General features: G+C 44.7%; 1 pseudogene; it reads left to right on the top strand.

The window, feature by feature from the left end:
* The first annotated feature begins 18,227 nt into the window (after positions 1 to 18,227).
* Positions 18,228 to 67,458, top strand: LOC132589584 (exosome complex component MTR3-like; annotated as a pseudogene).
* Positions 67,459 to 72,089: the final 4,631 nt, after the last annotated feature.

Genomic DNA, 72,089 nt, shown 5'->3' with positions numbered 1-72,089 from the left:
GAGGCCATGGGTGGAGGCTGGGGCAGTTTTTGTGGGCCCCTCTGGCTGGGAGTTTTTGGGAGCCATAAGTACAGAGGGTAGTGGGGCCATTGGGGTGAGGGGTTAGTGACAACCCCCCTCCTCTCTTTGCACAGTTCTCTTGCCAGTCCCCCCCCTTTTTTGAAGAAGGCAAGGCATTGCATTGTAAAGGAGGTGAGTCCTCATCTCCCTCTCCCCTCTTCCTAAGTAAGATGGGGCTGAAAAAAGGGCAGGGACCCTCTAAGGGTAAGCAGCCTGCTAGGCTGCCCAAGGAGAGGGTGCATGTGGCTAATCCCAATAAAGAGGCAGAGGACGCGAGTCGGATGAGGCAGGCAATTTTTGATCAGTTGGGGGCCCTAGAGTGAGAGAGGGGTTCTACTGGGGCATCGTTAGCTAAGTCTGGGCGATACAAAGTTACTAGGCGGTCGAGTAAAATGACCTTTAACTGGGAGGTATTTGTGCGACTTTCTGCTTTACAGGAAGCTAGCAGCGGTCGAGAGCGGCCGGCGGATCGTGCCCAGGAACTGGAGCCGGACATGGAGGTAGAGTCGGATGGAGGGACGGAGGTTCATGATGTGGTGGTTGAGCAAGAGCTACCCGTTCAGTCTGGAGAGCCAGTTTGGTGTAGTGGTTAGTGTGCGGACTCTTATCTGGGAGAACCGGGTTTGATTCCCCACTCCTCCACTTGCACCTGCTAGCATGGCCTTGGGTCAGCCATAACTCTGGCAGAGGTTGTCCTTGAAAGGGCAGCTGCTGTGAGAGCCCTCTCCAGCCCCACCCACCTCATAGGGTGTCTGTTGTGGGGGAGGAAGGTAAAGGAGATTGTGAGCCGCTCTGAGACTCTTCGGAGTGGAGGGCAGGATATAAATCCAATATCTTCTTTTTCTTCTTCTGCACTGGTAGTTGTAGTGGTTACATCACCTATGGGGGATGGTTAGTACTTGCAGTCACAACAGGTTTCCACATGGCCTTGGGCCCCTCTGTGTTCCCCTTCAACATCAGTGAAACAGGGTGCAGTGGGGGTTTCATTACACCTTTTGGGGCAAGGGGCGCTGTGGTCACACCCTGTTCAACCAGGGCCAGCATGGGCATCGTCTGGGCCTTCTCACCAGAGTACGAGTCAGGTGGGTCCAGGAGGGGTTATCCAGCCCCAAAGTGTAGTGACAACAACATCACCTTCACAAGGGGTTTCTGGGCAGTCTTCTACTGGCGTTCTCCCATGGGGGGGCAGATGATGACGTGCAGCAGGTTGGATGGCCTGGTGGGCAGTGGACCACATGGGGTTATTTGCCTAACCCTTACGGGTCAGTGCCATTTCAGGCTCTTCCCTTTGGGGATACAGCTATGCCCCTAGGGGACCACTTGACTCTGGCTACCCGAGAAAAGATTCTTCGGGGCGAATACATTGATGTATTCAGCCTGCTATACAGGGAGTTGGAGAAGAAGGAGAAGGAGGACCTCAAGGAAAAAGAGAAAGAAAAATTGAAGCGCAGGAAGGTCGACAGGACATGGGCCAACTGGCTGCCTGGTTTCTTGATTTATGCCGGGGTTATTGCGTGGACGCAGCCATTTAGGGCGGAGCCTTTTTTACAGTACTGTGATATTATTTACCGGGAGTATACTGATTTTGTCAGTGCAGCCTGGCTGCAGTATGATGAAGCCTTCCGATTGAGGGCAGCGATTAACCCGTCCTTACCATGGAATTAGATAAACCAGCAGTTGCGGCTTCAGCTCATGTCCCCGGCCAAACCCAATGCCGGTGATAGGGCAGACAGTGGACACATAGTGCAGAAGGTGCAGAACACGTTGGGAGCCCGTGTAACAGCGGGCCAGTCGGTTCAACCCATCTCAAGGTGTTTGCTCGAGGAAAACATGTAAATTCAAGCATGAATGCCTGCTTTGCAGGGGGTCTCATGCCTTTTCGGCCTGTACAAAAGCCAAGACACGGAATGGCACCCAGAGAGCATGGGGTGGGGGTAACCCTCCGCAAGCTGGAAAAGGGTCCCAGCCCCATTCGGTTGAAAGTACTTAGAAGGTTATTAAAAGGGTACCCTGCGGTGGCAGAGGGAGTCTATTTGCTGGAAGGATTTACCTATGGGTTCCGGATTCCATATCAGGGTACCCGGGCTCCGTGTATAGCGTCTAATCTTCATTCTGTCAGGGGTATGGAGCAGGTTGTGCGGGATAAGATAGCGAAGGAATGTAGGGAGGGTCGGGTGATTGGCCCCTTTGATACTCCTCCGGTGCCCAATCTGAAGGTATCCCCCCTCGGGGTGGTGCCTAAGAAGGCACCCGGGAAGTATCAGCTCATTCACCACTTGTCCTATCCAAAAGAGGGCTCAGTGAATGACGCTATTCTTGATCAGCTTTGTTCTGTGCGATACACTTCCTTTGACCAGGCGGTCAGAGTAGTGAGGGGGTGTGGTAGGGGCTGCGGAAATGGCGAAATGCAACATTAAGTCGGCATTTCGTCTGTTACCTGTACACCCCGAGGATTTTGAGTTGCTGGGTTTTAAGTTTGATGGGAAATATTTCATGGATCGAGCCCGCCAATGGGTTGTTCAATTTCCTGTGCAGCTTTTGAGCGGTTCAGTTCCTTTTTGGAATGGGCGCTTCGAGTTAAGTCGGGGTTAACTGAAATGGTTCATTACCTTGATGACTTTCTTTTCGTGGGCCCGGCGGGTTCGGGGCAATGTGCCAGACTGATGGAAGCATTTGTCCAGCTGGCGGCGGAGCTTGGAGTTCCGTTGGCCCATGAGAAGACAGAAGGTCCAGCTTCAGTTTTGACATTTTGGGGCATTGAATTGGACACTTTTCAGCAAGCTTCATGGCTTTCTGATGATAAGGTCCAGAGCCTGAGAAAACGCATTGCTGGGATCAAAGGGCAGGATAGGGTGTCTTTGTTGGAGCTGCAACAGCTCGTAGGACATCTTAACTTTGCATGCAGAGTAGTCGCCCCAGGAAGAGCATTCCTGAGGCGACTATGCGATGCAATGGGCTCCCTCCATTTGCCTCATCATAGAAGGAGAGTAACTGCGGGCATGCAGAAGGATCTTGAGGTGTGGGAAAAATTTTTGGAATCCTTTAATGGGATTTCTTTTTGGAGGGAGGACATGCGGATTGAAGCGGACCTCCAGATAACTTCTGATGCTGCGGGTTCCATTAGTTTTGGAGTATATTTTAGGGGGCACTGGTGTGCTGAAAGGTGGCCCGAATGGTTGGCTGGTCAGCTCTGCAGAGATTTAACATTTTTGGAATTTTTTCCCCATTGTTGTAGCGTTGTGGCTCTGGAGAGAGCAACTAGCCAACCATGTGGTGCATTTTTGGTGTGACAATTTGGCGGTGGTCCATGTGATTAACTCATTGTCATCCAATCTGCACCAGTTATGAACCTGGTCAGAGTGTTTACGCTTCGCTGCCTTCAATTGAATCTGTTATTTATGGCTAAACACGTTCCCGGTGTCTGTAATGTTGTGGCAGACGCCCTGTCTCACTAACAGATGGAGCGTTTCCGCCAGCTGGCTCCGGATGCCAACCCCGGGCTGGTCAGGATGCCCCAGGACCTGTGGCAGCTTGGAGGGTCGAAGCCGGTAGGGCAATCAGTTTAGCTTTGGCTCCAAGTAGCAGTAGAGCCTATGGGAGGGCGGTCCGGCAGTTTAAGGAATTTAGGGCTTCAGTGGGATTACAGGACATTTGGCTGGTGCCTGTACCCCATTTGATGCAGTTTTTGGTGCGTCTGCGGGAAAGGGGCTTAGCTGTTAAATCCATGAGAGGACAGTTGGCGGCTATCGCCTTTGTTAGTAAGGCCCAAAGATTTACCGAGACCACGGGGGACTTTAGGGTTAGAAAAATGCTTGAGGGTTGGTCCCAGGAAAAAGTGGTGAGGGCTGATTTGCATCAGCCTATTTCCCCCTCCCTGCTCAAGGGGTTGGGCAAGATTTGGCCTGTGGTGTGTGTGTCGCAATATGAGAGTGCCCTGTTTCATGCAGTTGCATTGACAGCCTTTTTTGGAGCCCTACGAGTAGGTGAGTTGGTGGCACAGTCCCGGGGGGATCAGTCCAACCGCGCCCTGAGGCCCAGCAATGTCTCGTTTAAGGGTGACCAAGTAGTTTTGTTCATCAGGCAATCCAAAACAGACCAGAAGGGTAAGGGCGCAGCAGTCACACTTGGGCTGTGCGGGGTGACTGAATTGTGCCCGGTTCGAGCCCTGCGACAGTATGTGGCACTTAGGGGGGAGGCGGAGGGGCCGTTGTTTCAGCATAGCGATGGTTCCCCGTTTACTAAATTTCAATTTTGGCGGTAACCAAAAGGGCTTTGGACAAATTAGGTCTGAAAGGGGTGAAGTTTGGGACCCACTCATTCAGAATTGAGGCTGCCTCCACAGCGGCGGCAATGGGATATCCTGGCCCAGTTATACAACAAGTGGGCAGGTGGCGTTCGGCGGCTTACCATTCCTATGTGCGCCCTTTACTTGCTCTAGTGTGAATTGTAGTGATTTCATGTTACCAGTTCAGGCCCCTGTTGGGCAAGTTGGGTTTTTGTTTGACTGTTGTTTCCTTTCAGGTGCTGTGGCTCATCAGGAGAGGCTGAGGATCCTCATCTGCGGGCTCAGTATGGTGTTCTGGATGGCCCACTACGCAAGGAGGTCTCCAGTTGGTTCCCAATTGTGTCTCAGCGAATTGGCTGTAGTGGAGTGGCAGGGCCGAAGGGGCCTTCATTGGCCTGGCTTGCTGCCTCTCTTATTTCAGGGGAGGGGGGCCCTCCTCCCGACATACTGGTCATACACCTGGGTGGAAATGACCTCGGATGGATGAAAGGGAAGGCCCTTTCTTTACAGGCGGTGGCAGACCTGCAGGTAATCGTACGGAGGTGGCCTGGGGTCCGCCTAGTGTGGTTGGCAATTCTCCCTCAGAGGGTCTGGTGAGAGGCCTGGAACCCTGCAGGCATAGAAAGGGCTAGGAGAAAAGCCAATCGGGCCCTGCAGAAGGAAATGGAGGGGGGTATAGGGATGTTTTTGGCTCATCTGGCAATAAGAGTCGAAGATGATACTCTGTATAGACTGGATGGAGTACACCTTTTGGATGCTGGTAACCGGGCCTTTCTAAATGACCTTCAGCAAGGGTTTCGGATGGATTTGGGCCATCCGGTGGGCACTAATGCCTAAGCGGAGGCTTGCCATTGGCGTTGGCAGAATGGGCAAGGGGTTGCAGAAGCCCAGGTGAGCACCCAGGGTACAGCACCAGTTGAGTGCAGGCGATCAGCAGGAGCGGCAGATGAGCTCCACAGCTCAATGTTGCATAATGCCAATCATGTCTTGCCTCCCCACTGGATTGGCTCTTCCTGGGTGATGACGCCAATGTGGGGTAGCATGATCTGGGCTGGCTAGCCTGAAATGAGCCAAATCAGTGGCTCATGCCAGGGGCAGGGTGGCTCGCCCATACCTGCACAAGGAAGGGTCATGTTGTGACCCCGGGGCTTGTCCCGTCTAGCTGCCCTTGCCGTACAAGTTGTTATGTTTAATAAAGCGGCCCGTTTTACCAAAAATAATGTGTCAGTCTCTTCATTCCGACTTTGGGGGCAATTCGGCCCATCCCTGGCCGTGCTGCAATAGCGGCCGTAGGCTGGGGGGCCGCTTTTGCCTCCTTGTCAGAGGAGGAGGCTGCACTCGTTCCCTGGCATCTGGGACTTGGCTGGGGGTGGAGAGTCGGGACTATAAGAGTCCTGACCTCGCCCCTGCATTGTGCAGTGCCTTTTAGCTCTCGGCCCACCCTCCCACCCTGTAGCAGTACAGGTTTGGCCAGTTGCCTTATTAGGGGCCAGGTAGGAATTTTTTCACTCTCACCTGATTGGCTTGTGGTGAGGTGTTTTTCACCTACCTTGTACTGTTTGATAGTGAGGGAACAGAGGTTATTATTTGTTAGTTGTTGGCAGAATGGGCAAGGGGTTGCAGAAGCCCAGGTGAGCACCCAGGGCACAGCACCAGTTGAGTGCAGGAGATCGGCAGGAGCAGCAGATGGGTTCCATGGCTCAAAGTTGCATAATGTCGATCATGTCTTGCCTTCCCACTGGATTGGCTCTTCCTGGGTGATGATGCCAATGTGGGGTAGCATGACCTGGCCTGGCCAGCCTGACATGAGCCAAATTGGTGACTCATGCCAGGGGCAGGATGGCTCGCCCATACCTGGACAAGGAAGGGTCATGTTATGACTAGTCTAGGTGCCCTTGCTGTACAAGTTGCTATGTTTAATAAAGCGGCCCGTTTTACCAAAAATAATGTGTCAGTCTCTTCATTCCGACTTTGGGGGCAATGACTTTTCTCTTCCTAAAACCCTGCAGAAACACTACCAATCAGAGTAGCCAATACTGAGCTAGATGGACCATGTAAGGACTTGATGTAAGGAATGTCCATATGTAGGGCTTTTTTTAGCAGGAACACGCAGGAACGCAGTCCCGGCTGGCTTGGCATCATGGGTGTGTGACTTAATATGCAAATGAGTTCCTGGTGGGCTTTTTCTACAAAAAAACCCCCCTGGGCAATACAATGGTGACATCGGGGGTGTGATCTAATATGCAAATGAGTTCCTGCTGGGCTTTTTCTAAAAAAAAAAAAGCCCTGCCCATATGTATATGTTTTTCTTAAAAGGAAAAGTTTAAATTGAAAGGGGTTGTTTTCTTAACAGGAAAAGTATAAATTGAAAGGGGTTATTTTTCTTTCACTCCCCTTGAGCCAGGCCACTACATTCCCTCACAAAGCACAAATCAATGCCAGAGTGACTGAAATCAAGAAAATGGTATCAAATTCCAGTTGTCTTTTAAAAACAAAACTTAACACATTTTTTCAGGCTGCTGCTGATCCCTTGCCTATCAGAGCAGAGCCAAATGATCCATGTTATTCCCATGGTATGGAAAGTAAACATACATTTGGATATTCAAATGATAAGCCTGATTTTAAGCAAGGCTTACTGAAAGCAGAGGATATAATCTCAATTTTCCATTTTTACATAATCATATTCTGGATTTGCAGTTTGTGCAAACATCACTGTAATTACTCTTTATGCTTGATTGTTTACAGTCTCTCCCCCCAAAGTTATTTGATGTTGTTTGTTTGCAATGGGTGCTGTGTGTGCAAACATCATTCTGCAGCACATAAAAAGAGAAGCCCTCATTCATAATTAGCTATACAGCTGTATACACAGAAGCCTCCAGCCTAATGTGTTGCAAAACTCCTTTACTCAACTGGAGATGAATTTTCCAAGAGTAATTATCCTCCCACCTAAAATAGGACTCAATGCTACATGACTCAGAAGAACAAGAAAAGGCAATCTCATAGTAGACTCTTCTTTCTATCTATCACTTGGTCAGATCACCTTGAACAAGAAAGGAAACAGGAAAAGTATAAATTGAAAGGAGTTTTTTTCCTTTCACTCTCCTTGAGCCAGGGCACTACATTTCCTTGTCCCTACTTAAGGGCTGGTTCACACATAATGATAGCTCCCATGAGAGCACATGGGACCACTACTGGGGACTCAGTCATGCTGTTCTTGTGAGGAAATGCCCTTAACATAAAGCAATACCATCATGGAGAACATGAGATTTCTGTTATGGCACCAGCATTTTTCAAGCTGCCATAACACACAAATCTCAACAGGCAAACTGCATGCATTTCCTATGAAGACATTTGTTTACATGTCACCAACTTTTGAGCATGGCCCAGACAGGAACCCAACAGTAGCCAAGCAAGTTCCTCTAGTGATCATGTAGGAGGATATTGACAAGTATACTTGGGCACAATGTGAAAAATCTCCACATGGAGAAATTTTAATTAGGGTTTAAAGGAGTATAAAACTATTCCCACATTTGCATCTGCCACTATGATGGCCTTATTGGTTGCAAACCACCTCCATATTCAGCCATGACATTTTTCACATTATACCAGATGTGTGTATATAAAATGACATCAAGTTGCAGCTGATTTATGGTGACCCTGCAGGGTTTTCAAGGGAAGAGACTAACAGATGTGATTTGCCATTGTTTTCTTCTGCCTAGTGACCCTGGAATTCCTTGGTGGTGTCCCATCCAGATACTACCCATGATCAATGCAGCATAGCTTCTAAGATCTGACAAGACTGAGCTAGCATGTGCCACCCAGCTCAGGGTAATGCCACATATAGAAAGGTTAACAAATGGCTTCATGTGTATGTACACTCAACATCCGATCACTCCCTGACACTCAGTTGAAGGTGTGAACGGCCTTCACTGAAAAGTACTGAAATATCAGGAGATATTGTGCCTGTTATGTTTGACTGTTGTTTGGCTTCAATGGCTGTTTCACATTCACACACACAAATTTGAACAGAGCCATTGTATTGTAATCAGACTAGAAATGGAGACACATGGTTTCAGAGCCTCACTGTTCCATTAAGATAACCTTAGCCCAATCTGTCTTGCCTCATCCTGAACAGCATGATGAGAACCAGTGTGGTATAGTGGTTAAGAGTAGCAGACTCTAATCTGGAGAACCAGGTTTGATCCCCTACTCCTCCACATGAAGCCTACTGGGTGATCTTGGGCTAGTCACAGTTCTCTCAGAATTCTCTCAGCCCCACCTACCTCACAAGGTACCTGTTACAGGGAGAGGAAAGGAAGACAATTGTAAGTTGTCCTGAGACTCCTTAGGAAAGAGAAAAAGCAGGGTGTAAAAACCAACTATTCTTTTAAACTACCTTACAAGTTGGTGTGAGGGTATAGTGCACTGGAGGAGAGTATGTACACCACTCTGGACTACTTGGAAGAAGATTTAGAAATGAATACAAATGTGAATATATGTGAACTCACAAAATCCTAGAGTTTGCATAATTGAATTGTTCAACAAGTTTAACCTTCACTAGTCTGTGACCCCATAAATTAACCTACACATTCCAGACCACTGCATACCATGTGGCACTAGAGAAAGTAATATTCCCTTCCTTGAAAGTATTATTAGCCAGTTTGAATACAAAATGTTCTTGTGTGTTGGACCTTCACTTCTTTCTTCCACAAAGTGAAAAAATACAAAAACATTACTGACATCTCTACTTCAAGAGAGCTCCAAAAATAATCCAGTGGTGGTGAGCTACACAATCAGTACACTCATGTGGTGCAGGTCTTGATAACCTCATTTCACACAGAAAACTTTCCAAAGCAAAGGAGGGTTCTAATATAGTCTGTAAAGCAACAGGACATTGGTCCCTGATTCCTGATCTTGAGAGGATGGAAGGCCTGTTTCAGATAAGCCAAGGATTTAATTAATTTAGACATGTATTCCAAGATGTGGAGACATCTTAAGGTCTATTTCTAAGAGCATCTTTAGGATCTTTAAAAATTATCTTTAGTATCTAATCTAAAACCAATTACCAACAACATACAACAGATCTCTTGTTTCTTTAAAGTACCATACTTAAAACACCACTGACACAGGTATGAGAACCACTCTGAGGACAGCAGAGAATGGGGTAAGTACGGGATGGGGATGGGATGGGGACGGGTGGCAGATGTGTGCATTTGGATGGGTTTTCCAAATTGGTTTCTGAGATGTCTTTGAGTTGCCCTTAACTGCCCGTCCATTATCAGCCTTCTCCCCCCTCCTTTTTTCCCCTTTATAACACATTAGTTCTTCTTGAGATATTTGTTAATAGAATGTTAATGTAACAAATTCATTTGACTGTATGAAGATATTATCTTCCTGTTTTAATATAGCCACAGTCATTCATGAGCTTTTGTCTTAGAGTACATCAAATACTATATATATCCACACACACACACCCAATCCATCCAGGCCTTTGTGTCGTGTTATTCTTATCAGTGGTTTTGATTGAAGTCTTGTATCTTAAATATAAAACAAAGACTTATTAATTCTCTTTATGTTCTACTCTGTGCATGTACAAGATGTTCTGTGTATGTTCAATAAATTATGAATCCTGATTTTCAGGACTATGCTACTGTGGACTATACTACTGTGTATAGTACAAAGTATTGCTCTAAGTATGCTCATACTATGTCATTTCGGTTTTGTTCAACATCTCATATCAATGCTTGAGCCTTGTTTCAGCTTTGTTTCAGATTTTTACTTGTTCTCATATTCCTGCAATTCAAACTTTATTGCTTTGTTTATTGGATATCCCATCCTCTTTATTGTGTTTGACTTACTCTGTGTACTCTGCCTTGAGTCTCAGATGGTAAATAAATAAATACTAAAGTGCAGGAGGGAACCCTGGAGGTACTGATTAAAGTATAGCAAAATGTGACAACTTTATGGATAGTCCTAAAACCAGGTCTCTGCAGTTCTGCTTTTTGAGTGTAGCTTTAAAGGGAGGCAATGGCAAACCACCTCTGAATGTCTTTTGCCTGGAAAAGGACCTCCATAAATCAGCTGGGACTTGATGAACAACAACAACGGAATCCTGTGGAGATTATTAAAGCACATTGTCAATGTGTTTTCCCATGGCAAAAATTAGAAAGTGCTGTTGTCTGCATCATTATTATAAATTAAGCATGATGCTCCAGAGGATCAGGGCTGAGATTAAGCCTTGGACAGCCAGCCATAACTAGAAGTAGACATAGGGCTGATAAGACCTCTTGGCATTACAACTGATCTCCAAATGACATAGCCCATTGTGCTGACCGACTGTGCAGACTCGGAGGAAGGCAGGCACTTGTTTCTTTGCTCCTAAAAACGTTAAGTTGTTTTCAGTCTTCTAACTTTTATCTTGCCTTGATAGAATGAATTGTTTTTAAATAGTCTTATCTTATCACCTCACTTTTAATTTTTGGTGCAGCTGTTTCGTCCTTCTTAAGCTCTGACTGTTTAATCAGTTAATAAGCTTCTGCTTTCGCTTTCTGACTCAGAACCTGCTGCAGCTAACGAACTACAGCTGATGTTTTATAAAGTTTTACAAAGTCTTATGTTGTCCCTCATAGACAGGTTTTTTTAGAGTCTCTTAATTTGAACTGTGAATCTAACTGAAGGTTGAAATTAAGTCAACTCCTGCAAAGCAACATGGCGGAGTGCAGTCGGCTACAGCGTTGGCTCTGACAAATTTGGCTTTTAAAGACATTTCATGATATTCTTAGCAGACGTTGTGGCTTTTATCTATAAGTTTTAAGACATTAGTTGTCTGGTATTTGTTTTATTTATATTTTCAGAACAGTGCCAATTGCCATCCAACAGAACCCTCTTAATGGCATCGGGCAAGTGGCCAAGAGAAGTGGAGGAAGAATCTGCTTCTTTGCCAGTTTGCAAACAGTTTAGGATAGAGGATTTTTTTACCTTAAACAAGTCCAAATCTGCTCTGCCGTCATTTACTATTAAAACATCAAATCGCTTCTCCCCTTTAGAAGACAAGTTAGATCCCGCAGAAAAGGAGGAACTGACTAATGAACTGACTAATGAGTCTGACCATGAAGATGTCGTAGACTCTCAACGCCATTCTGGGGTGGGGTCTTTAAAGGTGCAGCAGAGACAGCATGAGTTACAAATATGCTGTGATAATGAAGAAAGATCCATGTCTTCTGACGAGCTCGCCCCAATTACCCTGATTGCAAGCACAGTGGAATGTATCTTTAAAAAGTTAAAGGGATTAGAAGATCAAATTCTTGACCTTTCTTTGGAAATAAAGAGACTTTCAGTGTCAATGGTTAGTTCACTTAGCCCAGCTGGATAATACCTCTATTGGAGCTTTAGCGCCTTTAAAGCGGTGTCTGTCTGCAACACAGGATGTGGATCCCCAGAGCTCCTTTATGGAGTCTAAGGTCAGCGTGGGCCGTGAAAGGAACGTGCAACAATTGGTTCTACAGCCCAATAAGGTATGTATCACAGTTTGTCCTTATGGTGGGAAGACCCCATGCTGGAAAAGTAAACTTTTAGTTAAATCTCATCTCTGTGAACTTCTTCATCTGAACTATCACAAAATTTACTTGATTACCATCGAATCTCTTTTTTTTTAAAGTTTTAAACATTTTATTAAAGAGTAAATAGACACAGTAAAGAAAACAAAAGTAAAACACAAACACAAACACAAGCACATAAACATCAAAAACACCAAACCAAATACCTTCCACAATACTTGCAAAACACAACAGTTAAACAAAAATCTAACACATCTATCACACCTACCCACTCATACACACTGGGGGATGGAGAGGGTTTAACAAGAGAAAAAGTGATTAATTACTCCAGACTGAAACCTCTACTTTTAGACCATTTATAGATGGGTTCCCATTCCTCCTGACATTTTTGCACGTTGCCATCTCTTAATCTTGTGGACATCAAATCGGATTCAGCGGCGTCTAACAGTTTATTAATAAACTCTTCCCTGTTAGGGATTTTGTCAGTCTTCCAATACTTTGCATACAATATTCTAGCAATGGTAATTATATACAATAACAGTTTCAGTTTTGTCATAGAAACGTTTTGTCTACAGATGCTTAAAAGGTACAATTCTGGAACATGATTTATTTGTATTTTCAAAATTTTCTGGCTCCAAATATTAACCTGGGTCCAGTATTTTCTCGCTCCTTTGCATTGCCACCATATATGAAACAACGACCCTTTAGCCTCTTGACATTTCCAACATTTGTTTGAATATGTGGGATAAATTTTTGCCAATCTATCTGGGGTCAGATACCATCTATATACCATTTTGTATAAATTTTCTTTAAGATCCGCTGATTTTGTTAATTTTATATTCTGTTTCCATAGTTTTTCCCAGTCGTCCATGTCTATGTTATAACCGAAATCCTTCAGCCAACGGATCCATGCCTCTTTTACAACTTCATCCTGCATCTTAATTTGAAGCAGCCAATCATACACTTTAGAAATGATCTTCTGTTTGGACTCTAAAATAAGATCTAATTCGATTGGTTTATTCGAAAAGCCCTTATCTTTATCCTTCTGGAACCTTGATTTAACCTGGCACTGCAACCACCAATTTAGCTTAGAAATTTCTTCCTCAATCAGATCGTTCTGGTTATTTAACAGAAAAGCATAATCTTTTGGGTTCTCCCAATTATACAAGTTAGGATGAGTCAAAGCTTCTATCGGGGATAGCCACTTTGGAGTATAACTATAATGCACTTTAATTTCATCCCAAGTCCTGTATAGAGATCTTCTTATTTCGTGTCTGAGGAATCGACCAGTTTTTACAGGGGTATGGTACCACATATAATTGTGCCAGCCTTCTCCCAGACCAGCACCTTCTATAGTCAATAATTTCCTATTGTCTAGCTTACACCAAGCTCTTAGCCATGCAATGCAACAAGCCTTGTAATACAAGTTCCAATCTGGGAGAGCTAATCCGCCTCTTAGTTTACTATCTTGTAATACCTTCAACTTTATTCTGGGCTTCTTGCCTTGCCAGATAAAAGTCTTTATCATAGAACTGAGTTGTTGAAAAAACAATCTGGGCAAGATGATTGGTATTGTTTGAAAATAAAATAAGATCCTTGGAAGAATATTCATTTTAATTGTAGCAATTCTACCTAGGAGCGAGATTTGAAGATCTTTCCATCTAGTTAAGTCGTTACGTATTTCTCTCAATATTTTTTCATAATTGTCTCTGTACAAAGTCTTTACATCATTTGTCAGATGAATTCCAAGATATTTTATCTTCTTTTCATACTTAAATCCTGAAAGTTGTTCTAAAAGTTCAATTTGGGGTTTCTCCATATTTTTCACTAAGATCTTAGTCTTAGAAATATTCAATTTAAATCCAGAAATTTCTCCAAATTCTCTCAATCTTTGCTTCAAGAGAACTATCGAGGAGGTAGGCTGTTCCAAAGTAAAGACTAAGTCGTCCGCAAATGCCAAAGTCTTAAACTCTACATTATTTATCCTGGTCCCTTGGATTCGGGTATCTTCTCTAATCTTCTTAATTAACGGTTCTAACGACAAAATGAAAAGCAAGGGAGATAGTGGGCATCCCTGCCTGGTACCTTGTTCTATTTTTATTGAATCGGACATCACTCCATTAAAACTCACTTTCGCTGCCTGCTTCGAATAAACCGCTTCAACCATTCTGCGATATTTCTCACCACAGCCGATTGCAGCCAACGTCACTTTGATAAAGTCCCAGTTGACATTGTCAAAAGCCTTTTCTGCATCTACCAAGATGGAAGCAAATTCTTTATCAGGATATTCTTTGTAATATTCCATCAAATTTAAAATTATTCTTACATTCTGGTTCATCAGTCGTCCTGGAACAAAACCCGTTTGATCTTCATGAATTAGGTCAGTAATTACTTTCTTTAATCTATTTGCTAGTATTGCTGCAAAAATCTTGTAGTCACTATTCAAAAGTGAGATGGGTCTATAATTTTTAATTTCAGATGGGTCAGTACCTTCTTTGTGGATAAGTGTAATTAAAGCTTCTTTCCAAGAATCTGGAATTTCACCTGAATTGTAGACATTCTCAATTACTTTCTTAAAGGGCAGCGATAATAAATCTTCAAAAGTTCTAAAGAACTCAATCGGAAGGCCATCCGGCCCAGGGGTCTTATTACTTTTTTGAGTTCTAATCGCATCGACCATTTCCTGCATTGAAATAGGGTTCTCCAAACTTGCTTGTTGTTCCCTTGTTAATTGTTGCATTTCAACTCCCTTTATGTAATCTTCTTGTTGTGGTTGCGCAATATTTTGTTTACTGTACAACTTTCCGTAGAACTTTTGAATAATGACTTTCATCTGAGAATTTTGAAATACCTCCTCATTATCTTCATTTTTCAACATTTTTATAATCTTCTTCTCCTTTTCTTTCCTCAATCTGTAGGCCAACCATCTACTCACTTTATTTGCATTTTCAAAATAGTTTAGTCTTGTCCATTTTAGTTTTTTCTCAATTTCTTCAGCCAGAAGTATATTTATTTGATGTTGAATAAGAGTAATTCTGGACTTCACCTCCTTGGGATTTCCAGTCTTCTGTTGTTTCTCATAATATTTCAATTATAAGTTCGTTGTAGGATTTTTCGTTGTAGGTTCTTTCTTCCTCTTCATTGAGTATCTGATGGCGACTCCTCTGAAGAAAGCTTTAAATGCATCCCAAATAACTGGCATCTTCGTATCCTTCTCCACATTAAGATTGAAAAATTCTTGAATTTCTTTTCTAGCCGATTCCAAGAACTGAGGTTCTTTTAAAATTTGCAGATTTAAGGACCATTGAGAATTTCTTGGTTGTTCCTGAAAGGTTAACAAAATTGGACTATGATCGGCATACGACTGAGGAAGAATATCAACTTGATCAACAGATAGTATCATACTCAAGGATACCCAAGACATGTCAATTCTGGACCAGGATTTATGCGCATGTGAATAAAAGGTGAAATCTGTTGTGTTCGGGTTTTTGGTTCTCCAAGCATCCACTAAGTTTAATTCTTCAGCCATTTTCAAAAACGAATTGGGTAATAAATTCCGGTTCTGCTTCTTTTTTCGAGCATCATCGTTTTTTTTGTCCATTTCAATATCAAATATTGCATTGTAATCCCCAACAATACAATACCTATCTGAATTAAACTCTCTGAGTTTAGGAAAAAGTACTTGGTAAAATTTTTCTTGATTTTCATTAGGAGCATAAATGTTCGCAAGAATTGTTTTGTAGCCATTTAATTCCAACTCGACTATGATAATTCTTCCTTGTTCATCCGAATATAGACAACTTGACTTTATTTGGTGAGATATAAATATAGCTACCCCCTTCTTCTTTTATAGGGGATCACATGAAGAATATAAGGAGCCCAATTTCTTATTCTCCAGGTACTTCACATTATCTTTTCTGATATGGGTTTCTTGCAGACAAATAATTTGAGCCCCTGATTTTTTCAGTTGCTGAAAAGTTTTCTTTCTTTTTCCAGGTTCATTTAGGCCGTTGACATTCAATGAGAGTATTTTGGTTCTCGACTTTGAATTCATTTTGCTGGATCTATACTATCAGTTATCTTGGCTAAGTCTTTCCTGCTCTGAAGCCTTGTTTTAACCTTCGCAGGTTCCTTTTTCGGAGTCTCTTCATCTGTAGATTTCTTGGCTCCTTCTAGCTCTTGTTCGTCTCCTGAGTCAGATCCATTTCGGTTCACGAATTCATCCCAAAATTCTTCCATCTTTGCCTCTGTGGTGATATTATATCTCTTGGCTTGAAATATAAAAAAGAGGCCCTGCGGAATTAGCCATCTAAACTGGATTTCATGCTTTATTAGCCAAGTAGACAATTTCTTGAATTTAAATCTCCGCTGTCGCACACTCCAAGGTATCTCTTTCAAAACTCTGATCTTCGTTCCCTTCCAATTCATTTCACATTCTCTTGCTTTTCGCAAAATCTTTTCTATAATTTCTGGACGGGCAAACTTGACCTGTACCTCCCTGGGAAGTTTGAATTTCCTAGTGTAGCTTGAAGATACTCGTTTGGCCCAGAGAATATCTCTCGGGCCTTCTTCCAGTAATTCCTCGTCATCCACTATTAGAACATCTCTAATTTTACTAATTACATCTTCCTCTTTCTCTTCTGGTAGGTTTTGGAATTGAAGAATAGTTGCCGCTTTCTCCATTTCGAGTCTCATCACCCTTTCCTCTAACTCCATCAATCCTGTTTGATTTTCTCTGACTGTATTGGTTGTTTGCTTATGTCGATCTTCCATTCTCTCAACCTTTGCCGTTAAACCATGTACTTGTTGTGTGTTGGCCAAAAGCTGCTTTTGGAATTCTGCTAACTGGTCGTTAGTTTTCTTGACCTGGCTCATCAAGTCTGTTTTCAGCTCATCCAGAGCTTCTTGATTCTGTTTAAATCCAGCTGTGACGGTATTCTGTAGTTTTTCCAGAGCATCTTGATTGATAGAGACTGGTGTAGCCTTCCCCCCCCCCCCCGCCGGGGGAGTGCCTTGTAAATATTTTTTGATCTTTGTTTCTGTCATATTGATAATACTCCTCCTACCTAATAACTTTGACCCAATTTAAAATTTACAGCAATTCAGTAAAAAAAAAAAAATGTAGCTATAAAACAGGCAATGTTCAATGTTCAATATTAAATAGATGTTCAATTATCAAAAAAAGACCCCATAAATTCAATAGATTCAATCAACAGTCCCAGAAACCCAATAGGAAAAGTCAACAGAGAAAATCACTAAATTCAATCAGGATCTGATCCGTTCTATAACAATCTATCAACAGTTCATTAAATATGTTCAACAGTTCAGTTAATACAATTAGTTATTAATTTTTAATCAGTAACTCAGATGGTTTAAAAACTGCTTATTAAAAATTAAGCCTAGAATTCTTACAGCCAGGATATGTCAGAAAAATAAAGTTACAATATTTCAAAACTAATCATAGTATATTACACAGTCTTATCTTCTCTGCTCCTTCTTCTTTCTTCTTTCTTCCCTTTCTGTTTGGCTTCTTCAAAGTCTTATTATCCTAATAGCTTAGTAGCAACAGGTCTATTCTCTGTTCCCTATATTAGGTCCTTAGTTGTTTGAAAGTCAAAATTAAAAATGTGTTTGTAAATCCAAACCTATGAAGTTCCAATGTTCTGGAAGGTTAAAGTCCAAACCCAAGAAGTCCCCACGTTAAGAAAGGCTAAGAGCTAAACACTGTATAAAAAATTGCCACTTGTATTCCAAAGGGATTGTATATGTAGCAGTACCTGACTATGTTTCCAATAGCTAAAAAAAACCAGACCCAAGATCTTCAGTAAAGCGCAGCCGCAGCCAAGGCCGCTCAGAACTGCCACTTTACCCTTTAAGCTGTTACACCAATTAGTGTCCCGGAAGTGGAAGACTGCGTAGACAAACCGGATCCTCTTCAAACAAACAAAATACGAAACAGGCAAACTATAAAAATATCACTGCTCCATAGACACACGTAAAAAGAAAAGAGACTGGGAGCAAGAAGTAAAGAAAAAGCGAGGGGGGGGGTCGAGTCTCAAAAAGCGTTATCAAAAACAACTCGCCTCCAACGCCCGCTGCTCTTCCGCCTTCCCCCTCCTGGGAGCGAGCTTCAGAACGCGTCCGCCATTGCTGACGATCTTTCCCTTCTACCGAAGCAAACCAGAATTTTGTCCCACAGTCTTGTCAGCTGCACAAATCACTATCACTTGAACAAGAAAACAAAGTATTCTCACCCCCTCTCTGTCACACATACGCCTTCTGCAAACAAGTTCTCATCTAGCCGCGTCTTCAGTTGTTCCCCTTGGATGATTCCCGCGGCGGCCGCCGCTGAGCCGCTGAACCGCTGTACCTTCTCTGCCGCTTACGTCCCTCAGCCGGCCATCGGGAGCAGCTTCATCGCCTCTCCGCCTCTCCACCAGACCGCTTGTCCTTCCTCTTACTTCACGCGGTAAGCAGCCCCGTTGTTCATTTTCAAGAATTAATGACCCATTTTGAACAAAAAAAAAAAGGAAAACGCTGCGGGATGCACTTAAGGGAGATACGATGCCTCTCCTATCCCCCTTCTCCGGCGGCACAGTTAGGCACCAGGGTGTTGGTGGGGTAACGGCAAAGAGGAAAACTGGCACTGGGTGAGGAACCTCCGTTCCTCCCCCACGTCCAGAGAGCCCCCAACGCTTCGGAGCGTCCCCAGACAGCTCCTTAAGGGATGCTTCCCAGCCAGGAAGCCCCCTCAATTACCCTCCAAACAGAGTTCCCTCCCGAGACAGGGAAAGGAGCTCAGCGTCACTCCGCCATCTTGCCGGAAGTCCATCGAATCTCTTAATGATCAGTCTCAAAGGCAGAGGATTCTGCTTACCTTTCAATCCCACAACATTCCTTCACTAATTTCGAGGCAAAAGAATTACTTGTGGTCAAAGGGGGTTTTCCCTGTGCAATCCTTTATTAACTCTCAAACTAATGCTTTGCTGCCTAACCTGTCCGCAAGGGACAGTATGCAAAGTAACCCTCATCTTTTGAAGAAGGCATCAGCTTCAGCGGCAAAATATAAGACTTCGATGTGTTTTAAGGTATCCAGAGCATGCTCTGGTCAGTCCCAATCAAACCCCGAGTTGAATAATGATTCATCAGTGCAGCCCTCTATGGATGTGATGCATAGTCCCCTTAATGTTTCAATAGAAGATGACCTTCTGCAGTCATTTGGGAGCCTTCCCTCAAAAGAACAACAGGCGATCCTCATATGACTTGAATGTACTAAGCGGCAGCTGCAAAGGTCTTTAGAGACAGGGAAATCAGTTCCTTCAATCAACCTGGATCCTGCAGGCAACCCCCTGTCCCCTTGTCCCCCATCGGCTGACTTAATTGATCTGACTATGGAAGCCTCTCTAACTGGCTCAAGAGCACCCCAACATAATGGCGGTATTTTCACTGATGACGCCAGGGTGCTAGAAAGGATATCCATTATCAATTGACTACCAGCTAGGGAAGCCACAAGGAATATCCACATTGTCTCCTGGAACATAGCTGGGAGGAAGAGTAAAGTGAATGACGCAGATTTTTTTGACTTTTGAAATCATTGATTGTATCTTCCTTCAGGAAACATGGGCGGAAGACAGTTTTAGACTGACGGATTTTAAAGTTTTTAATCTCCCTGCTTACAGAACTCAATCTAAAGGTCGCAGTAAAGCTGGCCTGGCTGCTTTGGTGAAATCCAACTTACCATTTAAGGTGGTCCTCTTGGATCCTTGCCCGCCATTTGCCCAGATTTTATTGCTGTCCTCTCCAGCACTGACTCTAATCATGATTAATGTTTATTTAGCCCCTTCTAATGGAGAGCTGGAGTTTGATGCTGTCTGGGAGAAATTTTCTGATTATGTGATGTCTTTGTCTAGGAAATTCCATACAGCTCAGCTCATGATTTTTGGTGATTTTAATGCTCGGATAGGCAGTAATAATCAGAAATGGATCTCTCATTTTGGCTTTGAAGCGGCTGAATCCCTTTCACTACAATTATGTTTGCCCCGTTGTTCTAAAGATACTTTAGCCAATAAAGTGGGTCTTAGATTAATTGAATTCTGCAAAGCACACAATGATATAATATTTAATGGTCTCTCCAAATTTCCGGCTGCAACTGATTTTACTTTTTTTTCCACATAGGGTTGCAGTGTGATAGATTTTTGTTTGGGTTCACCCAACCTTCTGTCATCTATTGATAACTTTTACATTGATACGCGCATGAAAAGTGACCACTTGTCCCTAATTCTATCTTTAAGATTGGGTCTGGAGGTTAATATGCTATTATTTTCCCAATCTGTGAAGACCTCTGAGAATGTTCTAAAAAAAAAATCAAGCGGTCCCTGGTCCTAGAAAAGAAGTTTTCTTCCCTCTTTGGCTCTGAAGCACTGTGCAGATTAAGGGATTCAATCATAAATAGAACCCCCATCTTTAAAAAGGGTTCCAGAGGAGATCCAGGAAATTACAGGCCAGTCAGTCTGACTTCAATACTGGGAAAGTTGGTAGAAACCATTATCAAGGACAGAATGAGTAGGCACATTGATGGACACGGGTTATTGAGGAAGACTCAGCATGGGTTCTGTAAGGGAAGATCTTGCCTCACTAACCTGTTACATTTCTTTGAGGGGGTGAACAAACATGTGGACAAAGGAGACCCGATAGATGTTGTTTACCTTGACTTTCAGAAAGCTTTTTATAAAGTTCCTCATCAAAGGCTCCTTAGAAAGCTTTAGAGTCATGGAGTAAAAGGACAGGTCCTCTTGTGGATCAAAAACTGTCTGAGTAATAGGAAGCAGAGAGTGAGTATAAATGGGCAGTCTTCACAGTGGAGGACGGTAATCAGTGGGGTGCTGCAGGGCTCAGTACTGGGTCCCATTCTCTTTAATTTGTTCATAAATGATTCAGAGTTGGGAGTGAGCAGTGAAGTGGCCAAGTTTGCGGATGACACTAAATTGTTCACGGTGGTGAGAACCAGAGAGGATTGTGAGGAACTCCAAAGGGATCTGTTGAGGCTGGGTGAGTGGGCGTCAACGTGGCAGGTGTGGTTCAGTGTGGCCAAGTGCAAAGTAATGCACATTGGGGCCAAGAATCTCAGCTACAAATACAAGTTGATGGGGTGTGAACTGGCAGAGACTGACCAAGAGAGGGATCTTGGGGTCGTGGTAGATAACTCACTGAAAATGTCAAGACAGTGTGCGTTTGCAATAAAAAAGGCCAACGCCATGCTGGGAATTATTAGGAAGGGAATTGAAAACAAATCAGCCAGTATCATAATGCCCCTGTATAAATTGATGGTGCGGTCTCATTTGGAGTACTGTGTGCAGTTCTGGTCGCCGCACCTCAAAAAGGATATTATAGCATTGGAGAAAGTCCAGAAAAGGGCAACTAGAATGATTAAAGGACTGGAACACTTTCCCTATGAAGAAAGGTTGAAACGCTTGGGACTCTTTAGCTTGAAGAAACATCAACTGCGGGGTGACATGATAGAGGTTTACAAGATAATGCATGGGATGGAGAAAGTAGAGAAAGAAGTACTTTTCTCCCTTTCTCACAATACAAGAACTCGTGGGCATTCAATGAAATTGCTGAGCAGACAGGTTAAAACGGATAAAAGAAAGTACTTCTTCACCCAAAGGGTTAACATGTGGAATTCACTGCCACAGGAGGTGGTGGCGGCCACAAGCATAGCCACCTTCAAGAGGGGTTTAGATAAAAATATGGAGCAGAGGTCCATCAGTGGCTATTAGCCACAGTGTGTGCGTGTGTGTATATATATATAAATTTTGGCCACTGTGTGACACAGAGTGTTGGACTGGATGGGCCATTGGCCTGATCTAACATGGCTTCTCTTATGTTCTTATATTTTCTTATAAATTCCAATTCAGATGATACAATCCTTTCAGGATTCACATTATTAATTGATTACTGTAGTGCTAAAGCTAAATCTGTGATCTTGTCTAGGTCCAGTTTCTCTAGCTGGTTCAATACAGATTGTTTAGCTTGGAAACAAGAACTGAGAGCCCTATTTAAAGAGGCCTGTCACTCCAAAGACCCAACAAAAAATAAGGCCTATATTGCTTGTAAGACAGCCTACCTGGAGTTTATTACATCCAAAAAGAGGCCGCGTCGTCGGCATCGACATTGAAGTCACCCAGGATCAGAAGCCTTGGGTACTCCAATGCCCAGCCTGTTGCGGCCTCCAACAGGGATGGTAAGGCACTGGCTGGTGCGTTAGGCGGTCGGTACACCAGCCAGATCGCCAACCCTCCCCAACATCCACGCCAGACCGGTACATTCATTGCCCTTGATCTCCGGGGCCAGGAGAGCCTGGAAGGAGTAAGCCTCTCATATGAATAGGGCCACCCTTCCCCCCCCCGCCCGCTAGTCCGCGACTGGTGAAAGACCGAGTATCCTGGGGGGGTCATCTGGGAGATAGCTACAGTCTCCCCATCACGCACCCAGGTCTCAGTCACGCATGCCAGGTCCATATCCTGCTCAAGCAGGAATTCCTGAAGGGTAGAGGTTTTATTATTTATGGACCTGGCATTGCATAACACCAGTGATGGAGGCGAGTAATTTAACCTGGCCCCACTATCTGCCACCGACGGGATGGGACACAGGCTGGAAGGGGGTCGAGCACTGCCATGTCTCGGCCTCCTTCCCTTATGATTCCGCTTGTTCCCACCATCATATCTTCCCCTCCCCAGGAGTACAGGAATCCCTAGGCCAGTCATCTCCTGCTGGTATCCACCAGCCCTTCAGACCGGTGAATAGCTGGATCTACTTCCTCCTCAACCCTGTCTTCTCCAGCTGATCTATTCAATATTCTAATCTGCCAATATATCTAATAGTTATTTAATTTACAACCCTACCCTATCAACCCCTTAATTCATTAGCTAACAATAATTAATTAATCTACAGGCTCCTTAAATATAAAAACCCTCCCAACCAATTTCTCTTCCCTAATTAATTTGCCACAAATACGCTTCCTCAAATTAGCTAATCAATAAAACAATCTAACTTAAATAACCAATAAATTATCAACTACAATCTAATTCTCATAAAATTGGCAGTTAAGATCCCCTAGAGATAAAAGGGTTAAAAGGGGATTTAAAACTGAATAAAAAATGCTGCTGTTTTTTAAAGTGTCGGTGATCATAAAGTGCAAATGTTCTTGTTCTTGGCGTGTGCCAGCATTCGTAAAAGTGCAGATGTTCTTACTCCTGAGGCGATAATCATGGAGTGCATGTGTTCTTATTCCATGGGGGCGTGATTGTGTCCAGGGGTGTGGTAAGCTATCGTGCTATCTGGCAAACCTGAAGCCACCCACCACACAACCTAGGGGGCCCAGGGAGGCACCAACCCCCCTGTGTCCCTCCAAGCGTGCAGTCGATGCCCTCAGGGACCCAGAAAATCATGCACGTGCCTGTTGATGTCTCAGCCCCCCACCAGGCGGTCTTCCAGCCACGCTACTCGCTGCTGATCTTCTCGGCCTGCTCCGGCTTCCCCAGCTCTTTGTCCACAACCCCCCAGTCACAACAACACGGGGGGGGGGGAGATAGGGGCCATCGTCCCGTTGGTAGTCCAAGCTAACCTCGGTACTTTGCCCCATCACCTCTCTCACAGCTCAGCCAGCACTGCCGTCGCCACCTCCAGCTTCTCACTGACGTCCTCTGGCTTCCCAACCCAGCAGATACAGGACTGGTGCAGTGGGTCATCTAGGGCTGCCAGGTCTCCAGCTATAGTTACAGTGGGAGACCTCCTGCTGGCAAACCCCTCCCTTGGACATCTACCACTGTTTGGGAGGCCAGCAGGGAAGAAATGAAGGAAAAAACCCTATTGTAGTAACTGCAAGATATCATTCTTGCGCTGAACACAGAAGTTATGTCATAGTACTCAGGAATTCAAAGGAAATTCTATGGTAAAACCACAGAATTGTTCCTGAATCCTAGAGCAGCCTAATGTCACTTCTAGGTTTGTCCAGGAAATGACATCACAGAGGCCTCCATGTCTCCACCTACCCAATCTCCTGCCAGTTGTCAGGCACTGATTGGCAACCCTAACATCCTCACACCATTAGCAAATTGTCCTAGAGGTGTAGCTGTACCCTGTTCTAATAGCTGGACTAGTTTAAAATGCCCAAAATTGTGTGGTGCCTCAATTCCCTTTCCTGTGCAGTGTAGTCTGAAACAAATGCAACATAGTCAGAACCAACAGAAAGTAATAGTCCCAAAATAACATCATGAAAATAGTAGGCAGTAATCTAAGTTAGGTTGGAGGAACTTCAGCCTTCCATCAACTTTAAGAGGCTTTGTGTACCAGACTTTTTGTACCAGAGTGGTAGAATTCAAGTTAGCAATTCACTATGAGGAATATGAAGTTGAACCAAGTCCATACAACACAAATATATTCCTTGCCAGCCAACCAAAGTCCACTGTGAGTTGTAGCAGTTTATTAGGCATTGGAAGGGAAGTGGGACAAGGTTGTGCAAATCAGTATTTATCCCCAGATGACCCAGAAGGCTACATTGAAGTAGATGCACTGCCAATGGCCTAGATCCCTCTCTCTTTGTTTAGGGCACCAGTGGGTTCCCATCCAAGCAGCAGGCCTGCACTGGTGTTTTGCAACATTTCCCTTGAACTTTGGTCACTTGTTCTGCTGGCAAGAAGTTCTTTCTCATGTGCAAATGCTTTTTTCTCAACAAGTTCAGAATAGTGAATCTCTCTAAGGATAGCTTTTCAAAAGAAAATGACATTAAGGTCCTGCCCTTAGTTAATGATTCCAATGAAAAGCTGACTGTTTTGTATTCAGGGAGAAAAAAGGTAATTCAGCTACTGCCTTAGCTAGTTAAAATGTTTACGTGAAATTACCTCCTCTACATCCTTAATAGACTTGATTTCACCAGAGGCTAGCATTTACAACTTAGCAGGGTTGGAAACTGTTATTACCTAGTGTAAAAAGTCTTAACTCCACAAGACTCACCTAAATGGATCAATACACTTGAATTTTAGCTGATCAATGAGATTGGTTTCATCACATTAAAACTAGTGAGAAATTGCCTCACTTAAAAGACTTCTATCTTCAGTTATTCTGAAGTACCCTTGTTGCCTCAAAAAGTAGAATATTAAAACTGAGGAAAGCATTGGCAAGTGAAAGCAAACCAAGCAACTTTACAGTCCTGTATCTGTACCCATACCAAAACCAGAAATGCCCTATAATGCTGAGACAAGCCTAGCCTTGTTCCACTTACACAAACAGCCCTTCCACTCTTGCAAGATTTCCACTGATTCCTCCACATTGCATCCCATGCTATTCCTAAGAACCACTCATCTCCAGCTGCTGCATTGCAAGCAGGAAAGCAGACCATAGCAGTAAAGGAAAAGTGCAAAAGAGTATAGGATTAACTTTACAGTCCAAAGGATAATGTTCAATAGTTTCCCCACGCTTAAACAGTCCTCAGAATCTATATTTTTCTGTGTATTTTCAACATGAAGGTGAATTCATGTTTGTATTGATTGGGACATCAGGATATTTTCCTATGTGGTGAAACCTATGGAGAAAATTTCCTCTGTTGTTGGTAGTTCCTTGTGGTGACTTGATTAAAACTGAAGTACAATACCATGTTCCAGATATTTGACCCATGTGTGTGATGCAAGGTGGGGAATATGGGGCAAAAGCTAAGAGACTGTTATGCCCAGGTTACCCATGCAAAAAATACATGGATATAGAGATGATACTTTGGACTATGTTGTTAAACGTCTGATTATATTATAGATTGTCAGAGCTGAGAAACTAAACAGGGTCAGCCATAGTTAGTACTTGGATAGGAGGCCATCAAGGAAGACTGGGGTTGCTATGCAGAGATGGGGAATGGCAAATCCGCTCATCTCTTGCCTTGACCACCCAGTGGATGGGGTCACCATTAGTCAGTTGCAATTCAATGGCACATCATTCATTCATATTTACCTTTCTTGCAAGGCCTGTTTTCTCTTGAGTTGAGCATCTCATATAATCCCAATAATAATTTGTTCACAGTTCAAAATGAAAAGTATTTTGAATGAGGTCTTGTGTCTGTACAGCTGCTGAAATTCAGCATGGAAGCTTGCCACATGATTACAATACATTAACTTGTTTTGGACTGCATGTGTCCCCCAGAACCATCATGACTAGGTTGTGCATAATTTGAATTAGCTATATTTTGAATATATTTCTGCTGTTGCACCCGCACAACTGGTGGTATTGATTGCTTGACAGAATTCATCATGTTGTTGTATGCTCAAGACTTAAGACGGTTGAACTACAATTTCTAATTACCAGCAGCAGAAAAGGGGGAAAAATGAAATGTTTGATGAATGTAAACATGAGCATGATATGTTTGTGGTGTCAAGCAGGCAAAATGGATATATCTAGAGCACTAGAGACAAGCCATGCAACTTTCCTGACCACACCTCACCACCCAAGGCAACCAGAAAAAGGACTTCCTTTGTAAGTTAAAGCTTTGGGTGGCAGGCGTTGGGGCTCTAGAGAGCTACTACCATCAGAATTAAGTAATCCTTGGCTATGGCTCAGTGGTATAGCATCTGCTTTGCATGCAGAAGGTCACAGGTGTTCAACTCCCAGTATATCCAGTAAAAAGAACAAGATGAGAAAGACCTCCACCTGAGACTCTGGGGAGCTGCTGGGGAAAGCATCTTGATGGACAAAGATTCTGATTCAGTATTAGCAAGGGTGGAATTCTAGCAGGAGCTCCTTTGCATATTAGGCCACACACCCCTGATGTAGCCAATCCTCCAAATGTTTGCAAGGCTCTTTTTTGTAAGCTCTTGGAGGATTGGCTACATCAGGGGTGTGTGGCTTAATATGCAAAGGAGCTCCTGCTAGAATTCCACCCCTGAGTATTAGGCAGCTTCATGTTTTCTTCAGTTGCTGGTTAGGCAGATAAGGGAAGAAGACAGGAACAGTCATAGGAAAGGAATAGAAAAATCTGCATGTGGACAATACAATTGAGAACCATTTTAATGCTCAAAAATAACAACAAATGTTTCTGAGTGTTCAAGGATGCTGTTCACGAGTTAGGGTTGAATTTCTATTCAAGCAGGAATGTTGTTTACACATTATTGCTTGGGATGTTTTTATTGGCTTTTAAAGAAGTATATATCATGCTTTTCATATTTGTGAGTTATTTAATAGATCCCATTTTGCAGAAGAACACACACACACACAAATTTGTTGGGTCAGACTAAGGTTCCACTAATGTGGCTCTGGTTTCTCACTAAAGCTTCTGTAAACTCATGAACAGGGCTTGAAGGTAATGGTCATCTCCTGTTGTTTGTTCCATGCATCCTGAACTCAGAGCCATACTGCCTTTGAACGTAATGATGCCAGTCATTTGATGAAAATTCCCAATGGGAAAATAAGAGGCTGTGGCTTGAGAAAATACAATATGGCAATTCCATATTCAGAGACGTGGCCCATGTCACACACTACCCTATTCCTGCATATCTAATAATAATAATAAGTTTTATTTATATCCCGCCCTCCCCGCCGAAGCAGGCTCAACCCATATCTGACAGTTGTTGAACTATTTTTTTAAAAAAAAAATTATATCCAAAGTTATCTATTTTATTTATTCTTGTGATTTTCCACCTCAATATTTAGGTGCTAAACTGCAATTTTGGAATCTTTTCCACTGAATTCCACTGAATGACCTACTACATATTGATATTGTCCAAGTTTTCCTCTTGGTGTGCAATAATTGGTCCTAAGTAATGCCCAAGACTTGGTGAGATTGGTCCTAAGTAATGCCCAAGACTTGGTGAGTAAAAGTGATTGCGCCACTTGGGAGCAGTGACCATAATGTTATTGATTTCACCGTTTGTATAAATAGGGAGTTGTCCAAAAAGACCGCCACAACCACGTTTAACTTTAAAAGGGGTAAATACACTGAGATGAGGAGGCATGTGAGGAGGAAACTGAAAGGAAAGGTAAATACGGTCAAAACCCTTGGGGAAGCTTGGATGCTATTTAAAACTATAATCCTAGAAGCTCAGATAAAATACATACCACAAGTTAGGAAAGGCACAAACAGGCATAAGAAAAGGCCTGCGTGGTTAACAAACAAAGTAATGGAAGCTGTAAAAGGTAAGAAGGACTCCTTTAAGCGGTGGAAAACCAGTCCAAGTGAGATTAGTAAAAGGGAACACAGGCTGTGGCAAATCAAATGCAAGACTGTGATCAGGCAGGCAAAAAGGGACTATGAGGAGCATATTGCAAAAAACATAAAGACCAACAATAAAACTTTCTTCAAATATATTAGAAGTAGGAAACCAGCCAGGGAGGCAGTGGGGCCCTTGGATGACCATGGGGTAAAAGGATTACTGAAGGAGGATGGGAAATGGCTGAGAAGCTAAATGAATTTTTTGCCTCCGTCTTCACTGTGGAAGATGAGAACTTTTTGCCCGCCCCAGAACCACTAATTTTGGAAGGGGTATTGAAAGACCTGAGTCAGATTGAGGTGACAAAAGAGGAGGTCCTACAACTGATAGACAAATTAAAAACTAATAAGTCACCGGGTTCTGAAAGAACTCAAAGTTGAACTTGTGGATCTTCTAACAAAAATCTGTAATCTTTCATTGAAATCTGCCTCCATTCCTGAGGTAGCAAATGTCACCCCCATCTTTAAAAAAGGTTCCAGAGGAGACCCGGGAAATTACAGGCCAGTCAGTCTGACTTCAATATCGGGAAAGTTGGTAGAAACCATTATCAAGGACAGAATGAGTAGGCACATTGATGAACACGGGTTATTGAGGAAGACTCAGCATGGGTTCTGCAAGGGAAGATCTTGCCTCACTAACCTGTTACATTTCTTTGAGGGGGTGAACAAACATGTGGACAAAGGAGACCCAATAGATGTTGTTTACCTTGACTTCCAGAAAGCTTTTGATAAAGTTCCTCATCAAAGGCTCCTTAGAAAGCTTGAGAGTCATGGAGTAAAAGGACAGGTCCTCTTGTGCATCAAAAACTGGCTGAGTAATAGGAAGCAGAGAGTGAGTATAAATGGGCAGTCTTCGCAGTGGAGGATGGTAAGCAGTGGGGTGCCGCAGGGCTCGGCACTGGGTCCCATGCTCTTTAACTTGTTCATAAATGATTTAGAGTTGGGAGTGAGCAGTGAAGTGGCCAAGTTTGCGGATGACACTAAATTGTTCACGGTGGTGAGAACCAGAGAGGATTGTGAGGAACTCCAAAGGGATCTGTTGAGGCTGGGTGAGTGGGCGTCAACGTGGCAGATGCGGTTCAATGTGGCCAAGTGCAAAGTAATGCACATTGGGGCCAAGAATCCCAGCTACAAATACAAGTTGATGGGGTGTGAACTGGCAGAGACTGACCAAGAGAGAGATCTTGGGGTCATGGTAGATAACTCACTGAAAATGTCAAGACAGTGTGCGTTTGCAATAAAAAAAGGCCAACGCCATGCTGGTAATTATTAGGAAGGGAATCGAAAAGAAATCAGCCAGTATCATAATGCCCCTGTATAAATCGATGGTGCGGTCTCATTTGGAGTACTGTGTGCAGTTCTGGTCGCTGCACCTCAAAAAGGATATTATAGCATTGGAGAAAGTCCAGAGAAGGGCAACTAGAATGATCAAAGGGCTGGAGCACTTTCCCTATGAAGAAAGGTTAAAACGCTTTGGACTCTTTAGATTGGAGAAACGTCGACTGCGAGGTGACATGATAGAGGTTTACAAGATAATGCATGGGATGGAGAAAGTAGAGAAAGAAGTACTTTTCTCCCTTTCTCACAATACAAGAACTTGTGGGCATTCGATGAAATTGCTGAGCAGACAAGTTAAAACGGATAAAAGGAAGTACTTCTTCACCCAAAGGGTGATTAACATGTGGAATTCACTGCCACAAGAGGTGGTGGCGACCACAAGTATAGCCACCTTCAAGAAGGGTTTAGATAAAAATATGGAGCACAGGTCCATCAGTGGCTATTAGCCACAGTGTATGTGTGCATATAAAATTTTTTGCCACTGTGTGACACAGAGTGTTGGACTTGATGCGCTGTTGGCCTGATCCAACATGGCTTCTCTTATGTTCTTATGTTCTAATCAAGGAGCAATTGCTAGAACAAATATTTGGCAGAATTGCTAGAAGGACATTTAGTCCCTATAGAGAAACTTGTGTAAAAAATAAAGGGTGTACTTTTTTCTCTTATAAGAAACAAAAACAAATTTAAGATCTTGTGCTATGGTTGCTCTCCTTCAGGTGGGGGCTGGAGGTCTCTCAGAATTTTAGCTGATCTCCAGACCATGGAGATCCATTTCTCTGGAGGAAATGGCTGCTTTGGAGGGTGTTCTTTTACTTTGCTGAGGTTCCTTTCCTTCCCATCTCCTCCCCTGATCATGTTCTACCTCCAAATTTCCAGGAATTTCCCAATCTAGGGCTTCCAACCCAATCTACTACTCAGTCCAAGGTTGGTGAGCATGCAAAAGGGACCCTTTTCAGCAATGGCCCACAGGAACTGAAAGTTGCAGATGATATTATCTGGTGCTTTCCTCAGAGTAAAGTGAAGACAGTTCTCTTACAAAAGGCCTATGAGCATGGGCCAAACCCAGTTCAGTTGAGTTATGGTTTTATTTGCTTGTTTGTTCTCCTACTTCTTCCTGAGTTTTATTGTTCATTTTTTAATAATTTTATGGGTGATCTGAAGGCTTTTATCTGCTTAGTTTTAATGCTATTTCTGTTGATTTGTATATGTTTATGGTTTGCACACTATATAGGCTGCTGCTAACTGTTTCATGATGTGTTGTTTGTTTTCAATTCTGTATTTTAATTTTATAGAAAGAAAGAAAATTAGTGTTTTTATTTGGAGAGAAAGAAACAGCAAGCATACCAGTTTACAGGAAGGAAGTTAATTTGTTAAGGTTTGAACAAGGCTTGAAAAAGACATATGAGATTGTGGCCTTCCTGATGTGATCAAGTAAAACGCTGAACATTTCTTTCTCAAAACCCCCTTTTCTAATCATCCACAGCACAGCATAGTTGTTGGTTGTTGTGAGTTGATTTTATGCAGAACTGTTAATTACAGATGATCCTATGCTCTGGATTTAATTACATTCCATTGACTTCCTGTAAAAAGGAAAAGCTCAACAAGCGATAAGTCTGTAAGAGTCATGACATTTGCAGACTTCAAGGTTCTGTTATCTATATTGGATGTGTTGGATTTCTCATTCTTATACATGCCTTTACATCATCTTAAAGACAAGAGGGCTTGGATCCAAAGACCAAGTGTGATATAAATCCATGCAGGATGTTCCAGCCTCTCCTTCCCAGTGAAGTTCCTTGAAACTGATATGTACCTGAAAGATTGGCAACCATCTATAGCAGCATGAGATGGAGACTGAAACCAGAAAACAATGATGCACCAGAAAACATTGATGCATTTACATCAACAAAAATAAGTTTTTCTTGGGCATGGTGCTCTTTAAATTCAAATATGAGCCTAGCTACAGGTAGGGCTGCCTACTCCAGCTTGGGATATTCATGAAAATTTGGGGATCATACCTAGGGAAGATAAAGGTTTGGGAGGGGAGGGAACTCAGCAGGGATAGGTATGATCCTCAAATTTCCATGAATTTCCCAAGCTTGAGTTGGCAGCCCTACCTATAGCTAGGCTCATATTTGTATCTAAAGATACAAATTCTTTAGATACAAATATGAGCCTAGCTACAGGTAGGGCTGCCTACTCCAGCTTGGGAAATTCATGGAAATTTGGGGATCATACCTATCCCTGCTCTCCAAAGCTGCTGTTTCCTGCAAACGAACCAATCTTTGTGTTACGTAGATCAGTTGTCATTCCAGGAAAACTCCTGCCTCCATATAGAAGTTGGCAACCCTAGCATCTAACCAGATGTGTTATGGCAGTTCTGTATTCAGAGCTCCTAGCCATTTCTGAAAGTCAATTCTCATCATATAGTAGCCTGATTCATATCAGGGCTGTGGCATACAAAGGGAGAAGGCTTTAGCTTTCCACTGTCATTCTCTTGTCTAGAAATAGGCACAAACCAGGAAAATGTGGTTCATGACAGTTTATGGTTCACGGTGTGCCCAGTTTGCAAACCATGAACTGTCAAGAACTTTTAAAAGCTAAATGAACCAGTTCTATTCATGAGATGTGATGTGGTAGAATGCCCCCCCCCCCCAGTGTGCTAGAGACACCTAATTCGCAGGAGATTTCTGACTGACTCTCCTCTATCTGTCCTCCAGGTTTGGTGCGGATTAGATTTACAGGGTTCAGGTTTACAGCACCCCCCCCCCCCCCAAGAAGGTGTCCCCATCCTCCATTGTTTCCAATAAAGAGAAAAAAGCAAAAAAACAAAACAAACAAAACAAAGGGCAACAGAAGTCCAGCAGAACATAAGCAAAGTTCCAGAGAATCTCTGCAGTAGAAAATGAAGGTGGGGGCATTTTACAAGCCCTGCAGAACCAGTGCAATGTGCCCAGGAGAACCAGTGCCACTGTAGTGATGCAAACCTAACATGACTAAGGTCAAGCCAGAAAATCTCTGTAGTAGAAACTGAAGGGGGACATTTTTCAAGCCCATCAGAACCAGTACGATGTTCAGAGCACCCAACAGTACCAGTGCAATCAAAGAGTGCCCAGCAGAACCAAGTGCCATTGTGTTAATGCTGGCTCAACACGAGTGATGTGAAATACAGAATCACAATCTAAGCCAGGGGGAGGGCTGCAAGCCCAACAGAACCCGTTCAGCATACAGAATGAATGCTCAGCAATGCAAATAACAAACCAGAGAATCCCTGCAGTACAAAGCATGATGCAATATTTTTGGGCTAATGAGCACTGACTGGCCCCACTGATGGACCTCATGAAGGTGCCTAGATTTCTTTTGGGCCACTGTGTGACACAGAGTATTGGACTGGATGGGCCATCGGCCTGATCCAACATGGCTTCTCTTATGTTCCTATGTTCTTAAATTTTGCAGGTCAATATATCTAATTCTCAACATGGCCAGATCTGTGGATTCTTAAATCCAGAGACTGACATTGTGAACAGACTAGACAGGTCTTTTTAATGAACCCTAAAAAAACCCCTAAGGTTGTAGAAAAATCAGAAATCTTTAAAAAGAAGAAGAAGAAGAAGAAGAAGAAGAAGCTGTGTCTGTAGCTTTAAGAAATGCCTGTTTTCTCAGTGGCCATGTGGGGGGTTGCTAGGCAAACTCAACAGTATTGCCAGCAAAAGGCAGATCCCTTTCCAGTGTTGTTTTGCTCTTTTGAGGGAGTATGTAATGGTGCCAGATTTGGCAGCACCTACCAGCCTGATACCATACAACTTGTATTTTCCACCTAGAACTGGCTGCTTGCTACTGTTCAGCAGCAGCCACTCCACAAAGCCAGGATCTAGAAGACCAAGGTTTGAATCATAGTTCTGCTGTAGAAGTTCACTGGGTGACTTTGGGCCAGTTCAATATTCTCAGCCTATCCTAACTCACAGAGTTGTTGTGATGATGAAATCAAGCAGAGGAGAATGATATGTGCTGCTTTGGGACCCCATTGTGAAGAAAGAAGAGGAAAAATTAAGTAAAAATAGCTGAAAATGAGAGGGAGCAGATAAAAGGTAGCTCGGTGGGTAGGTTGCAAGGAGAAAAGAAAGCAGGGAAAGTTGAGATATTAGGGCTGCCAGAAGAAGAAAAGGAAATAGTATAAAGAGGAGGAACACAGGAGAAAGTGAGGTGCCCCCACAAGTCCTGGCAGGTTCCCCGCCAAGCAACAAGGCCATATTTTTCCCAGGTAGAGGTTGTCAAGGAGGATAGAGGGAAGGAAAACTGAAGACAAGGTAGCAGATAAATGTAGCTTGACTGGTGAATGGGGACAAGAAAAAAACACACAACATGGGGACAGGTTATAGGAGGTTTCAAAGTAAGGAAAGGGGAAATAGCAGGGGAGGGGAAATTAGGTGTTCCTACAAGTCCTTGCAGGTCCCTCTCTTTTTCATTTCTTATCCTTAGTCAGTGCTCATTACCCCAAAAATATTGCATCATGCTTTGTACTACCAAAAGTATAATAAATGTCATAAGAAGGGAGAGAGGTGTTTCTTTTAAAATATCATTTTTTTCTTTCAACATCACACTGTGACTAGTTTGGAATAGCAAAACCGAGCATGACTTGAACGGTTAAATCTCTCATCTCCTCCTTGTGCAGCCCAAACTTGAACTCTGAAAGTTTTGCATTAAGCTGGAACTTAATTTATATGTATTAGTATGAGGTGGTAGAATTCTGAGGTGATAGAATGGATTGTACCACCTGAGGCTGCTGTTGAATATTCCTGGTCTTTTTAAAAAAAAAAAAACCCAAAAAACATCATGTAGAAAACTAAAACAGTGAGAAGAGGTCCAAAATATTTTTCTCCTTTTTGTTTGCTAGTTTTCTACTTGCAGGGATCTGCTAGGTGGGAAAACATTAAAAATGTACCCTCCACCTGCACCCTAAAGTGGTACAGCCCACTATGTAGGAGCTATACTTAGGACTTTACCACTTCATTCTGCTGCATCTATAGATCTAGCTTTAGACATATAACAATGCTGGGCTCAGGAGACAACAGACTGAATAATGCCTGTGTTTCTCCAATCACTTTAAGAGTCTTCCTGATTTATTTTGTTTTGCCAACAACTGTAGCACTAAGGGCTCGTTTTTAGTATCCTAGATGCAGTGACTAAAAGTACTCGCATCACTAATTTATCTTGCTTGTTTTTCTCTAGGCTTTCCCTTTCATCTTTCTCCTACTGCCTGGGGAAAAAAATGTACTGGAAGACAAAAGTTTTCATATTCTCACCAATAAATACTAGTCTTTAAAAGTTTCCTTTAATGAACATGTGATTCTTAGGGCCACTCTAGGAAAATGGTATTCAATCTTCCCAGACTAGGGTTCCACATTCAACACCAGGTGACACAAGGAGCTACTGAGCTGCAATTAAGTGAAGTCATGTGACAGGAAGTTAAACCAAAGCATATGATTCTGCCTGTGCTTATATAAACAATTGTCACCACTGATTAGTGAACTTGGCTTGCCATCCCTTCCAGTTTGCTTGCAAAGACAACTGGGGGTGTTGTATTCTCTGAGGAATGGTGGACAGGGTTAAGTTTACCTACCAGATCAGCCCTTCACTCTTGCCCCATATACACCACACAGAGATTCTGGTAGCTTCAATAGCAGATTCTATTGTTTCCAAACAAAAGAAAACACTCACAGATGGACAACACTACGACACACACTGGAAGACTGCCACCAACACAGAGAACAAGATCTAAGTGAGCCCTGCTCCCCGCAGCAGACCTTGAGGTGGAAAACAGAAACTAGCTCTTGAGGGTTCACTGAAAGGTATAGACACACATATGCATCTTATCTCTCTTCTTCAAACTAACACCCTCTTATCACAGCCATTTCAGAACTGGGACTTAAAAGTCACTTACTTGACTCACCATTGGGAATTAATCACTATCACACAATACAGTCCTTGAATTTTGCAGGCAGCCTCATCACATACTTGTTCCTTGTCTGCCTAATTAATGTGTTGTTTCTGCCACTGCAGGGAGAAGAGCATCCAGTGTTGGTGTAATGAATCTATCTGCACCCAGTCTGACAGCTATGTTTTGACAGCTGGTGATCTAGCAGGCATGCTAGGTCACAATGACCTTATCAGCAGGCCGGTTTGAGCCGGCAGAAGCCAAGAGAAGAAACCTGCTGAGTCAGCATGACAGTGCACAGCCTTGATTGGCTGGTAGGACTATAAGTAGACTGTGTGTGGACCACACAGGTCTCTCTTTGAGAGTTGGTGTGTAGGCGGAGCATTTTGTCTGTTAGAGTAAGGTATTGGACTGCACTAGTGAGCACTTATTGTATGTATCTGTAAATACACTATTTTGGCACTAGTTGCAGGTGTCTGGCTGATTTCTTTCCTGGAGCCCTGTGTCGGGCAGGTCACCAAGCTCACTCTGCTAACTCCCGCACCGACATCCAGCTCCTGTTGAGGATCTTTATATAATGGGAGTGGTGACAAGAACAGTCTCTTTACCTACTGAGTCCTGAGCATCTATGTCAGGGTGTCTGTCAGAGAAGAAACACTTCTACCCAATATACCTTCTGTTCCTTCTGGAGTTCTGGCCATGAGGAATTTTGAGCATGTATGATTGTGACTCACTTTTTTCTGTTATTGATGCTGGTGTTCAATTTGCAGCTGTTTGTATCCCTACCCTGTTCCCTTTTTGAGATTTCTTTCTTACTGGGCTGCTCTTGCAATCTTAGATGCACTCGTAGTAGTATTTGAAGCCTTAAAACAGGAGCTATGGCTAGTAAGGGCATTTTTCAACAGCCTTTCAATTTTCAAACTAACCCAGTAATGGGGAATATTTCTGTAATTCAGCAGCACAAGATGAGGGTTTGTGACATCTTGTAGTGTTTTCTGGCTTGAAAAAAAATACTCTGTTCCTGCCCTTTTGATTGGAGGTACCCCAGACACAAGTGTATCAAGGCAGTATTCCAGTTTGCAGCAAATTCATTCATTACCTGGCAAGCAAATTGTTCATGCTGTTGGAAGTACATGGTGCAATGCTCCTGTGTCTCAGACCTCCAGAAGTAAGTGACCACAGACAGGGCTGGTGCCAGGCTTCCTGGCACCCTAGGCTGGGAGGGTAGAGGCTGCCACCTCCCTCCTGGGTGATTTAGTTTATTTTTTTGTGTTAATTTGTATTTTGCCCTTTCTCGCAAGCAGGCTTAAATCATGCAGGAGGGCCCTAGGAGCAGACCCTGCCCTCCCCATGCCAGTGAAAGGTCTCTGTCGACCAGCTGATTGGCAGGACATTTCAGTGGCACACAAAGCACTGGCAGAAGCAGCTGGGCTGTCCTCCCCCTCCATTTAAAGAGCCTGCCAACCAGCTGGTTGGTGGAGTCTTTAAATCATGAGGAAAGGTGTGTGGCTGCTTCTGCCACCTCTCCTGCATGATTTGGATCACTGGTTGAGTAGGGGCTTGAGAACCACCACCCCCAGTGACTCAAATCACACAGGATGGCTGGCAGAAGAAGCTGAAGCCTCCCCAGCTGGTTGGTGGGCTTTTTAAATGGAGGGGAAGGCCAGCCTGGCTGTTTCTGCCAGCACTCCCCATATCAATGAAAGGTCCTGCTGATCAGTGGATTGGTGGGACCTTTCACTGGCACGGGGGCGGGGCTGCTCCTGAGTGCCCTTCCAAGAGGTTTAAATCATTCAGTAGGGAGGGGGTGGCCTCCACCCTCCCAGGGGGTTCCCAGTTCAGCATCCTCCTAAGGCCACCATGCTAGGTGACTGCCTAAGGTCACCTAACTGGTGCACTGGCCATGACCACAGAATAGGCAGGATAGGCAGGCAGACATTAAACTCCTTCATGTTTATTCTCTGTTATCAGAGTCTCCCTTTGAAGTGCAAATTAACACTCTTAGGGAAAAGCAATTTCCTTCCTGTCTCTTTTTCCTCTTTCTTCCTTCTTCCATGCACACAAGATGGGGCTGCAAGATACCCGTCTCTGCATCCATTCTCATCTGCCAGACAGATAGTTTAGGAGCTATCTCTGTCTCTTAATCTGTACTATCAGACATGTATTTCTGTAATAAGGTAGTTATTGTTTAGTTTCAACTAGAAATGATGACTCTGTGTAACTGTAACTTTGCAAACACATGGTCTGTTCAGACTCAATACAAGCAGCTGCTGCATTAAAGCTTTCTGTAGATCTGGACCTACCAGAATTAGTATCTTGCCTAACACATGCTCACAAATGATTCTTTAGTAGACTACAGCATGCAAATGTTGTCTTTGCTTTCACTACTATAGTCATGGCAGTCTTGTCTGTCAAGTGAAGACCCTCTGATAACTTGGAAAACTACCAATTTCTTCTCTGTGATTGGCTGACTGAAGCTCTGAGCATGACTGGTGGGTTGCCAGTCAAATGCTCTGTCTCTGTATTCCTGTTTGGCCAACATATTAGAGCCTTGGTGTGCACATTAGACTTGTTGACACCTTGGTGTGGTACACGCAGCTGTCTCTTTCTCTAGCAGCCTGTGAAAAGGGGATTTTGTGATCTGTCATCAATGAGTCACTTTCAATGCTTATGTTGTTGCAAAGTGGCCAGCAAAGTATGAAACTCAGGCATGACCTACTTGTGCAGGTGGGGCCAGCCATTGATGCACAGGGTTTTTAGGACTAGCAGTTCTATGTCTGCTGTAATGTAAACAAACCTGCAGCTGTTTAAACATGATCACTGAGTGAAGTTGTGCTACACAGGCTATTAGTCACCCTCTCCTCTATCAAGGGTTCTATATCAAAAGGTGTCTAGTGAGTGTATTAGTCATAGGGCGTTTTCACACTGACCTTAATCGGCAGCGACGTCCCTCTTCACCGCGCAGGATCTGCGCGGATTTCGCACCAATTGCTGCGGAGCACCCAGAAGAGCCGCAAAGTCCCGTGGCTTTTGCGGCGCAAATGGAAACCGCCAAAAACCAGTTTCCATTTGCGCCGCAAAAGCCGCAGGACTTTGCAGCTCTTCCGGGTGTTCCGCAGCAATTGGTGCGAAATCCACGCAGATCCTGCGCGGTGAAGAGGGACGTCGCTGCCGATTAAGGTCAGTGCGAAAACGCCCATAAAGAAGTTTTTTGTCCTTTTTGTACTGGATCTGGATGTTGTACTTCTGCATCTAGAATAACATTACCTGAAGTCTTACTGAGGCCTTCCCAATTGGCCTGGCAAAAAATATTTTCTAATGGTTTATGGTCAAATTAGACTCTCACTTGGGCACTAAATACATACTGGTGGAGCTTAGACATTGCAAAGACAATTAACAGAAGCATCCTTTTTTATCTGTGCATAGTTTTGTTCTGCCTCAGACAGAGATTGGGAAACATATCATCATCATCAATCAGCTCATCATTATTATTATTTAAATTTATGAATCGCCTCATCCTGGCCAATGCCAGGCCTTAGGCAATGTACAACAGTAAAATACAAATAATCATAAATAAAATCATCAATAAGCAGATGACACAGCTTTATTTGCTGTTGGGTGACTAACTTAAAAACTTAAAAACACATTTCAATCAATGGAATATGTTATAACTTGCTACCAATCTGCTTTCTAGATTCTGTATCGGGGCGGAGGACCCCCACTAGGGGGGGTGGGGGTGCTAGCCCAGCAAACATCATTGTCCTCAAGAAAAAGCCTAGTGGAACAACTCTATGGAACTGTAAAAGGCCCTGCAGAACTGTAAAAGATTTCGCAGGGCCCTGGTGTCTTCTGGGGAAACATTCCACCAGGTTAGGGCCAATACTGAAAAAGTCCTGGCCCTCACTGAGGACAGCCAGACCTCTTTAGGGTCAGGGACTATCAGGAAATTGTGACATGTAGAGTGTGACATTCTTCCAGGAACATAATGGAGGAGGTGGTCCTGTAGATACACTGGTCCCAGTCTCTTGAAGGCCTTAAAGGTGATAACCAGAACCTTGAATCTGACTCAGTACTCAACCGGAAGCCAGTGTATCTGGTGCAACAAAGGTAGAACATGTGCCATCTGTGGCGTTTCCATCAGGACCCACACTGCCACATTCTGGACCAGTTGGAGTTTCTGGGTCAAAGTCAAGGGTAGGCCAGCATAGAGCAAGTTACAGTAGTCTAACCTTGAGGTGACTGCTGCATGGATTATTGTGGCTAGGTCCAAGCAAGGCAGGAGGGGAGCCAGTTGCCTAGCTTGGTGTAGATGAAAGAACACTACTTTAGCAGTATGTGTGACCTGGGCCTCAAAGTTAGAGGGCAGATAGAGACATCCAGAGATCCCCTGCAAGTTTGAGGTCTTTAGCACATGGGGCGGGGGCATGCTACCACACCACATATTGAACCAGTTTGTTTGGCTCTTCAAAGTTCATGACAATTCATGGTTTGCAAACCAGACACACCATGAACCACTAACTGAACCAGACACACCATGAACCACTAACTGAACCACATTTTCCAGGTTCACGGCCATCCCTAATTGTAGAACTGATGCTGTTTTGATGGCCTGGTTCAGTTTATCAAAAGCAGCTTGGTGTTCAGGCACCCATTTCCAAATGATATCAATTAGAGGTGCTGTTAGACCCCCGTGGCACAGAGTGATAAAGCAGCAGTACTACAGTACTGTGGGTCTGAACTCTCTGCTCATGACCTGAGTTCGATTCCGGCAGAAGCTGGATTCAGGTAGCCAGCCCAAGGTTGACTCAGCCTTCCATCCTTCTGAGGTCAGTAAAATGAGTACCCAGCTTGCTGGGGGGCAAGTATAAAAGACTGGGGAAGGCAATGGCAAACCACCCCGTAAAAAGTCTGCTGTAAAAATGTTGTGAAAGCAACGTCACCCCAGCATTGGAAACGACTGGTGCTTTCACAGGGGACCTTTCCTTTCCTAGATTACATTGGGTATGTATTAGGTTAGATATTCAATAGCACCTAGAATCCTTTGGAGGTAGCTTAGCAATTGCTTCCACTTTGACATCATCCGTCTGCATGCCATCATTTGAGAAGACAGGACCCATATTCTTAGTAATATCCACAGAACATAATTTGCTTCTTTGTTGACTCTCCTCCTTGTGCTTTCTCAAGGACCTGGCAGAGAACCTCATTGTGTTCTTTGGTGGATACTGTCATTGGTAATGATTAGAGATGAGCACAAATCAAACCATGAAGCAAAATTCATCATGAATTTTGCCCTGTTTGTAGTTTGCAAATGAAGTTTGTAACTGGTCTACCATCATGAACTTCCATGAACTTTTAAAGCAGTTCATGGTGGTTTGTGGTGCTTCATGGATGGGGCAGAAACCAGGGTTTAAAGGGACTTTGAGTTCCTTTAAACCCCTGCTTTAAAGGGAATTCAGAAGACAGCCTGAAAAATAACTGTGGAGTGGGAAGGCAGCTGTTTCAGGCTGCCTTGTGTAGTTCCTTTATGGTTTAAAAGTAATGCAGAAGACAGTCCAAAAAACAGCTGTGCAGCAGGAACTCTCTCTCTCTCTCGGCTTGGCTTCGCGAACGAAGATTTAAGAAGGGTGCAATAGTCCACGTTTGCTGCAGGCTCGCTGGTGGCTGACAAGACCAATGTGGGACAGGCAGGTCCGGCCACAGCGGCTGCAGGGAAAAGTCTGATTTGGGGTTGGTGCTGTAGCAGTGCGATTCTTCCTCAATCTCCTTTTGTCCTCAAGACCAGCTATGCGTGTGTTCTCAAAGGAAGAGACAGCCTGGTGGATGGTGTGCCTCCATGCTTTGCGATCTGAGGCTAGGTCAGACCACTGGTGATGGTTGATGTGACAGGTGCTAAGGGATTTCTTCAAGGAGTCCTTGTACCTCTTCTTTGGTGCCCCTCTATTTCGATGGCCGGTGGAGAGTTCGCCATACAGGGCAATCTTGGGAAGGCGGTGGTTTTCCATCCTAGAAATATGCCCTGCCCAGCGCAGCTGCGTCTTCAACAGCAGTGCCTCGATGCTGGTAACCTCTGCCCGCTTGAGGACTTCAGTGTTGGTCACAAAGTCACTCCAGTGGATGTTGAGGATGGTGCGAAGGCAGCGCTGATGAAAGCGCTCAAGGAGTCGCAGGTGATGACGGTATAAAACCCACGATTCGGAGCCATAGATGAGGGTTGTCATCACAACCGCTTTGTAAACATTGATCTTTGTGCCTTTTTTCAGATGCTTGTTGCTCCACACTCTTTTGTGCAGTCGGCCAAATGCACGGTTTGCCTTTGCCAGCCTGTTGTCAATCTCCTTGTCGATCTTGGCATCTGAGGAGATGATGCACCCTAGGTAGCTGAACTGCTGGACTGTCTTCAGAACTGATTCACCCACAGTGATGCAGGGAGGGTGATAATCTTCCTGGGGTGCAGGCTGGTGGAGAACTTCTGTCTTCTTCAGACTAACTTCTAGGCCGAATAGCTTGGCAGCCTCTGCAAAGCAGGACGTCATATGCTGCAGAGCTGATACCGAGTGGGAGACGAGTGCAGCATCATCAGCAAACAGTAGCTCTCGGATGAGTTTTTCCATTGTCTTGGAGTGGGCCTTTAGTCGCCTCAGGTTGAACAGGCTGCCATCGGTGCGATAGCGGATGTAGACACCATCGTCCTCATCTAGATCTACTGCGGCTCTTTGAAGCATCATGCTAAAGAAAATCGTAAAGAGAGTTGGCGCGAGAACGCAGCCTTGCTTTACACCTGTGCCTATTGGGAAGGGCTCCGAGAGGTCGTTGCAGTGTCTGACTTGGCCTCGCTGGTCTTCGTGTAGCTGGATGATCATGCTGAGGAACCTTGGGGGACATCCTAAACGTTCCAAGATTTGCCACAGGCCTTTCCTGCTAACAGTATCGAAAGCTTTGGTAAGGTCGACAAAAGTCACATACAGACCCTTGTTCTGTTCCCTGCATTTCTCTTGGAGCTGCCTGAGAACAAATACCATGTCGGTGGTGCTCCTGTTAGCTCTGAAGCCGCACTGGCTCTCTGGGAGGAGTTCTTCTGCGATGGTGGGCACCAGTCTGTTCAGGAGTATTCTGGCAAGGATTTTGCCTGCGATGGAGAGCAGGGTTATCCCCCGGTAGTTGGAGCAGTCTGACTTTTCCCCTTTGTTCTTGTATAGGGTGATGATGATTGCATCACGAAAGTCCTGTGGTAATTTGCCTTGTTCCCAGCAGGTGACAAGTACTTTGTGAAGTGAGCTATGTAGTACTGTGCCCCCATGCTTCCAGATCTCTGGTGGAATTCCATCAACTCCTGCTGCCTTGCCACTTTTCAGTTGCTTGATGGCTTTAACAGTCTCTTCTAGGGTGGGGATCTCATCCAACTCTGTTTTCACCGGTTGAAGTGGGGTGAGGTGGATTGCTGAATCTTGAACTACGCGGTTGGCACTGAAGAGAACCTGAAAATACTCCGACCACCGGTTCAGTATGGATGCCTTGTCTGTGAGGAGCACTTGGCCGTCTGCACTATGCAAGGGACTCTGAGCCTGATATGATGGACCATATACTGCCTTCAGGGCTTCGTAGAACCCTCTTAAATCACCAGTGTCTGCACACAGCTGGGTTCTCTCTGCAAGCTTGGTCCACCACTCGTTCTGAATGTCTCGAAGCTTGCGCTGGAGGTTGCTACATGCAGCGCGAAAGGTTGCTTTTTTCCCAGGACAGGAGTGCTGAGCAAGATGTGCTTGGTAGGCAGATCTCTTTTTTGCCAGTAATTCTTGGATCTCTTGATTGTTCTCATCAAACCAGTCCTTGTTCTTCCTTGTGGAGAACCCGAGGACTTCTTCAGAGATCTGCAGGACGGTAGTTTTTAGGTGTTCCCAGAGTGCTTCTGGAGAAGGGTCTGTGGGGCAACTGAGGTCCTCAATTCTTGACTGGAGTTTTGCCTGGAAGGCAGCTTTAACTTCGGCTGACTGGAGGCTGCCAACCTGAAACTTCCTCCGAGGGATACCTCCTCTCCTGGGTGTGGGTTTAAAGTGAAGACGGAGATTGCAGCGTACAAGACGATGATCCGTATGACATTCTGCGCTGGGCATTACTCGGGTGTGTAAGACATCTCGAAGGTCTCTCTGGCGCACCAGAATGTAGTCGATAAGGTGCCAATGCTTGGACCGTGGGTGCATCCAGGTTGTCTTCAGACTGTTCTTCTGCTGGAAGATAGTGTTGGTGATGGTGAGCTGGTGCTCCATGCAGAATTCTAGCAGGAGGCGCCCGTTGTCATTGCAGTTGCCAATGCCGTGTTTGCCAAGTACTCCTTTCAAGGCTTCCGAGTCTTTACCTACTCTGGCATTGAAGTCGCCAAGGATGATCACCTTGTCCTCTGTAGGGGTCTTCCGTACGAGGTTGCGTAGATCAGCATAGAACTTGTTCTTTTCTGCAGGATCTGCTTGAAGGGTTGGGGCATACACACTGAAGAGTGTTGCATGCTGCTTGTTTTGAAGTGGGAGGCGCATGGACATGATGCGATCTGAGTGACCTGTTGGAAGGTTTTCGAGTTTGGAGGCGATGGAGTTCCTGACCATGAAGCCAACGCCTGAAAGGCGGCTCTCAGCCTTTGACTTACCCGACCAGTAGAGGGTATAGCCAGCACCGTGTTCTTGAAGACTACCTTCCTCAGGGAAACGGACCTCACTGAGAGCTGCTATGTCGATATTCAACCTGAGAAGTTCGTGGGCAACTAGAGCAGAGCGTCGTTCAGGGCGACCACTGACTACTGTGTCAAGCATGGTTCTGATGTTCCAACACGCAAGCTTTAGTCTTTGCACACTTTGTGAGGCAGGTGCATGCCTTTTCTTTGTTGTTATTTTTCGACCGCAAGTAAGGATGCCCGTTGACCGCGGCTAGCCAACTGGGGTGGGGGAGACGAGCTTTGTTTAGGCCACCTTTTCTAGGCCCCTCTCCGTGTGGAGCAAGCAGTGCTGTCCCTAGATAAGGCTGCTTGGTCGTTCAGGGTGCTGCCGAAAGATGCTTTCGTCTCCGGGTTAGCATCAGGCGACCAATATCCTGAACCGCCTACATGCAGGATCGGGACTGCGGCTTCCAGTGGCACCTTCCACCTGCCGTTTCGCCCCTTGCCTATCGCTGCAGGACTTGATGCGTTGTGAGTTGTGTGTGTGGATATGCCCTTCAGGCCTGCGCAGAGGAATTTTTTAGGTGAAGCGCAGTGTGCGCGGTACTGGCTCCACCCTTTCACCTGGGGGTCATCTGCCATGGCCCAGTAAGCCGGGACGCCGGCAGTGAGTCCTCCAGGTGGTAGGTGTTACATTAACGAGCTCTATCTGCCCGGGTTTGATGTTAGAGTTTTCCTTCTCTTAGGCTGACGAAGTTGGTGGGCCCAGCCTGCCCATCCGGTTATACCGCCGGACAATTCGGTCGCACCATGACGTAGCAAACTCTGTGAAAACGGGGGGGACCAGCGAGAAGGTGTTGCTACGGATGCAGTAATGCAGGAGAGGCCATTGCAGTGACCATCTGCCAGGCATAGCCAGACAGTGACCACGCGGCGTTCACTACACCGGGAGAGGAGAGGCTATGTATTGCGCATGCACTTTCCCTGGGGGGGTAGGATTCCCAGAGGGAGCCCACCCCCCACCCCCCCAGCAGGAACTACACAGGACACATATTGACTCTATTGACACATGTACACAAGAGTCAATATGTGTCCTGAGCAGGAACTACACAGGACACATATTGACTCTTGTGTACATGTGTTGACCTGAATGATCCTTTGGGTTTAAATGCATCTTGCTCAATCACTTGAGGGGTAATAGTCCAATTCAACATATTCTCAACCAGTGTTATCTCTCTGGAATGCTGCTTTCTTCAAAAAGGTTCAGCCTAGATCTTACTTGCTCTGCCTATGTTGCAGAAATGATCTGAAATCCTGTTTCTTGGTCCTAAGTGTGCCCCAGACCATCTTCAAGATAGTGGGGAGGCTTTCATGGCAACAAAAAAGGAGGAACTCCTTGGTGGAAAGGTTGGTTAGCAATCACTAGACAAAAGGCCAAGTACAGAGATGTCTAGGTAACGGTGTGATTTGCTCAGTTACTAAGCAGCAGTTTTTGAAGAACAGGAATGAAGCTTGAGGAAACAACTATTTGAAAATGTTAGTGTTTTGTCATTTTAAATATGTTGCAGATGTGATATCTAAATTTAAAGTAACACAATTTAGACCAGACTACCAGAAGAAGAGTCCTCAGAGGTCACTAAAGCTTTGATTTTCCAGTTAGCTTATTTTATAGCTAGTGCTTTAGAAGACATCAAACCCATAATGAGACAGATCAATCAGTTTGTTTTTATTAGTCTACTGTGTACAATGTAGTAGACAACAGTATTCATTGAATCTGATTGTTTGAGAATTTGCATTATATTCCATGTTACTTTTCACCTTGAAACTTCAACACTAGAAGCAGCTCTTTTATATTTATGGTTGAATTATATATTTGTATTGGAAATTGAAATTTTAAGTAGGTGTTTGAATTTTTTGCCCTTAGGTACAGTACAACTGCTGGGATTATTTTAAAGTCTGCTGCTGTCCATGAATATTTCTGAAATCTTCATATTTTATTAAAGGTCCTTGGCATGCTGTGACAGAGGCTTAAATCTGAGAGCAGTGAAAGAGCCATTCTATTCTGACTGATGAACAGCATGAACAGCTTTCTATTTATTTATAATTTTTTTGCATATTATTCACCTTGTGTTTGAAATAGAGTGAGTCAGTCCCTGAATTCAAAGCTCTACCACTGTGGGCCTTTCACAGCTGGCTTGCTGAAATGTTTCTTATTTCAAAGATCAGAAGTGTTGTTGTGGGTGTTTATGACCTCTGTAGAGCAGATGTAGCATGATTTAGCCCTTGCTGATTAAAATAACTGATAGGAACCAGTGTTGATGCACACCACATACCGTATTTTTCGGTCCATAAGGCACTCCAGACCATAGGACGCACCTTCCTCCTGGGGGGCAATCCGCTGCCTCTGCCTCTGATCCCGGCGCTTCCCCTGCGCCTGCCTGCCTGGCTCCAGCTTCTTCCAGCAAGCGCTGGGATCGCTCCACGCTGCCCCCACCGCAAACCCAGCACTTCGCGAGTGCTGGCTGCGGAGGGGGCAGTGTGCTTCCTCCGTGCCTGTCTGCCTGGCTCCAGCTCTGACATTTACAGCAAGCACCAGGATCGCTCCCTCCACCCTCCGATCCCGGCACTTGCTTTGAGCATCAGAGCTGGAGCCAGGCAGACAGGCATGGAGAAAGCACGCCACCCCCTCCACAGCCAGTGCTCGCGAAGCACTGGGTTTGCGGAGGGGGCGGGTGCTTCCTCTGTGCCTGTCTGCCTGGCTCCAGCTCTGATGCTTAAAGCAAGCACGGGGATCGGAGGGCGGAGGGAGTGATCCTGGCGCTTGCTGTAAGTGTTAGAGCTGGAGCCAGGCAGACAGGCATGGAGGAAGCATGCTGCCTCCCCCACTTTTTTTGGGGGGGAAAGTGCGTCTTATGGTTCGAAAAATACAGTAGATGGTTTCCAAAATTCACTATAAAGCTATCTCAGTATTTATACTGGATTCCCAGTCTGTGCTGTATGAGATTTTCACATCATGCTAAAAAGAGCTTCTTAAATAGTTTAGGATAGCCAACCCAAGCTATCTGATTTAGGATAGCCAACCCAAGCTATCAATCAGAGGGAAATTCACTTGGGAGGGCTTGCCAAGGACATAGTATCATTACTTCAGATGTGATTTGAAAGAGACACCATCTCATAAATTGACACTGAACACTATAGCATTCATCCAAAACTATTGATTTAACCATAGAGCTTCAGACAAATGTTAGAAACATAGAATCACAGAGCTGGAAGAGACCTCCAGGGTCATCTAGTTCAGGCGTGGCCAAACTGCAGCTTGGGAATCACGTGCAGCTCTTTCACACATGTTGTGCAGCTCTCAGAGGTTGAAGAGGAACTTAATGCAGGCTTACTCTCAAGTAAGTCTCTGAGCACTGACCCATAGGTAAGCAACTATTTCCACTGTTTGTGAAGTGGAGAATGAAGGGAAAATAGGCAGGCTTACAAACTCTTCTCCTCCACAACAAAGATCAGCTGGAGTGGGGAAAGAGAGCCAAAGGAGAAAAGTGAGCGCATAGGGGAGGAAAACTGCTGGCCATGCTGCCAAGTCCAGCTGGACACTACTTGAGATTCCTGCTCTACCCTGCTGGACAGGCAAATGAAGTCACTGCCAAGAAGGACAATGAGGTCAAGAGTGGTGAATGATGAAAGGAAGATGAGAGGGTGAGCACCAGTGGTAGCTCTTGGTTCTGTGAGTGACGATAGTGGTCGGACTGGGGGGATGGTAATGGCTGCCCTCACCTCTTCTCTGCAGGGTGCACTGGGATGACCAATGGCAGGCCCTGTAGCCTAATTTAGCAAGCTGTGGCACTGATAGAAGAGGTTTGCCTCTCTCCCTTGGCCAGCCAGCTGGTGCAGGCCTGGTAGCTGGGGGCTGTGGTCGGCTAAGTGCCATTGTCCCCTGACAGGTTTGTCAGCCTGCTGATCATGGAAGAACTGCTGTATCTCCCTCCTGCACTGGGCTTCAGAAGTGAGTGGATTAACTACTTTCCCACCAGGCTCCAGACAACTGCAGAAGTGGCAGTGAAGTCATGGTGTCCCTAGGTTCACCTGTAATAACACTTTGCACTTTTTCTCAGGTGCCACCCCCCATTAGGCTGTCTCAATGGAAGGTGCAATAGAATTATAGAGGGTGACACAGGGTTCTCCCTTAGTTCCATAGTTTCTGTAGGAGTTGTATTTACTAACCTTGGTGTCAAAGCAAAGAGAGATGCATAATGATGCAAACAGTGGTCAGTGATTTCTATGGTACATGTGTGTGTCTTTCCCCCACTGGTGCCAAAAATAATTCCCTAACCTTTCCCTATGCTGGTCTTGGTTTTTAAAAAGTTTTATTAATTTCAAGGAATTAGGGATAGGGAATAAGAAAGGATAGGGGATAGGAGTACATATTAGTCTTATTCTGCATAAGAAATACTTTCAAAGAATATAAATCTACATCTGCAATATTTTCTTAAAATACATAAATTGTCACATATTATTGTCTCTAAACTATGCATCATCAACATATTGATATTTTATGTTATAAATCTTTTTGTTAAAGTGTCTATTAAATTTGACAATTCCAATAAAGGCAATCTTGTGATACAAAGTACAGGAAAAAAGGAGATATGAGTTCACACCATAGAATCTTAAGAGTCTTGAGTGTCTAGCCAGGCATCAAATTTCATCCAATATTTTCTTGCTTCTTCCTTAGATTTCCCAGCCAACAGCTAGGACAAAAAATCCAGCTCTACTGTTTCCAGGATTTTCCCCCACTAAATCCATTCTCGTGGGAATTTCCTAAGATTTCCATTTCTGCGCCAAGAGAATCCTGGCTGTGTATTGAAATGTGCCAACAAATGTCTGATTTCTTTGGAATAGTCCTCAGGAAATATATTCAATAAAAACAATTCTGGTTTGAATTGAATCTGTGTCTTCATAATTTTCTGTAATAGTTCATGAACCATTATCCAGTAGTTCTTCACCGTCTCACATGTCCACCACATATGATAAAAGGAACCAACCTGTTTAGTACACTTCCAACATTTGTTAGACATATTGGTATAGATCTTACACAATTTCTGTGGAGTCAAGTACCATCTATAAAATATCTTATACAAGTTTTCTTTAAAAGTTACTGACCTAGTTAATGTAACATTGAACTTCCACAATCTCTCCCATTCTTCTAATGTAATGTTGTGACCAAAGTTTGTAGACCATACAATCTTTTACAACTTCGTCTTGCATCTTCATCTGTAGTAAATATGCATATAATTTAGAAATTAGCTTTTCTTGAGGGCCTAGAAGTATTTTGTCAAATGGATATTGTTCTATGTTGAAACCTGTCATCTTATCTTTGGCATACCTAGATTCAACTTGCATTCTCAACCACCAGTTTATTTTGATGTCCATATTTTCCAACTCTTCTCTAGTTTTCAACTGATTGGATTGCTTGCAGCCTGCAGAGAAGCTGCTAGGCTGCTTCAGCAAGATTTGCCCCCCTGGAGAGGGAAGAGTGAATCTTCAGCCCGTTTGGGTGGGAATTTGAGAGGGCGGGGCTTGGCTGTGTTAGCAGCCAAGCCTTTGCTTCTCTTTTCAGTCACTTTTGAAATCGGGCCTGGCTGGGAGCGTGTGGAGACGCTCCTTGTGAAAGGCCTGTGAGGTGCTTCACGTCTGCGGCTGTCGGGTCCTGGCGCTGCGTTTCTCAGCACTGGGGCGGAAGAGGAGCAGCGTGCATTTCAGCAAGGCATTCAGGAAGTGGAGTCTTCATTTTCAGGCTGTGTATCCTGGGGGGGCTGCATCTATTTGTTGGTTTGGGGGCCGTGTTCACCATGGGAGCCGTTTGAGGCTCCTGCTTTTATTATCGGGGGCTGCCTCTATTTGGGGAGCGGTCTGCTGAGACCATGGTGGGAGCTGTGTGGGTCTGGAGAGTCCTTTGAGGCTCCTGCAGGGGCTTAAGGTTTTGGGGGGCTGTTTCATTTTTTCCTCGTGGGGAGCCGTATTGTATTTGGAGGCCGTTTTTCAATTTTTTTCCCCTGTGGGAGCCGTGTTGTAGTTGGGGGGCTGTTTCTCTTTCCCCATTGGGAGCCATGTTCTTCTGTGTGGGGTGATGAGGCTCCCTGCAACCTCATTAAGATGGCAGCCATTTTTGGAAGGTCCCTTCTTGGTGGTGCGGCAGCCATTTTGGTTTCTCTTTCTTCTATGCTTGAGGGCAGGTCTGGTGCACTCTTCACTGGTCTCGGTGGTTCCGATGGTGGAGCGGGCCCGTCGACAGGAGCTGCTAGAGCGAGGTCATCGTTGGTGCCTGCTGGAGTTACTGGTAAGGTTGGTGAGTTTTCTCAGGCCTTTTCTGGGTCTGTCTGGCCTTCCCGGCTGTGGGTGTGGGGTGCCCTTCCCCAACAGGTGCCAGCCAGTTGTCAATCTGGGCTTGGCCAATTGGACATTGTGGCCCTTATGGTGCTTGGCAGGGTGTGGGGCAACAGGATTTGGCAGGTTCCTTTATGGGGAGTTGGGGTGCACCATCTCCTTATGGGGCGGTTCCATTCACCACCTTACCGTTTGGGGATGTGGCTTTGCCTCTGGGGGACCATTTGTTGCCCGCAACTAGGGAAAAATATTTAAAGGGAGAGTATGTAGATATTTTCTCTTTCCTTTTTCGGGAGTTGGAGAAAAAGGACAAGGAAGATTTGGATGAAAAAGATAAAGAAAAATTGAAGAAGTGCAAGGTGGAGCGGACCTGGGCTAATTGGCTACCGTGTTTTTTTATCTATGCAGGGGTGATTGCGCGGGCACAGCCATGGAGGGCAGCTTCCCTTATACAATACATGGATATTATTTATAAAGGGTACTCGGCTTTTAGTGAGCCTGCCTGGCTGCAGTATGACAAAGAGTTCAGGATGAGGGCGGCCTTGTACTCTCCGCTGCTGGGACCACATTCACCAGCAGTTGTGGCTGCAGGTTATTTCTCCAGCACGACCAAATTTAGGTGACTGCTCTGACAGCGTCATTTAGTAGCTAAGTCTGGTTTAAGTTCTTCAGCTTTAGCAAACGCTTCCTGCAGTTCTGCGGAACAGGCGGTTCAACCCTGCCTGCTTTGTTGGGAGTTTGGTTCGCAGGGGGTGTGCAATCAAAAGGCCTGCCAGTTTAAGCACCAATGTCCCATGTGTGGCAGGCCTCAGTCATTCAATAACTGCCTGAAAGTTCAGAGGTCCAAGAGTAACAGGAAGCCAGCCCTCCCGCCCACCCTGTTTTTTATGTAGGCTGGGTAGGAATTTTTTGCTCCCCAGGTGATTGGCTTTGCTGGAGTGTGTTTTTCGCCTGCCCTACATAGCAAAGCAGTGGATTGCGGAATTGGCTATCAGGAGGTGCGGTTTAGAAATTGGTCACTTTGGTTTGGCAGGTTTTACTGCGTTAGGGTACTTTGTGGCTAGGGGAGGACCACGAAACATCCCCCTTTTGGGGAATTTGGGGTCTGGCATAAGCAACCTTGGGGTTTGATGACCCGGGTTGGGGAAAATGCAGACTGTCCTGGAGGCTCGACTAAAGGGTGCCTTCCATTGAGACGTGTGTCTGGTGGTTGGGCCCTCCAGGGCGGGCCTCCCTGCTGGGCTGGCCTGGTGGGAGCTATGTCTCATAGCTCTGGCTGGGGGCTGGGTCTCCCACCCGTTAATGGCAGGGGAGCGGTCTGTTGAGACCCCTAGCGTTGACCAGGCCACGCCTTTGGGTGTCCTTGCCATTGTGATTCTTATGATTAATAAAGTGGCCCTTAGTTATACCAAAACCTTGTGTCCAACTCTTCATTACGATCTTGGGGGGCAATATCTTTTCCCAGCAAGTCATCATATCTATAGTTCTGATTTGGTCTTAGAAGATTTGGATGAGTAAATGCTTCCACTGGGGAGACCCATCTTGGAATTTTTTTGATAAATTCTCATTTTTAACCATGACCACGTATGATACAAAGATTTCCGAAACCAATGGTTCTTAAAATAAGAATGTCCTTCAAGTCCTTAATACCATAGGTATGCATGCCAACCCATAGTAAGATCATGTCACTCTATCAACAGTTGTCTCTGTCATTCAGTAATATCCAATCTTTTACCCACAAAAGCACAGAAGCTTTATAATACAATTGCCAGAATTTCTCTTGTTGATCATTTGGGGCATAAATATTTGCCAGTAGATTTTTTTTTTGTCTACTGTGATCTCCACTAATAGAATTCTTCCATCTTCAGAGGCATACTGCAATCGTGGGTTTGAATTTATTCTTAATATATATTGCCACTCCCCTTTTCTTTTTATTCATATCTGTTGCTGTGAATAAGCTACCAAGTTTTTTATTTTTCAGAAGATGTTGGTCTTTAGTTAGAATATGGGTTTCTTGCAAACAAATTATGTCCATTTCCATTTTTATCAAATATCTGAAAGTCTTCCTCCTTTTGGCAAGAGAGCTGAGTCCATTCACATTAATAGAGACTATTGAAGCCTTTATGGATTTTGCTTATCATTATCCTTTTTATCTTTTTTGGTCTGCTGTCTTGCCAGATATCTCCGTGGTTCATTTGGGTTCTCTTCACCCAAGCTTTCTTCCTCCTCTCCCTCCTCCCTCTTTTCCCTTCACTCTAGCCAGAAAATTCTGAGCTTTGAAAATGGAGTTTATCCTGTATCTATTCTCCTGGTAAGTAAAAAGAAGGCCTTCCGGCATTAACCATGTATAGGGTATTTCTCTTTCTCTCAGAAAATCTGTTAAGGCTTGGTATTCTCTCCTCTTTTGTCTCACTGGCCAAGGTACCTCTCTTAGAATTTTCACCATGTTTCCAGCTTTCACCATGTTTCCAGCTTTCACCATGTTTCCAGCTTTCACCATGTTTCCAGCTTTCACCATGTTTCCAGCTATTCACCATGTTTCACCATGTTTCCAGCTATTCACCATGTTTCACCATGTTTCCAGCTCTTACTTGCTTCAAAGTATTGTCTCTGGTCCTCTTTCTTGTAAGCTTCAAATGGACTTTGCTAGGTAATTTGTTTTGTCTTGTATAACTTGATGGCACTCGTCTAACTTGGTCAAACTCTTCTTCCATCTTTTGAGGAGTCACCTGTGAAATTTCATCCAAGGCTTCACTTAATATTTTCTGCAAATCTTCAGTTTTCTATTCTGGTATGTTTTGAAACCTCAACATATAGTCAGCTCTATCTACTTCCAGCTGCAAAAGTCTAGATTCATGTATGTTCTGTTGTTTTCCCAGTTGTTCCACCTTTTGTGTATTATCTGTCACCTGGGTATCTAATACTTTTAGGGCTTTATTGGTCTCTGCTGTCTGTTTGCTGTTCTCCAAAAGCTCTTGTTTAATCTCTGCCATCTGTTCACCAATATTATCTACTTTACTAGTCAGCTGTGCTATGGTAGTCAACAAGGTATTTTGCATCTTTTTCATGTCTCCCTGCATGGTCGTAAATTTCCCTAGCCCAGATGGAGTGCTGGGTGATGGTATAGGTGGTTTTCCTTCTCGATTCTCTTTTTTTAACTGTTTCTTTAAAACCAATCACAGCTTTATTTTCCATTCTTATTAGAATAAATACACTCACAGCCACCAAGTCTATATGATGCCTCCTCAGAGTTTGTTTTGTAACTGTGTTCCTGTTTATAACAGATAAGCTAATCTCCACCAGGCAATACGGTTGTTATGAAGTGGTTTTAAAAGAAAAACAGCCATCTAGCTTCTATCAACAATTTGTCATACCCAAAACAGTAGTAAGAGTAATAATAAGCAAAGACTTTTTAGCAAAACATGATTAATAGTACATCGGCAAACAGTTCAATTAACTACAACAAAAACAATTCACTATAACCTCTGCCAATGATGGTTCAATTAAAATCCAAGTCACTATGGGATCTTTCAACTACTTTAAGGTATAAATTTGTAATCCAGGGCTGAATGCCCTATTTATAATCCAAGAATAAGATCAAAAATTAAAAAATTAAACAAATAATCCAAAAGAAAAATAAAACCAGGCACTCTCAAGCAGAAAAAGTAATAAAAATAAGGAAAAAACTCCAATTTTGATAAGCCAAGAGAGGAAGTGTGAAAAAAATGAATCTAAAGCTAAAAATATTAAAACCATATCAAAAAATATTCCAACCATAAGTAGAAAAGGGAAAAAAGGTAAAAGTAAAATTAAAGGGTTATATCCATAACATCCAATGTCAAGGAATTATAATCCACTTTAGAAATTGGCATAGATATTCTTCCAAGCAAAGAGCCTGTTATGTCTTATGGGTCAATATATAATGCCCACTAGCATTTAAAGGTCAAGTTGGAGCTCATATAAATTCATTCAGAGCTCTTCAGTTTAAGCTTCAAATTGCTTTTAAACCAGCTGTCCTTCACATCCATATATACTTACAAACAACTTTCCCAAAGTCAAAACTTTCCCCCCAGAAGGGAGTTTAAAACAAATCAATTAAATTCAGCCATCAAGTCTCTTCTACAATTAAAGATTGGTGTGGTTCTCATGCAGGTATTATAGATATCACCAAGATAGGCAGAAACTTTTAGAAGCCTTGAAGGAAAAGGAGAGAGAGTCCCCCCCCCTCAATTGTTTGCCTCCACTTGAATTCTGCTTCAGCTCTGGTTCTCCATTTCCCTGCTTGTCAAGAACAGTGCTTTAAAAGTCAGCAATAAGAAGAAAGAACACTTACAATTATAATAGTAAAGATGCAGCTTGTCTTGATGTTGCAGAGTCATTTAGATCAGGAAAGGAAAAAGGAAAAAGCCAGCAGTCGATCCTCAAGCCATTTAAAAATGGCGATCGGAACAACAAGGCTAGAAGCGAGCAGGATCCGGGGGTGGGGGGGGCAGCTGTCTCCACTGTCACCCCCGTTCAACTGCTCGAGCGCCTTGCCTTCTGGGACCCTTCCTGAGTCCCAGAGTTGAGTCACCTTTCATGGGGGACCCCTCAATCAGTTCAATTTAGCAGCGGCTCTGGACGTGCCAGTCTGAGCCACTCCTAATAGTGTGTCGCCAAAACCACAAGTCTGACCCCCTATGCTGGTCTTATAGGGACTGTTATTCCCAGCTTTTGTTTTTTTGGTCTCCTTCTAGCGTAGTCATGTTGTAAAGTGCATACATATGTATTTTATCTTTCTATGCAAATAAAGTATTAAGAGTTTTAATAAAAATGTGTGTGTAACATTTGTTAATGTCTTGTGGCTCTCAAGCATCTAACATGTATTCTATATGGCTCTTATATTGAGCAAGTTTGGCCACCCCTGATCCAGTCCAACCCCCTGCACAGTCCACAAATACTTCCCCCCCAAACCCTAAATGACCTCCACTCCATATTCAAAAGGTGGCAAACCCCCCCCACCACCACCACCACCAGGATCCTTGGTTAACTGGCCTGGAGAAAATTGCTTCCTGACCTGAAAGTGGGAGATCAGCTTTTCTCTGGGCGTGTAAGAAAGGGCCACAACAAGAACTAATCACTGATGCAACCCTTCTTGCCCTCTGTCTCATGATCTGCCTAAGTTCACAGAACCAACATTGCTGTCAGATGGCCATGTAGCCTCTCTTTGAAAACTTCCAAAGCCCACCATCTGCCAAGGAAGCCTGTTCCACTTAGGAACTGCTTTAACTGTCAGGAAGTTCTTTCTAATGTTTAGCTGAAAATTCTTCTGTTTTAATTTCAACCTGTTGGCTCTGGTCCAACCCTCTGGGGTAACAGAAAACAATGCCACACCATCCTCTATATATATCCTCTATAGCAGGGGTGGGGGACCTTTTTTCTGCCAAGGGCCATATGGATATTTTAATATCATTCGTGGGCCATACAAAATTATCAACTTAAAAAGCAGTGCTCCCCTGAGGGGGAATGATTCAGGCCAGCAAAATTAATGCAAATATTTTTTTTTTTAATTTGAAGTCATGTGGGGAGAGTCTAATTTGGCACACACACACACACACCCCAGCCCACTGCTCTAGGCAATACTTAGGTCCAGGGCTTTTTTTGTAGAAAAAGCCCAGCTGGAACTCATTAGCATATTAGACCACATCCCTTAATATTAATATATTAGGTCACACACTCATTAGCATATTAGGCCACACCATCTGGAAGTGCAAATTAAACTGGTAGTAGCTGGCTCCCACCCCCCACCCCTGCCACCCTTCCCTCCCTCCCCTTCATGCAGAAACTGCAGCTGCTCCCAGCAGACCTTTAAAGGCACCCACATACCCCAACAGCCGTCCTTCACAATGCCCACCACTCAGACTCAACAAAGAGAGGGAGGGAGGGAGAAGAAATTGAAAAAAGGGAAAATAAAGAAATGAAGGAAGAAAGGGAAATGAAATGGAGGGGAAAAGGTAATAAAGGAAAATAAAGAAACGGGGAAGAAAAGGAAATAAATGGAAATAAAGAAGAAGAAGAAGAATTGCAGATTTATACCCCGCCCTTCTCTCTGAATCAGAGACTCAGAGCGGCTTACAATCTCCTTTATCTTCTCCCCCCACAACAGACACCCTGTGAGGTGGGTGGGGCTGAGAAGGCTCTCACAGCAGCTGCCCTTTCAAGGACAACCTCTGCCAGAGCTATGTCTAACCCAAGGCCATTCCAGCAGGTGCAAGTGGAGGAGTGGGGAATCAAACCTGGTTCCCCCAGATAAGAGTCCACACACTTAACCACTACACCAAACTGGGGAGAAAAGGGGAGTAGAAGTGGGGGAAAAGGGAAATAAAGGGGAGAAGTAAGGGAAATAAAGAAATGTGGGGAAGAGATGGAAAGAAATGGAAATAAAGAAATGGGGGGAATAAAAGGAAATAAAGAAATGTGGTGAAGAAAGGGAAAGAAATGGAAATAAAGAAATGGAAGAAGAAAGAGTAATAAAGAAAAACAAAGAAAAAGGGAAGAAAGTAAAATAAAGGGAAATAAAGAAATGGGGGGAAGAAATGGAAAGAAAGGGAAAGAAAGAAGGGGGGAAGAAAAGGGAATTAAAATAAAACAAATGGGGGGAAGAAATAGAAAGAAAGGGAAATAAAGAAATGAGGGGAAAACTTACCTGAACTGTGGCAGTGACTTTTCCAGACCCCGCAGTGATCTTGGCCATTCAGCCAGGCCCCAGAGAGGTCACCACACAGTGTGGCTGGTTTCCTCAATCCTTGCCAGCCAGCTGAGCCATGAGGAGGTCTCTGCACAGTGTGGCTGGGCCCCACAATCTTTACTAGCCAGCTGGGCCCCAGGGAGGCCACCATGTGGCTTGGCTTGGCCCAGCAATTTCCAAGGGCCAGACCAAGTGATCTTGAGGGCCGTAAATGGCCCTCAGGCCAGACATTCCCCACCCCTGCTCTATAGAGTGGCACCTGATGAGATGATGTCACTTCCAGATTGCACTGGAAGTGGTCTAATAGTGTCTTCATGCTGCTCATTGCTTCCCTCCCATTTCCCCTAGCATCATTTCTATTTTTCTGTTGCTGTTTCTTGCTGCTTTCTGTATTTTTTCTACTTCATCCCACAGTCACTTCTTCCTTGATTCCCTGTTAACAATTTCTAACATCTCCCAATGAGGACAATACAAAGTCTTAGACCAAATTATCAGAAAAGTAATTTATTTTAACAATTGTTCTGTTGCTAAATGAGATGTTGAAGTAAGGAAAAAAGTCTTTGTAGTTCTCTCCAAACTATTTCCCCCTTTTATACAATTTAATACTGTACATTAAATAGTTAAATTATGAATATTTGTATCTTGAAGTCCAGTGATATTTTGTGCAAACAAATATTGTTGTATATACATATCTCCATGAATGGTTCTCTGTGCTCAATTTTTTTTTGCACTGACACATCATGCCCACTGAATATATCCAAATTTGGGTCCCCCCCCCCCAATAAGTCAAAGGGGACTGGTTCACACTTTATATGTGTATGTGTAATATCAGTGAATATCATAAGGTCTGAAACCATGACCAGTGAATTACCACTGACTGCAACTCCCTTAAGGTGTTCCTTTACTAATTTTACTAAAGAAGATAACCTTCATGGTTTGCTTGGCTTTCTTTTGTTTGAGAGGCCTGAAAGGGGATTTTGTTTACCCTAAGGAAGCTTGTTCTTTTAAAAGTTGAAATAAACCTTGGTGTAATCAAAGATTTCAGGTTTTCACGGCTGGTAACATCATTAGGGATTGTAGAATCTTTCGGGCTCAAGTGCCGTGTTCTACTGGAGAAAGTTTTCCTTCCAGACGTTTCATTCTCAGCTGCGGAGAACATCCTCAGTGGCGTTGCAGCCGGAGCAGGCGCTCTGACCTTCTTGGCTGCTGTGCATTGAGTGGGGCCAGGGCTGCTGGAGAGCTGCTATTTATAGGCTGGAGGGGCTGTGATGAAAGGGCAATTGGTTTGTGGATGTGCCCATTGTTTGGTGGGGCTTCCTGGAAGGGTAGTGATAAGGAAACTGGCTGTTGAATGTGGCCATTGTTCTGTGTTAATTGCTGGGAGGGTTGGAAGGGGTGTGAAGATAAGGAAGATGGTTGTTGACTGTGCTGATTGTTCTGTGGAATGTGCTGGTTGTTCTGTGACTTTCTGCAATTTATAGTCTGTAGGGTGTTTTGCAGAGCAGGGTACCAAGATTGGTGGATGAAAATGCCTTCTTCCTTTCTGTTAAAATTGTGCTGGTGTTTGTAAATCTCTTGGTGTAGCTGAACCACCAAAAACTTGGTGTAGTCACCAAAACCTTGGTGTAGCTGAACCACCATCTAGTCACTTTGATCCACCACCCAAGGCTTCATTCAGTGTGTTAGGAAGCCAACTAGGCATCAAGTGACAGCTGGGTTAATGGTTTTGAGGATGGGAAAGATAATGGAAATCAGAGGCATTAGTATGTCTGCAATAGTAAAAGTCATTTGAGAAGGTTCATAGACTCAGAGATAGAGTATTTGCTATATAAGTAGAAGCTCCTTGGTCCAACTTTTGGCATTTCCATTTATAAAGGATCCCAGGTAGTAGGGCTGAAAAGAGCCTTGTCTGAGATACCAGCAACAATGTCAAAACAGCCCTGCTGAATCAAACCCAAAGTCAAACTAGTCCAGCAACAAGTTTCTTCCAAAGGCCACAAGAAATCCCACAAGAAAGCAATAACTTTCCTCTGCTCCTTCTCCTCAGCAACTGGTATTCAACAGCATAATGGGATTATATCAATAAAGGGATTGATATCATATTGATGTCCACTGATAGGTCCACCCTTTTTGAGTTGTAATGGTACCCAGTTAAAACCATATGTACTGCTGACCACTGCCACTTCTTGTGGTAACAAATTCCATTCTATGTTTTCTTAAGAAGTATGTCCTTAATTAAATTACCCTGAATTCTGATATTAAGGAAGAACTGCTGACAATCAAATTAGGCAATACTGTGTGGGCTGAGTAGGGATGTGTATTTAGATATATCCAAACTGAAAATATATCCAAAAATACGTTATGGATATATTTCATTTGTATTTGGGTCTCCAGATGGCATCTGGAATTTTCAGAGATACTGTTAAATGGGTCCCAAAAAATCCTGGAAATATTTAGGCTTAACCAGGAGTATCAGGAGCAAGCATTTGAAGGCTTCTAGGATTGGTTTTCTTCTTTTTTTCTCCTTTTTTTAAACCTGTGTGGCTGTGTTTTCCTGGGATTGGTACTGGCTTGCCAGGTTGATATGTCTTAAATTATGTCCTTTTAAATTATTTTTGTAGATTTTGCAGAGTTGAGTTATTTGCAGAAGTTGCAGAGGATTCTTGGGTTTGACATTGTAGTAGATTCTCAGGTTGTACCTTGACTGGATCCTCTCATTTTACATATGCTAGGTTTGCAACAGTATTCCTATTGGGGTTGACTTTGGTGATTCTTAGGTTGTACACCGGCACAGGTTCTTCGGTTTTACTTTGTTTCCCTACAGAATCAATGGAAGATGGCTGGGGGCACCTCGTTCATGAGCCCATAGAATTGGTCCAACTGACTTGAAATTTAGGAGTTATTAGAGGGCAGGCATTAGTAGCTCTGCTGATATTTTGGTGCCATTAACTTTAAAAACAGCCCCTCCAGTACCCCTCCCCCCCCCCCGCCAATTCCTCATAGGGAATTACAGAGTTGAAAAATATTGGAATCCAGGAGGGTGGAGAAACAGATTTAAATACCAAACAAATATCTGGAACCAGGGAATCTGGGAACACTGTTTGTTTATGTATTTTTGGCTCCCCGATATCCAGACAAAAAAAAGTTTTGTTTTGTTTTGTTTGTTCCAGCTGCGTATCTCTGTGGTATGTCAGCTTCATCAGCTTACATATTATTCAACTAAATTGATTTACTGCTTAATTTGTTGGGACCAATTTTCTTTGGCAGTGTTTTTTATAAGACAATGGAAATTAAATGCGCATGTTTTGCAACTGTAATAGGAAATGAAAAATAAAATAATTAGTGTAGCATTTTATTCTGAAGGATGGTTTCCATTTGTTTATTGAGTTGTACAGTTTTCTTATACTTCATTCGGTTATATTAAGAAGGCCCACAGATTGAGTTTGCAAATTAATATAAACTCAGTCAGTCAGTTATAAAGCAGATAATTCAAAAAGCTTTAAAATATTGTTGTTCTAGTAATTCTTGTTCCAGTATCCCTTGGCAAAATATACTGAAGTATTAGCATGTTTCTGGACTAGGGTGGTTTGCTCCACAAGGCAGATCATGAGACACAAAACTTACATTCCATGTGTCCTAAAGAACCTGTCACTGATATGCATGTGCCTTTTTCATGGACATGCAATAATGGTCATATCAGCTTTTCCACCCCCCCATCTAGATCTAGTTCAACTTCAATAGAAAACTCGAATCATATGCCCACTAGAAGAAACAAAGAAGGGGGAAAAAGCTTTGTCATTTTTTTTTTAAATCCATTCATCTGTGTTATCTGTGTTATTTCAACCTTTGCTATATTTATGCATCTTGACTCTAATTAGCCCTTCCTGGCAACTAACCCCCTACCTATATATAATGCTTCAGGAAATCTGTTTCAATGTATCTGAGAAAGTGTGCATCTACACATGCTAAGTCTCTCCATTCTCACTTATACTCAGAATTGAACTTTGTTGGTCTTGGAGGACAGGAACCCAAATTTAGGTGTCACATCTGTTTGTTAATTCTTGTATTTATATGCTAATCTGCTGCTTTAATCCAATCTCAGTTATACTTACTGCCCAGTTACTTATGCATCTCAGGTTCTCTCCCCGATAATCTGGTTTCAATAACAACCCAAACAATCAAGACAATGAGCAATGGGGCAACTCCAGCTGTTTCGTCCTTATCTTAAGTGCTGGACAGGAAGATTTCTCCCCCTACTCTGTCATCTAAAGTACTCAGCCATCAATACTTGCATATCTAAATCCTCAATCTCCCTACAGAAACACTTCCCCTTGATACTTTAAACTGTAATGCAAAAGAAGCAAAACTGCTCTCCACAATGCACACAATAAAACCCCTTTCAAATTAGCTCATCTCAAGGTTTTCATCCCTCCCACATTCCAATGCTGACACCTTTTCCCCTTCTCAGTCTTAGCAAAACTATATAAAAAGTTATCCTTTCATCCAGTTTGTAGAAGGTTTTGGATCCCACCATGTTACCCAGCTGGAAATTTGGCTTCTCTACTTTCTCAACGACCGTTTTCGCACACAGCTTACCACACAGTCACAATCCTGTTCCCTCCGCAGCGTCCGGTCGGATTTCCCACCATCTGCGCCAAAGTTACAGGAAGTGCCGTGGGTTTTGCATAGCAAACGTAAACCGCTAAAACCCAGTTTACGTTCGTTACGCAAAAGCTATGGCACTTCCTGTAACTCTGGCGCAGATGGTGGGAAATCTGACCGGACGCTGCGGAGGGAACAGGATTGTGACTGCGTGGTAAGCTGTGTGCGAAAACGGTCACCCTGTTTTGCTGCACTTCTCCTGGGCTGCCTGACTATCTTTAGGAAGCAAGCTTGTATGTCTTTGATTCTCGCCTTTCATTTTCTCTCTTAGTAGCAGATAGTTTATTAAGGAAAGGGTTTAAACTATGTTAGGACCATAACCTGTGTATTTCTTTTCTGTAGCACTTCTATTTTTATTTTCCTGAGTTAATTCCATCCTCTTTTTGTTAATTTAATAAATCTATTTTATTTATTTTTGTTTAAAAAGCTTGTTTGTTGTTCAGTTGCACAGTTGAGTCTGACTCTTTGCGACCCCATGGACAAAGTCACGCCAGGCCCTCCTGTGTTCCACCATCCTCCGAAGTCTGCTCAAATTTGTGTTTGTTACATCAGTAACACTGTCCAGCCATCTCATCTTTTGCCATCCCCTTCTTCTTTTGCCTTCTGTCTTTCCTAGCATCAGGATCTTCTCCAGTGAGTGCTCCCTTCACATTTGGTGGCCAAAGTATTTGAGCTTCAGCTTCAGCATCTGACCTTCCAGGGAACAGTCTGGGTTGATTTCCCTTAGGACAGACTGATTGGATCTTCTTGCAGTCCAAGGGACTCTCAGGAGTCTTCTCCAGCACCACAACTCAAAAGCATCTATTCTTCTGCGCTCAGCCTTTCTTATGGTCCAGCTCTCACAGCCATACATTACTACTGGGAATGCCATCGCTTTGACTATATGGACTTTGGTTGGCAGGGTGATGTCTCTACTTTTTACTATACTGCCCAGGTTCACCATAGCTGTCCTCCCAAGGAGCAAACATCTTTTGATTTCATGGCTACAGTCACCATCTGCTGTGATCTTGGATCCCAAGCTTATCTTCCTTCATTTCTTTTGAACACTGGTCTGTATCTCAACCTTAATAGATGTAGTTTTATGATTTCGGTAATTAATACCCCACACTACATATATTTTCTCTTTGCTAGCAGAAGGACGCTTTTGCAAGCTACATGGGTGCATATGTATGAGTGATTTGGGTAACAAGGATACAGGAGAAAGTGAAATGACCCTCACAAGACCTTGTGGGTTCCCTGTTTGTTGATATCTGTTTAATAAATGCAATTTAAAAAAAAATCTTTTATTCACTGAACTCAGGACTGTATACAAGCATTCCTCTAGGCAAAATGAGAACAGTAGGGCACCTACAAAATTCTGACTCACAAGACTTAAAGAAGCTGGTTTAATGGCTGTTTGAGATAAAGTCAATTTAAAAGACATGTGACCTTTCAGCGAACCTTATCCAGCTAAGAATTGTGCTATGAAATTCCAAACTGCTTTCCAAGTACTAAATGAGTTGTGAGGAGTTGTGTGAGTCTGCAAAAACAGAGAGCAAGGCAGGACAAGTGAAAATGAAACCCACATGAAACATTCTTCACAATGGAGAGCTGAGAACATGGTTAGAGTTTCAAAAGTGACTATTTCAGCTATAGTTTGTAATGCATTACAACACCCATAATTGCAAAGAACCCTTCAGGTAAAGGTAGTCCCCTGGGCAAGCACCAGTTGTGTTAAGCCAAATGCCCTCAAAACAACGTTGGGGAATTAGTTAGGTGGGCACCTGGCTCATTAGGAATCTTTTTACCAATTTATACCAGGCTCAACCATCCAGAGGGTAAATGCTCAATAAAAAGGACTCTAATTTAATAAAAACCAATTGTAATTTATTTAGAATAATAGTTCTTTCACACAAGATAAAAATACAATACAATCACACATTCACACAGGCCTAAGAAACACAGATAGATTGATAGGGGAACATGTAAGGGTAAACAGACAGGGTAATATTTACCATCGTAGTCTTCGAGGAAGGTTCCAATGGTGACATAAGAGGACAGGGGAAATGGACCCAAAACTGTGGCCAGAATTGGGGATGGATCTAGACAGCGGAACTGGGATACTGTTAGATGCACACATGAGCGGAGTTGGGTCAGAGGTTATAAGGCCTCACCTCAGCCCTTAGGGGATGGGAGGCAACGGGAAGAGAGATGGGAGGCTCTGTGATGACCATGAAGGCTGGACTTTAGCAGAGCCAATGGTGAGTCCTTTGGTGACATCCAATTGGGTGTTTGCTTTGACCAATGAACTTCACCTTCGTCCTGGGCAACCTGGAAACTTCCAGGTTGCGACAGGGCCTGGGGCGGCTCCAAAGGTGTCAGTATGGAAATGGCTAGGTACTTGGGATTAAGTGGGCTTATCTGGGAAGGTGACAATAGGGAATCAAATATTGACCTAGGTATCACCCGGGTAAGACAAAAGACTTGGTTGATGGAGGAGAAGTTCTTCCTCTTTTCTCATCGTCTTCTGGGCAAGAGTTATTGTTTAGGGTATTGCTAGGCAATCAGGACTAACAGTTGAGCTATTAATCCATTCATGGAGCAAATGGGTTGCTTGCGGGCTAAGGGTGACTCAGGGTGTGTACGTGAGCTTCTCACTATGAAGGAATGAAGTCCAGCCTGGCAGGAAGATGGCTACAAGTGGTGTTAGCGAGACACAGTAGATTCCATGCTCAGCGCTTCAACACTGGTCGCTTGGAAAGCTCCGTGGCGGCGCAGCTTCTTCCCCACCATGGCGCACCCACGTAGTGACGGGGAAACGTCCGTGCACGTTGGCAAGCACTCTACACCGGTTTAGAATGCCTGCACACTTTGGCTGTTTACACACATGAGTCCCTTTTAGTCCCTGGATGGTTTTGCTCACACCCTCTGGCCAAAGGTGTGTGGGCTCACTTCTCCAGGCGCCCTGGCAACCATGCTGGTGACTATGATATTGGGGAAAGAGGGGTCTTTTCACAGTTGTTTCCGACTCTGGGGTGGCGTTGCTTTTACAAAGTTTTCATGGCAGATTTTTTATGGGGTGGTTTGCCATTGCCTTCCCCAATCATCTACACTTCGCCCCCATCCTCCAGCAAACTGGGTACTCATTTTACAGACCTCAGAAAGATGGAAGGCTGAGTCAACCTTGAGCTGGCTACTTGAACCCGGCTTCTGCTGGGATTGAACTCAGGTTGTGAGCAGAGCTTAGGCCTGCAGTATTGCAGCTTTACCACTCTGCACCACAGGGGTCTTAAATAACTCTTCACTTAACATTTAAGTGTGATATATGGAGCACAGGTCCATCAGTGGCTATTAGCCACAGTGTATGTGTGTATATAAAATTTTTTGCCACTGTGTGACACAGAGTGTTGGACTTGATGGGCCGTTGGCCTGATCCAACATGGCTTCTCTTATGTTCTTACGGATAGATCTATTCATACATACATTTTACAAAAACATTGTATGTGCATGAACATGCAAACACACACATACAATAATGTTCTGTCCAATTGAATGGCTTTTATTCCACTTTTTTCCATGGTGGAATTCAATCTAATGCACGTAGGAGTCTGAAGTAGTTTACCATCCAAACATGAACTAGACCCAGACATGCTAAGTTTCAGTGAAGTCACGGTATAAGTGACACAAAGTCTGGATTCCCATCCCAGCCTGGGCCCCTGTTCCCTGCCACCACTTTATAGGATGGTGGTGCAGGAATGGAGTGTGTGTGATCTGGCATCATGCCAATGTGCAATGTCACTTCCACCATTAAACTGGACATGATATCACATCAGTGCTATGATCTAGAACACTTTTTGGGCAAATCCTAGAGTATCAGCCCAATGTGATGGTGTCAATTCTGATTTTGCATCAGAAGTGGTGAAGTGCATTGGTGAGATGCCAAATAGCTTGTGCCCACCCCTCAGATTCTCCTGCAGGGGTGCAATCTTGGGCTTGCAACCCTATCACTGTATCATGTGTTTTCATAGCATAAGAGAGTGTGGTATGTATTGTGCAGCTCCTTGGTCCACATAACCCATAGTAAGCCAGCATGACCTTGAATACCCAGGTTCAACTCTCCACTTTGCCCTGAAACTCAGTGGATGATCTTTGGCCAGTCATTCTCTGTCAACCTAAGGCCTATTATGCATGGGTATTTTGCCTCACTTTTGCCATGCATTGCCGTTGGGTTTTCTTTTTCATTCTGCTTTGATTTATCACCAGTGCTCAGTTCATTTTCTGGTCACTGTTTCCCCAGGTTTTCTGAGAATGGCTTTGTGCCTATTCTTTCCTTGTTTTGCTTCTGAGCTGAAGGTAATTCAAAAGCATACATATTCCCTCAGATTTTCCCTCCTTGCCCTTACCTGCCCCCTCTATGGTCACTTCTTGCCCACATCAAGATCATTCTGCCCACTCTGCACATTCTGCCATCCTCCTCCTTTCATAGGTGTGTATAAGCTCCATTTCTGTCTCATTTTTTTACAAGCAGCATGAGTCTAGTGATATGAAACTTGCACTGGTCTCATGTGACTTGTCAAAAAAATTAAAATGATAGGGGAAAGTTTAAAAGAAGCTGCATGAAGTTTAGTTCCCTGCTTCAGCGGTGGGGTGTGGGGGGGAGAGAAATAGGAAGCCCAAAGCTTTGAGAACATTTTCCCCTTTAATGAAGAATTTTGACAGTCTCTGGATGCCTAACATTACAGTGGCAGAAGTCAGTCTGCTACAAACAACCAATCCTGGTATTGCTTCACAGAAATAACTACAATAATAAAATGCAGGCTGGTGCCCAGCCCCAAGGGGTTACAGGCACTGCTGCTGTTTGTGCCCTTGGGAGCCAAGGATGGCAAGCCACCTCTGGCAGGGAATGTACACTGGGATATGATGTTGCTGCAGCTGCTGTTCATCTACACGGGGCTGCTGAGCCAAGCAAAAGGCTTGGTCAATGTAGAACTGGATGGTGGCACCAAAGTGCTTTGTGCTGTGAATGCGATGTGCAAAACCACAGAGAAGCAGGGGACTCAGCAGCTTTGACAGTGGTGGAAGGTCCAGAATTGGCTGGTGTGTGACTTCTGGTGGGCACCTTTCTCCAGGCTTGGAGCCCATTGGTGGTCAAGTAACTGAGAGTCAGAGCTGAGCCTGGTGCTGCAAGAGGTTTTGGAACCAGCCATACACTTGTCACACTACTCACAGGCACCGGTGGAGATCAGCATGCTGCTCTTGGAGGATGGTGGCCACACTGTACATCATGGATGTGGTCTGACCAAAGCTGGTATTGAGCTCTATGACCTTGTGGTGGCCTTCACACCCTGCCGGGTGCCAGCAGAGGGCAAGTGGATGCTGTAGCCCCATGAACCTGAAGAGTCCACTGCTGCCTTTCTCATTGTTCTGCACCTGCCCTTGTTCAACCAGTTCTCAAAGCTGCTAGGAACTGGCAAGGGATGGCCCCGGGCAGATGAGTGCAACCTGTGCACCTGAGGATCAATGGCTGCCAGTGCCTCTGCCCTCTGCTGTGCCAAAGCCTCCTGTGTGCTAAGTGCAGAATAGCTGATACCCAAGAGCCATCAGAGAGAGAAGCAGTTGACCTTCCTGATGCTACCACTTAAATCTGGATCAAGGCGGTTCGGCGGTGCTGCTGTTGTTAGACCTATCGGCTGCATTCGATATGGTTGACCATCAGTTACTGACCCGCTGCCTTGCTGATGCAGGGATTCAGGGGCTGGCCTTGCAATGGCTTTCCTCTTTCCTTGATGGTCAGGGACAAAGGGTGGCGATTGGGGAAGAACTGTCCCAGAGGCGTCCACTTAATTGTGGGGTGCCTCAGAGGGAGGTCCTCTCCCTGATGTTATTTAACATCTACATGCACCCCTTGCCCAGATTGCCCAGAGATATGGGCTGGGTTGTCACCAGTAAGCTGATGACACTCAGCTCTATCTACTGATGAATGGCTGGCCTGGCGACGTCCCAGAAAATCTGGACCTAGCTTTGCAAGCTGTGGCAGGATGGCTCAGGCTGAGTAGGTTGAAATTGAATCCAGCAAAGACAGAGGTCCTTTGCTTGAGCTGTGACTGCCTGGGAAAGGAAATCCCCCTACCAATTTTTGGTGGTGTGCCAATGGAAACGGCGCGCAAGGTCAAGAACTTGGGGGTGCTACTGGAGCCTTCCTTGTCAGTGGAGGCCCAGATAGCAACCACTGCTAAATCCGCCTTTTTTCATCTTAGGTGGGCAAGGCAGTTGGCCCCCTTCCTGGAGCGCGATGGCCTGGCAATAGTGATCCATGCAACGGTCACTTCAAGGTTAGACTACTGTAATGCTCGCTACATGGGGCTGCCCCTGTGCCAAACCCGGAAACTGCAGCTAGTGCAGAATGCGGCAGCCAGACTGTTATTGGGGATCCCTAAGTGGGAGCACATACAGCTGAGGCTGCGGGAACTGCACTGGTTGCCAGTTGTATACTGGATTCGTTACAAGGTGCTGGTTATTACCTTTAAAGCCCTATATGGCCGAGGACCTGCCTACCTTAGGGACCATCTCTCCCCATATGTTCCCCAGAGGGTACTGAGATCTGGTTCACAAAATCTATTGACAATCCCTGGGTCGAAGGAGGCCAAACTGAAAGTTACAAGAGAAAGGGCCTTTTCGATCACAGCTCTCCACTGGTGAAACCAATTACCAGAAGAGGTGCGGGCCTTGCGGAGCCTTACCCAGTTCCACAGGGCCTGCAAGACTACCCTCTTTCAGCTGGCTTTTTCTTAATGTGGAACCTATTAAACCGTCATCATGTAAAATTGTAAGATGAGTAACATCGAGACTGTAGCACCAAACTAATTTGTTATTTTTTAAATTTGATGGTTTTAATAAGATGGTTTTAATGTAATAATACATATAATTGAATTGTAATATATATTGTTATGTAACCAGTGTACTTTTATTATTGTATTATTGTAATGTTTGCATTTTATATTATGCTACGTAAGCTGCCCTGAGCCTGCTTCAGTGGGGAGGGCAGGATATAAATTAAATATTATTATTATTATTAAACCAGATTATGGTTGGCAGCCAACCACTAAACACTGCACTGGGGTACATTGCCCATTCAAAGTAGCAGAGGTGCAGAACCGGCCCTTGGGCCCTAGGCAGACTTGCAGCCAGCAGTGCACCCCCCCCCCCGTGCTGCCTCCTCTCCCCCCATGTCACGGCTGGGGCTGGGTCAGGCAAAGTCCAGGGGCAGTCCGAGGTCTGTAGCCAGTAAGCAGGAGGGTCCGAGGCGCCAAATCCAAATCACTGTACAAGTATCGCAGCTCCGAGATCCAGAAGCTGAGGTCAGGGAGTCCAGAAGTCACAAGCCAAAGTCAGGGAGTCCAGAAACCAAAGTCAAGCCGGAGTGGATGCTAGAACCTCAGGGAGATGACTAGTTGCTTCCACACAGCCTCCTCCCAAAGCCTACAGCTATATAGCCCTCTGCTGGCTGTTGCCCATTTGGGCTAATTGCTGGCTTAGAGAGGCAGCCAGGATCCTGTTGCAACTCAAGCATCCTTGCTCTTAGAAGGGCCAGAATCCTCTCAAAACTCAGGGCTCAGGGAGCGTCTTGCTTGTGAGCGTGCCGCCCTCCTCCGATCCCTGAGGTCCTGACGGAGGCGGTCACGCACACGCGCCACCCGAGAGGGCGAGGCAGGGGGGCTGGGATCTTCTCCAGCAGGAGGCAGGGGCACTGGTGCAGGTGGCAGGGGCGCAGTTTCTTCTGCAGGCTCAACTTCCTCTGCAGGATCCCCAGCACCCATGACACTATCCCCCCCCCCAGGGCTCCCCTCCATTGAGGGTCCTGGGAGGTCGGGGTGGTCATTGTGGAACCGTTGCACCAAGTCCAGGGCATGAAGATTGTCCACGGGCTCCCAAGACCGGTCTTCTGGGCCGTATCCCTCCCAGTCCAAAAGGTACTGGAGGCCTCCACGATGGTACCGGGAGTCCAGGATCTGGCGCACCTCATATTCTTCTTCATCATCCACGGTGGGCAAGGAGGCCGAGCTGGGTCAGGGGGTGCAGCTGGAACAAGGAGGGAGCGATGGAACACGGGGTGAATGTGGAGGTGGGGTGGCAACTGGAGCCTGAAGGCGACGGGGTTTATTTGTTCTATGACAGGGTAGGGTCCAATGAACCACGCATCCAGCTTGTGAGACCGACCAGGCCGGCGCAGGTAGCGAGTTGAGAGCCACACCTGATCCCCCGGCTGGATTGGGGGGCCTTCCTGCCTCTTCCGGTCCGCAGCCAGTTTATAGGCTTCCTTGGTCCGCTGTAGCTGCTCTCGGAGCAAGTCTTGGCTGGCGCGGAGTTCTTGCAGGTAGGCGTAGACGGCGGGGACATTCGTGGGTGGCAGGATCGCCGGGAAGAACCGAGGGTGGTACCCGCAGGTTGCAGCAAACGGGGTCATTTGGGTGGAGGAATGGACCACATTGTTGTATGCAAATTCCGCTAGAGGCAACAGAGTGGTCCAGTCGTCCTGCTGGTAGCAGGTGTAACAGCGGAGATATTGCTCTAGCGTGGCATTGGTGCGCTCTGTCTGGCCATCTGTCTGTGGGTGGTAGGCTGAGGACAGGTGCACTCGAGTCCCTATGCTGGAATGGAGGGCTTGTCAGAACCGAGAGGAGAACTGGGGGCCCCGGTCTGAGATCAGGTGGGCTGGGAGTCGGTGCAGACGAAAGTTGTGTTGCAGGTAGAGCTGGGCTGTCTCCTGAGCTGTGGGAAGTTTCGGGCATGGAATGAAGTGGGCCATCTTGGTAAATAGGTCGACGACCACCAAGATGCAAGTCTGACCCTTGGATCGTGGAAGTTTCATGATAAAGTCCATCGAGATAGTATCCCAGGGTCCTGAGGGTGTGGGCAAGGGCTGTAACAACCCCGAGGGTTTGGCCGGGATGTCTTTGGCCCATCGGCAGACGTCACAGGAGCTGACATAACAGGCAACATTGGAGCAAACTCGTGGCCACCAGAATTCTCGCGTCAGCAAGTGGGTGGTCTTATGCTGTCCAAAGTGCCCGGCGGGTAACGAGTCATGGGTCAGGCATAGCACTTCTGCCCGCAAGGGCCCGGGCGGCACATAGAGGCGTTCGCGGTGTAGCAACAGGCCGCCTCGAGTCGTGAACTCGCCTGCCGAGTCGTCTTGGAGTGCCTGGAGGTGTTGCTGGACCCAGGGATCGTTGGCCTGGCTAGCACGAATGTCCTCCACGAGTGTGGGTGAAGTGGAGGTGGCTGCAAACACTGAGGGCGGCAGGATGGGAGCAGCGGCCATGGTCTCAGTCGAAGCAGGGGCGTATTCCGGTTTCTGGGAGAGTGCGTCTGCTTTCTGGTTCTGGGTATGGGGGATGTAGGAGATCCGGAAGTCAAAGCGGGAGAAGAAGAGGGACCACCGGATCTGGCGCTGGTTGAGACGGCAGGTGGTCTGGAGGTGCTCTAAGTTCCGGTGGTCAGTGAGCACTTGAACAGGGTGGCGAGCCCGTTCAAGGTAATGCCTCCAAACCTCAAAAGCCGCCTTGATCGCGAGCAACTCCCTCTCCCAGATGGTATAGTTTCTCTCCGCAGCAGTAAGCTGGCGCCAGTAATAGGCGCAGGGCTGGAGTGGCTGAGACGGCTCCTCGCGCTGGGACAGCACTGCTCCCAGGGCCACGTTGGAGGCATCAGCTTCTACCGTAAAGGGAAGCTGGGGGTCAGGGTATCTCAGGAGTGGCCCGGTGGCAAAGCGGGTCTTCAGGGTGGAGAAGGCGTTATAGGCCTCTGGGGACCAGTGGAAGGGTTCTTTGGAGCGGAGTAGTTGAGTCAGGGGTGTTGTCAGGGATGCATAGGCCGGGAATGAATTGCCGATAGTTGGCAAAACCAAGGAATCGCTGCAGGTCTTTGCGATTCTGAGGAGCCTGCCAGGTCAGGACCGCTTCCACTTTTTTCAGGTCCATGAGGATCCCCTGTGGTGACACAATGTGACCGAGGAACTCGACAGAGCGCAGGTCGAAGTAGCACTTCTCCAGCTTGGCGTAGAGGCCATGGGTTCGCAGGCGCTGCAGGACCTGGCGGACGTGCTCGGCGTGCTGGGCAGGATCACTGGAGTAAATTAAGATGTCATATAGGTATATGATTGCGAAGCAGTCGAGCAGGTCCCGGAAGATGTCATTCATGAACCTCTGGAAGACAGCGGGGGCATTGGTCAATCTGAAGGGCATCACCAGGTGCTCGTACTGCCCATATCGGG

The sequence above is a fragment of the Heteronotia binoei genome, chromosome 21 (assembly GCF_032191835.1).
Source record: "Heteronotia binoei isolate CCM8104 ecotype False Entrance Well chromosome 21, APGP_CSIRO_Hbin_v1, whole genome shotgun sequence".
Taxonomy (NCBI): Eukaryota; Metazoa; Chordata; class Lepidosauria; order Squamata; family Gekkonidae; genus Heteronotia; species Heteronotia binoei.
The sequence above is the reverse complement of the archived record's forward strand: the minus strand, read 5'-3'. Positions and strand labels throughout refer to the sequence as shown.